General features: G+C 48.1%; 4 protein-coding genes and 2 pseudogenes across 6 annotated transcripts; all 6 read left to right on the top strand.

Moving 5' to 3' along the window:
- Positions 1 to 8,670: 8,670 nt before the first annotated feature.
- LOC136514014 (uncharacterized) lies at positions 8,671 to 13,158 on the top strand. 3 transcript variants are annotated; one of them, XM_066507998.1, is made up of 6 exons: positions 8,671 to 9,390; positions 10,525 to 10,739; positions 11,381 to 11,609; positions 11,690 to 11,775; positions 12,354 to 12,445; positions 12,576 to 13,158. In XM_066507998.1, exons 1-6 carry the CDS (start codon positions 8,971 to 8,973, stop codon positions 12,827 to 12,829), a joined length of 1,296 nt encoding a protein of 431 aa, XP_066364095.1. In that variant the 5' UTR covers positions 8,671 to 8,970; the 3' UTR covers positions 12,830 to 13,158. The 3 variants fall into 3 exon arrangements, with proteins under 3 accessions (XP_066364095.1, XP_066364100.1, XP_066364104.1); XM_066508003.1 differs by having other exon boundaries at positions 11,423 to 11,609; XM_066508007.1 differs by having other exon boundaries at positions 11,426 to 11,609.
- Positions 13,159 to 13,363: 205 nt separating this feature from the next.
- On the top strand, positions 13,364 to 14,345 carry LOC136514033 (uncharacterized). The gene has a single exon (XM_066508017.1). It carries the CDS (start codon positions 13,632 to 13,634, stop codon positions 14,007 to 14,009), a length of 378 nt encoding a protein of 125 aa, XP_066364114.1. The 5' UTR covers positions 13,364 to 13,631; the 3' UTR covers positions 14,010 to 14,345.
- A 502-nt stretch (positions 14,346 to 14,847) lies between these two features.
- LOC136537556 (uncharacterized) lies at positions 14,848 to 17,760 on the top strand. Its single transcript, XM_066529490.1, has 5 exons — positions 14,848 to 15,004; positions 16,434 to 16,609; positions 16,696 to 16,794; positions 16,897 to 17,048; positions 17,158 to 17,760. The coding sequence occupies exons 2-5, from the start codon at positions 16,448 to 16,450 to the stop codon at positions 17,537 to 17,539; spliced, it is 795 nt and encodes a 264-aa protein (XP_066385587.1). The 5' UTR covers positions 14,848 to 15,004; positions 16,434 to 16,447; the 3' UTR covers positions 17,540 to 17,760.
- A 7,314-nt stretch (positions 17,761 to 25,074) lies between these two features.
- On the top strand, positions 25,075 to 29,845 carry LOC136537557 (uncharacterized). Its single transcript, XM_066529491.1, has 6 exons — positions 25,075 to 25,521; positions 25,834 to 25,971; positions 26,070 to 26,128; positions 26,223 to 27,863; positions 28,674 to 28,815; positions 28,894 to 29,845. The coding sequence occupies exons 2-6, from the start codon at positions 25,857 to 25,859 to the stop codon at positions 29,568 to 29,570; spliced, it is 2,634 nt and encodes an 877-aa protein (XP_066385588.1). The 5' UTR covers positions 25,075 to 25,521; positions 25,834 to 25,856; the 3' UTR covers positions 29,571 to 29,845.
- Positions 29,846 to 31,900: 2,055 nt separating this feature from the next.
- LOC136514041 (translocase of chloroplast 101, chloroplastic-like) lies at positions 31,901 to 37,494 on the top strand (annotated as a pseudogene).
- Positions 37,495 to 40,129: 2,635 nt separating this feature from the next.
- Positions 40,130 to 41,150, top strand: LOC136537558 (uncharacterized; annotated as a pseudogene).
- Positions 41,151 to 70,198: the final 29,048 nt, after the last annotated feature.

The following is a 70,198-nucleotide window of genomic DNA, read 5'->3' on the forward strand; positions in this document are numbered from 1 at the left end:
TTGGCTTGAGGCCTTGTACGATCATGCCATTGGCACGTTCTACTTGGTCGTTGGTCCTTGGGTGTCCTACGGCCGACCAGGCCACACGGATGTGGTGGTCGTCGCAAAACATCAAGAATTTTTTGCCGGTGAACTGTGTCCCGTTGTCGGTGATGATGGTGTTAGGGACCCCGAACATGTGGATAATGTCAGTGAAGAACATCACTGCTTGCTCGGATTTGATTCGATTGATCGGACAAGCCTCGATCCATTTGGAGAACTTGTCGATTGATACCAGTAGATGGGTGTAGCCCCCAGGGGCCTTTTGTAGAGGCCTGACCATGTCGAGCCCCCACACGGCGAACGACCACGTGATGGGGATGGTTTGGAGGGCCAGGGCCAGGAGATGTGTCTGCCGAGCGTAGTATTGGCATCCTTCGTAGGAGCGTACTAGCTTGGTGGCGTCGGCGACCGCCGTCGGCCAGTAGAACCCTTGGCGGAAAGCGTTCCCCACGAGCGTTCGAGGCGCCGCATGGTGCCCGCAGGCCCCTGCATGCAAGTCCCAAAGCAAGGCTCGGCCTGCCTTAGCGGTGATGCATCGTTGCAGGACACTAGAGGGACTTCACATGTACAACTCATCATTGTAGAGGACGTAAGTCTTCGCTCGGTGCGTAAGCCGTCGGGCTTTGGTCCTATCACTAGGAAGCTCCCCCCGATCGAGCCAATCAAGGAACGGAATTCGCCAGTCCGTGTCCTGGTCGGTCTGGGGGGCTCGGTGTTGACTTCCATGACCTCGGGCTTGGTCGAGAGAGTCTCGGTAGCAGAGGGGGCATCGAGCCTTGTCGTGGGTTCGACAGATGGGCCCTCCTCTGCTACCAAGGTGTAGTCAATGGAAGGTTTGTGGAGGTCCCTGGCAAAGACGTTCGGGGGGACCAGAGCCCTTGCCGAGGCCATCTTTGCCAGTTCGTCGACGGCCTCGTTGTACTTCCGCACGATGTGGTTTAGTTTGAGACCGTCGAACTTGTCTTCTAGGCGACGTACCAACTTGTAGTAAGCCTCCATTTTGGGGTCGAGGCAGTTTGACTCCTTCATGACTTGATCGACGATGAGCTGCGAGTCGCCCCGGACATCGAGACGCTATACCCCAAGTTCGATGGTGACCTGCAAGCCGTTGACGAGGGCCTCATACTCGGCCACATTGTTGGAGGCGGTGAAGTGGAGCCGCACCATGTAGCGCATGTGTACTCCGAGGGGCGAGATGAAGAGGAGACCCACGCCTGCCCCGGTCTTCATCAGAGACCCGTCGAAGTACATGGTCCAGCATTCTATCTAGACTTGAGCAGGTGGTAATTGGGTGTTGGTCCACTCAGCCACAAAATCGGCCAAGACCTGAGACTTAATCGCTTTCCGAGGCGCAAAAGTCAAGGCTTCCCCCATAAGCTCGATGGCCCACTTGGCTATCCTGCCTAAGGCTTCCCGGTTATGGACTATCTCTCCCAAGGGAAAAGATGATACCACGGTCACTGGGTAGGACTCGAAGTAGTGACATAGCTTGCGCTGGGCTAGGACTACGGCGTAGACCAGCTTCTGGATGCAGGGGTAGCGCGTTTTGGTCTCGGAGAGCACTTCGCTGATGAAGTAAACATGTCGTTGGGTGGGTAGAGCATGCCCATATTCCTGCCTTTCTACTACTACGGCAGCGCTGACGACTTGGGTCATTGCTGCGATGTAGAGTAAGAGGGCCTCGTCCCTGGCCGGGTGTACCAGGACAGGAGGATTAGTGAGCAATGCTTTAAGCTTGGTGAGGGCTTCTTCGGCCTCAGGGGTCCAGAAAAAGCGTTCGGATTTTCTCAAGAGGCGATACAAAGGCAAGCCCTTTTCGTCGAGGCGCGAGATGAAGCGGCTCAGGGCCGCAAAGCATCCCATGACCCTCTACACTCCCTTGAGGTCTCTGATTGGTCCCATGCTGGTTACGGCCAAGACCTTCTCTAGGTTGGCTTCGATGCCGCGCTCCGAGACTATGAATCCCAAGAGCATGCCTCGGGGGACCCCGAACACACACTTCTCGGGATTGAGCTTGATGCTCTTCTCTCTAAGGCATTTGAAGGCTATCTTCAAGTCGTTGATGAGATCTTCGACCTTTCTGGACTTGACCACGATGTCGTCCACATAGGCCTCGATGGTTCGCCCAATGTGGTTGCTAAAGACCTGGGTCATGCACTGCTGGTACGTGGCCCCTGTGTTCCTGAGGCCGAAAGGCATAGTCACGTAGCAGTACATGCCGAATGGGGTGATGAAAGAAGTCACAAGCTAGTCGGTCTCTTTCATCTTGATTTGATGGTAACCAGAATACGCATCAAGGAAAGACAGGGTCTCGCACCCCACAGTGGAGTCAACGATCTGATTAATTCATGGTAATGGGAAGGGGACTTTTGGACAGGCTTTATTCAAACCAGTGTAGTCTACACACATCCTCCATTTCCCATTTTTCTTCCTAACTAAAATGGGGTTAGCCAACCACTTTGGGTGGGACACTTCCTTAATGAACCTAGCCGCCAAGAGTTTCTGCACCTCCTCGCCGATGGCCCTATGCTTTTCCTCGTCGAATCGGCACAGGCGTTGCTTCACTGGTCTAGAGCCGGTCCGGATGTCCAAGGCGTCCTCGACGACCTCCCTCGGTATGCCCGGCATGTCAACAAGCACGGCCTCCTATTTGATGTCGAGGGTGGTGCTGATCCTCAGTGCCCGGTCAACGGGGCAGGCGGGGTCGACCGGGACGAGCTTGATGGCCTCCGCGGGCTCGAACGTCCCTGCACGATGCTTGGAGTTAGGCGCCTCGCCACTGAGTTGGTCAAGGTTGGCGATGAGGGTCTTGGCCTCCGCGAGAGCCTCGGCGTACTTGATGCACTCGACGTCACAGTCGTATGCATGTTCGTACGTGGACTCAATCGTGATAATACCGCTGGGGCCTGACATCTTGAGCTTGAGGTAGGTATAGTTGGGGACTGCCATGAACTTGGCATAGCACGGCCGCCCTAGGATGGCGTGGTAGGTTCCCCTAAACCCGACCACCTTGAAGGTAAGGACCTCCTTGCGGTAGTTGGAGGGGGTGCCAAAACAGATGGGAAGGTCAATGCGCTCGAGGGGTCACGTGCGTTTCCCTGGCATGATGCCGTGGAAAGGTGCGGCGTCGCCTCGGAGCCTCGATCGGTCGATTTCTAAGAGCTCCAGGGTGTTGGCGTAGAGGATATTGAGGCCGCTGCCTCCGTCCATCAACACCTTGGTGAGTCGGGTGTTGCCGATGATCGGGTCGACAACAAGTGGGTGCTGCTTGAGATTCGGAACATGATTGGGGTGGTCATCTCGATCAAAGGTGATCACCTCCCGAGGCCAGTCGAGGTACCGGAGAGTGGTCACCTTGACCGAGAAGACCTCTCGGCGTTCCCTCTTTCGCTACCGCGCCGTAAGGCACGTCGAGGGTCCGCCGAAGATCATGAAGGCGTTGTGTACCTCGGGGAGCCCGTCGTCCTTATCGTCGTTCGGGTCGCCGGCGCCCTTCTGCTTGGCGTCGTTGTCGGGGAGCCCGAGCCTCGTGTAGTAACGTCGCAGCATGGAGCAATCCTCGAGGGCGTGCTTTACCGGGCCTTGGTGGTAAGGGCAGGGTTTCTTAAGCATGCCATCAAAAGGTCTGGGGCCCCTGGGGCCTCGGGGATTCTTGCATTCTATGGCCGCGACCAGATCGGCCTCAAGGACGGCCCGCTTCCCCTGGTGATCCTTCTTCTTTCTTTTGGGGAAGCGGGGAACCGAGGCCTCGAGGGCCTCATCCCTCCGCTTCCCCTTGGCGTCGTTCTTGGGGAAGATGGCCCCTATAGTCTATTCGCCTAAGGCGAAGTTGGTGGCGATGTCGAGGAGCACGGCAGCCGAGCACGGCATGTTCCGGCCTAATTCTCGGACCAGGTCTCGGCAGGTGGTGCCAGAGAGGAAAGCCTGGACGATCTCTGAATCGCCGATGCTGGGCAACTCGGTGCATTGTTTAGAGAAGCACCGGATGAAGTCTCAGAGAGAATCGTCTGGTTTCTGGCGATAGCTCTTAAGGTCCTAGGAGTTTCCAGGGCGCACATATGTGCCCTGGAAATTCCCGACGAAGACCCTAACCAAGTCGCGCCAATCATGGATCTGAGACGGAGGAAGATGCTCAAGCCAGGCTCACACTGAGTCTGACAAGAGTAAGGGGAGCTTGTGGATGATGAGCAGGTCATCGTCCGTGCCGCCCAGCTGACAAGCTAGGTGGTAATCGGCAAGCCAGAGCTCGGGGTTGGTCTCGCCGCTATACTTTGTGAGGTTGGCCAGCTAGCAAAATCGGGCTAGAAACTGAGCGTTGCGGATGGCTCTGCTGAAGACCCGAGGGCCAGGTGGTTCGGGAGAAGGACTGCGGTCTTCCTTACTGTCATAATGGCCGCCCCGATGCGGATGATAGCCTCGGGCGGGCCCCTCACTGTCGTGGCGTCGCCGTTGGCCGACCACCTCGTGGTCACCCTGCGCCTCGCGTTGGTTATTGAGGTGGTCGTGGACCGGGGGGACCCTATTGATTGTCGGCACCCGAGCGGGCTCAGGACGAACCAAGGCCTCCCTATCCTATCGATGTGGTGCTGAGGGGAGGTCCAAGATGGCACCGCGCTGCCGGGAGGCAGAACTCTCGGCCTGCTGCACCGTGGCGGTCTCGAGGAGATCCTGGAGCTCACCGTGAACCCGTTGCCCTTCCGTGGTGGAGGGCTCGGGCATCGCGCGCATTAGCATCGCCGCAGCCACGACATTCTGGCTAGCGCGATTGAAGATTGGGGGACGATCGTCCCCTTCGTCGTCGTTGATGTGGTGGTGTACGTCACGAGCCCATCGCCGGGCTCCTCCATCGTCACCGAGGCCTTGCTGCTCCTGCTTGAGAGTGCTTCGGAGCTGTTGCAGAAGGAGTCGATCTTGCTCGACCTTGGATTGAAGCTCGCGGAGTTGCTCCAGGTCTAGGTGTCGAAATTGTCCGAGGGCAAGGTTCTCATTCCGTGCTACCGGTGGGACAATGCGTGAAGGCGTGGCATCGCCCATTCCCTGATGAAGCGGAGTGCGGTTGCCTACCCCCTCGTCCTCGTCGCCCGTGCTTGGCATCCCAAGTCCGACGTGGAAGCACTCACGAGAGGGATCGTAAGTACCTTTATCGTCAGAATCGGAGTAGCCAAAGCAATAGTCACTTGCGGCCAAGAAGCGACGCATGGTTTCGCGGTCGTGGAGGTCAGAGAAATCCACTCTGGCCCATGCCTCGTCCTCCTCTGAGGAGTCGGCGTGGGTGTGGGTCGAAGCGGTGGTGTCGAAGTCAAAAGCGAAGCGTTGGCGGCGCTCCGAGAGATCCGCGTGAGCGGAAGCGTAGGCGTAAGCATAAGAGGCGGTGGCATTTCTCAACCCGAAGGGGTATGGAGATAGTGCCGTCACCGGGTTTTGCTCCGCCGGAGTTGATTCCACAGAGAGTGGTGGAGCGGAGCTTGATGTCGGGGCGTCGCCGAGTGCCACCGGCGTTTTTCCCTTGTCCAGACTCAGGCTAGACAGGTCCCCAACCAGGGACCTTGCGCCAACAGCTGGTCGTGGGATAGCGTCAAAGAGCGGCGAGTCGCCCTGGGTTCGCGTGGCATCGAGGTGATCCTGCTCGCATCGTGCCTGGCGAGCGCAGCGAGAGCGGCCGCCCGGGCGCCGCCTGCGCCTGGGCTGCCGGTGCATGACGTTGTCGTCGACAGGCGGGGTTCGGGGTGTGAGGAGTACCATGTCGTACTCGTGCCCCAGAGACATGAACTCTAGGTTCCCAAACCAGACCACCATGCCGAGACGCAGTGGTCGTACGGGGTCTGCCATCCGAAACTTGTTGGGATGACGAAGCTGACACGCAGAGGCCCCTACCTGGTGTGCCAACTGTCGGTGTTTTGGTCCGAGGGATCCTCAACCAACTAGTAAATTTGTACTGCGTGTTCCCAATCCCGGATGGTGGTGTAAAGAGACACAAGGCTTATACTGGTTCAGGCAATTGATGCCCTACGTCTAGTCTGAGAGATCGATCTTGTATTCCTTGCACCGAAGTGCTTGTAGTAGGGGATTACAAGCTAGGTGAGAGAGGGAGCTAGTCCCAGGTCTCGGCGGGGAGTGATGTGGGCTGCTTGAGACGTTGCTCTCAGGCGACAGGGAAGTGTGCGGGTTACAGGGTGTTGTTCTTCGTGAGTGCCCCTCCCCTTATAAATGGCCCAAGTCCTTTCCTTTTATAGATGAAGGGAGGACAGGGTAGTACATGTGCTAACTATACGGCGTCGTGCGAACAGAGGCGACGAGTTCGAGCCCTGTAGCCTGTTCCTATGGCGGTGTGGTTGTCGGAGTGGTCCGTCCTTGGAGCGCTGGGGCGACGTGCTGGTCACATCCGATCCTATGCGTTATGGGAGCTCTAGGGCTGCCTCGGAGCGAGCGTGGCGGTCAGTGTGCGGGTCGCTGTGGATTGACCGCACGCGAGGCCGAGGCTCGGTTGTGCCGAGGCCGAACCGCGGTGGGGGATCTCGGTAGACGTGAATCTCGAGATTGCCGAGACCCTAGCGTAGTGTGCCGAGGCCCGGAGGGGGCGGTCGATCTGGTACGCTGGTTCGAATGCGATGATGACCTGGGCCAGACTTCCCATGCTGTGTTGTCTTCGGGGCGGGAGTTACGGGGCACAGTGTAGTGCGGGCGCTGATCGTGGGCACAGCGCCAGAATACAGTGGCCGATAATCCCCGCCATGCCCTGTCTCAGCCGGTATGGCGCTGATGCGACTTCTTGTCCCGTCGGCCTCTCCGCGGTGTCGAGCCGTCGTCCGGCTGAGATTGCGGGAGTGGTTGACGCATTAATGGGACGTGACATGCTGTCGAGAAGACCGGTCGAGGCGGGAGCGACGGGTTGTTATCAAGCCAGCCTCGAGCGATACGGGGGATAGCAGTCTCATCCGAGGCTATACGCACGGGGCCTCGGGCGAGACGGAGATTGGATTCCTTACCGAGGCCTCTCGCGAGAGGCCTCGCACGAGGCGGAGATTGCGTCAGGGCGTCGAGACCTCCCGTGCGAGGCCTCAGGCGAGGCGGAGAGCCGGTGGGCTCGGATGGGGCCGGTGATGAACCCATGGCTCACCTTCTGGCTTTGTTGTTGATGGGATTTAAGTGACTCGTTTGGTGTACGCTCGGGGTACCCTGTTCTATGGTACCCGACATTAAGATTGTAGGATTTTTCTATCCGGATTCTCAAAATCCAGAGGATGGGGCCTAAACATTGACAAAACCGATGCTTCCCTACCGATGTTTGCCAAATAGAGGATTGTCCAAACATCGGTAGTCATGATCGTGACTACGTGACTACCGATGTTTGGACAAAATTACTTTGTCATTGATGCTTCTACGAGCTTCGGTGCTTGTCGAGTAAACAACTGTAAAAAAAAATAACGTGCCACCTAATGAATCGAAAGACAAGGCTTTTAAGTAGGTGAGAAGGACATGACATTGTTGTTAGTTTGCTAATGTCTCGTAGAGGTTCCTATGAGAATGCTATCCAATGCAACAAAGAAAAACTCAAATAGAACATCGATAGCGATTTGACTCTTCAAGTAATAGGATCGAGGATAAACACTGCGACCCCTCTTCTTATATAAAAAGGTCATAGTATTTTTATATATTATTTTAATATACATGTCTTTTTGTTTCTTTTGGTATTCCTCTATGCCCTAGGCCTTGTTTAGATCACCTCCAAATTTCAAGTTTTTTCACTCTCTCTCCATCACATCAATTTTTAGCCGCTTGCATGGAGCATTAAATGTAGGTAAAAAAAATAACTAATTGCACAGTTTAGTTGGAAATCACGAGATGAATCTTTTGAGCTTAGTTGGTCCACGATTGGACAATATTTATCAAATAAGACGAAAGTGCTACTATTCATCGGGTTGCAATTTTTTGCAATCTAAACATGGCCCTAGTAGCCTTCTTCACTGTATCAATCATGACAGGTGTCATTCTCAATTACAAGCAGATATTATATCTTTTTTGTCTCTATCTTTTTTACAAAAATGAGTAATTATACCTTCTTGTAGTATACCACGTTGATATCTTGTACACACCCACCGAATCATGTGCTATTGCATATACATGTATCTTCTTTTCATGTATGCCGCAAAAGTGTGTGTGCATCGACAAACGGCGTTTTCCACTTTTCTCATTGACCGACGGAAAATACGTCTGCTTCAAGTTGGAGATTTTTGGGCTTAGACTTATCTCAGCTCGCTCGGTAAGAAGTTAGAGAAGAAGAACTGTTTGGATTATGGTCAAGCTTGTCTCAAGCAAGATTTACCTTATTTTTACAAGAGAGACAAATATGCTTATCCACGTTGGCAAGAATGATCTTGCTTGGTCAGGCTAGGCAAGAAAGCTAGCGGTCTGTTCGCTGGTTGATTTCTGGGTTCATAAGTCCGGCTGATGCTGGTGTGTTGTGAGAGAAAAACATTGTTGACTTGCTGATAAGCCTTGACTGAAACCAATGAGCGAACAAGCGATAAGGAAACAAACTAAACTGATGGCCCGAAAGTTCTTGTTTGCTAATGCTAAAATTTAGCTTATGCTCCCGAGGGAAACACTGTTGTGTAGGTCAAACGGAATTGAGTGAGCCACGCGAGGCGCGAACGCGGAGAACAACCAGCGCGACGCGAGGCCCGCGCCCCCACCCGGCCACCACGCTCGCTCTGCCTGCCTGCCTGCGTTTCTCCTCGGCTCCTTCTCTCCTCGTCCTCGCCCGCTCGCGCAGTCGCTTCGCCGCCTCAGATCCAAACCCCGCGTATTAAAAAGCGCTCAACGAAGCGACCAAAACCCTAACCCTAATCACGGCAATTCCCCAATCCCCGGTCCCGCGCAAAACCCTAGCCCAGCCCCACCTACCGGTCCCCTCTCGCCGCCGCCGCCATGGCAGGCTCATCCGGCGGCGCAGCCTCCTCCTCCTCGTCCCGTGGCGTGCCGGAGAACAGGTTCTACAACCCTCCGCACGTACGGCGCCAGCAGCAGCAGCAGCAGGAGCAACAGCGGTTGCGGTCCGCGTCGCCGTCGCTGTCCCCGTCGCCGTCGCCGAGGTCGGCGAGGCAGAAGCCCCCGCCGCCGCCTGGGGCCGGGGCCGGGGCCGGGGCCGCGTCGGTGGATGTGGACAGCCGGTCCGACGACTCCTCGTCGACGACCTCGTCCAAGCCGTCGGTGGCGTCCACGGCGACCACGGCGGCCACTGCGGCGGCGGGTGATGTGAATGTGGCCGCGGCGGCGGAGGAGGCTGGGAATTTGGAGAGGTTTCTCACCTCCACGACGCCTTCCGTGACCGCGCAGTACTTGCCCAAGGTATTCTCGGGATTGCTCTTTGCTGCTTCAGTAGTCTGCTGTGTTGTTGTTTTACTTCTTAGATGTATCTGCTGTGGTTGATAGGACGGGGATCCGATGGATAGAATTGTAGGGGGTGTTTGGTTCTTTAGTTACTCCTAAAATTTATGTCACATCGAATATTTAGATACTAATAAAGAGCATTAAATATAGATTAATTACAAAATCAATTATATAGATGGAGGCTAATTTCTGAGACGAATTTTTTAAGCCTATTTAATCTATCATTAGCACATGTTTACTGTAGCACCACCTTATCAAATCATGAACTGATTAGGCTTAAAAGATTCGTCTCGTAAATTAGTTGTAAGTTGTGCGATTAGTTTCGTAATTAGTTTATATTTAATACTCCATGCATGTGTCCAAACATTCGATGTGATAGGAATTTTAGGAGATGGCTAAAGAACCAAACAGCCCCGTAGTCTCTGTGCCATTTTATACTGCATTTGCATAGTCAAAGATGAGTCTGTAGAAACACTGCAGTTAACGATTAGAGAATGAATCGTGACTTGGAATTTAGTCTGAAGCAATCATTTAGCTCTGGTTGATAGTCATGTATTCAAAGCCACAATCATTCTTGATATCAAAAGAAGATGACCATAAGTGCCGACGAAAACTTGAAATGGGCTGATATTTGCAAAAATGTTCACCACTGCTTGGTTTGTATGAAACTTGAGGTCTATGTTTTATACTTGACATGTTGTTAGTCACCATAATGGTGGAATGGGATAGGCACGCCTTGCTATAAGATCACTGCGGTTCCATGTAATGCACTTGACTGCTTAGGTCTATGTTTCTGAATTGCTGCACTTGACCGCTTGTTATAACTTCACTGCAGTTCCATGTAATACGTTTATGAGTATGCATCTGTTGCTATATCTGGATTTTGCAGTTGTGTGAAGTGAACTCTGACAAGTAAATACACTGCAATTTGGATGACGCTGTTTATTTCTATATCATGTATGTAGTAATAATGTTTGTACTATATTCTCGATCCATGGCAAATTTCAGTTCTTTGGTTGAATTACCACTCCCCATTTAAGGAATCGTCTCACTTTTCTGCTGCTGACTAGCTCCATTTTTTTTCCACTGCAGACAAGCCTAAGGATGCGGCGAGGTGGTGATGCTATGGATTCACGGCCTTATTTCCTCCTGGGAGATCTTTGGGAATCTTTCAGAGAATGGAGTGCTTATGGGGCTGGTGTTCCACTGGTGTTAAATGGCAGTGATTCGGTGATTCAGTATTATGTGCCATATCTTTCTGCTATCCAACTATCTGCGGATCCATCTAGACCAGCTTCAAGAAACAGGTACAACCTATTCTGTCACAAAGAGTCATGATGTCTAGAAAGTTTCCATTGAACTTAAACCTTAAGAGGGCCTATGTGTGTACCAAAACGGGTTCCTTGTTTGTCTCTGTTATGCTTAGTTAGTTTGACCTTTGGTATTAAGTTGAATACTGATGGGGTTGTGTTCCATGCTTTTCGAATTTTTGTACATCTATGTCAATCTGTATGAAAGTAAATAACTATGCTTGAATGCTATTGAACTAGAGCTTAAGGCAGATTAAGCATTCCCAACTTTTCTTTTTAGTTATATCCCCTTTCGAGGAAAATTATGTTATGCGTTGCTGAGATTTACCAACATGATTTTATCAAGAAATTCTATATGTGACAACGTTTTGCAGATTTGTTCTCTGTTAACTTGCAAGAACACTGAGATGAGAGTTGGTATCTTTTGCATTCACCTGATGTTCACTAGGCATTGCTACATGTGACTTTAATTTGGTGGACATATATGGAAAGAAATTAAATGAAGTAACAAATGGGAGAGAGAAGTTATGAGTAGATAGCTACAACCAGCACGCTGTTCAGTATGGTTGCTTTTATCACCTTGGTGATGTATTTGATAGTGTATAACTTTTTCTAGTTAATTTTCTCGCTTACTTAAGGCGTCCTGGGGATGAAAGTGATGGGGAATCTATGGATACTAGCAGTGAGAGCAGCATTGAGAATGATGTTGAGCGGCTAAGAGTCTCATCATCACTGGAAGGTACACATCGACTGGAAAATGGTGGCGTACGAAGTGATGATGGTGAGGGCGACGCATCTCCAAGTTTTCCAATATTCGAGTATATGGAGAGGGATCCTCCATATGGTAGAGAGCCTCTGACAGACAAGGCAAGTTTTTTTTTCTTTTTTTGAACTAATGCTTATTGAAGATGGCCTGTTTATAGAATCTAACTATGCATGGGTTTCAGGTATCAACTCTTGCACATAGATTTCCAGCTCTGATAACATTCAAAAGTTGTGATCTGCTGCCATCGAGCTGGATGTCTGTTGCATGGTATGTTTCAATTACTATTGATTTTTGTTCACTCAATTTTTACTTCCATTTTCTCAATGGCATGGCCGTGATGAAATATGGTCCTTTATTGCTGGACTCACTATGATGTATGATATGTTTTGTGCGATTGCTCTAGTTCTGAGGTCAATGTTGTCTTCTAACTTCCACTTAACATGTGTCGACTAATTTGTTAAGGTCAGTGTTTTCTTGTTATTTAGCTGTGGTCTGAGCTGCTTGACGTTTCTATAAGATATCTGCATTAAGTTGATCTCATGTATTTATAATCAGCCAACATCTAGTTTCATTGCCTTAATGCTGTGCCTTTTTTTTTCTTCTGTGTACTACATTTTGATTTGTAGAATCTAGAATGATGCTGTTGCACTGGTCAGAGTTATGACATTTGCCAACTGTGCTAGCCCATGCAGAGGATGCCTACCAGTTGCAATGCCTAACAATGGCTTGCCTACTGTGCTGAATTTCAGCATAAGATACAACCTGTGTAGAAGAGCAACGCTGCTAACCTGGTGTTGCTATGATTCTATACGTTACTGGTTTCATCCTCATGCTTCCGATTGCAGGTACCCCATATATAGAATTCCAACAGGGCCAACATTGAAGGATCTTGATGCCTGTTTTTTGACATTCCATTGTCTAGCAACACCTTGCAAGGGTAAATACTAGTGACTTGTAGTGCCATAGGGATTTTACTTTGCCACGGACAGATGGCAATGGCACCTGTGACATTTTGCCCCTGATTGCATCTGTTGCATATAGAGTTCTTACTCCATTTGTTTTTGCAGATTGTGACCCTCCTACGTCAGCATGCCCTGGCTTTGGGGGAATCAACGGCTGCACAACTGCAACTGGGAAACTATCATTGCCTATCTTTGGGCTGGTACCTTACAAATTCCGTGCCTCCATTTGGACATCTGACGGAACCCAAGAGCGGGTCACCTCACTGATGCAGGAGGCTGACAGCTGGCTCCGCAGAATACAAGTAGACCACCCAGATTTCCGATTCTTCGTCTCCCATTTCAGTTCAACGTGGAGATGACTCATGGCTGTAAATGGTTTTATAGTATGATTACTGCCTCGCCGTCCAAACTGAACCGCCTTCTGCACATCTCTGGCAGAGACCGAGTGCCCCCTTGTAACGGGGGTTGTATGAGTTATAAGCCTGCACGCTAACTTTTTTCCTGTCTCCAATAAGTTATATCTGTTGTAGGTTGGTTTGTTTTGTGGGAAAGTAAAGCTGGATGGTGGAAAAAGCAGAATTGGAGACAATGTAGAACTGAAAGAAACAAAAGAGGGAAAAAATAAAGAATTTCAATTAGAGTTTAGGAGCACCGGTGTATGCTGATTATCTGATTTGCTGTTCATTCACCAGAGGTGGCACAATGTTCATTTATTCATAATAGGATGCTGTTACCGGATGTATCTGTTCTCATATTAAATGTGCAAGTCCGTCACTCACCTGTTCATCAATGAAAACACCAGAAGTACAGATGTTTGAATAGAGGGTTTCTTCTGCTATATGCTTATTTTATAAATGGAGGGATTGTTAAAGTATATGCTGCGAAAACAACAAGAGGCAAATCTGTGTTCTGCAGGAGATGGATGGTTTCTCCAGCCCGCGACTGGTTCCACTTGCAGGAAGCCCGGCCATGGCCGGCCCAGCTGTGAAAGAGTCGCAGCTGCGGGACGGACGGGACGGGACGGGGCGTCCACTGCTCCTCCACTCCCGCTACCGCTAAAACAATTCGCGAGAGAGACACAGGCGTCGCTCGGCCTCAGCGCAGCGTGCCGCCCTCACCTGCTCGATTTCCTTTTCATTTCTGCAGCCCCAGCGGCATGCCATGCCAAGCACAAACGACGGAAGCAGCTTTCACGTCTCTACGCTACATATACGTGCGGCCGCCGCGGGGCCTCCCACCCACGTCCGTCCAGAGCCAACCACTTCAGCCAACGCTACGCTTGGCGTGATGAGGGGGGGCCTGCAAGAGGAGTTCCGGGGCGGCGTGCAGGTGCAGCCGGCGTCGTCGTCGTCGTCATCGTCGCACGGCGGCAGCGACGGGCGCGCGCTGTCGTGGTGGTCGGGCGACCCCGAGGCGAAGCGCCGGCGGAGGGTGGCCGGGTACAAGTCCTACGCCGTGGAGGCCAGGGTCAAGGCGTCGATCCGCAAGGGCTTCCGCTGGATCAAGGACCGCCGCACCGGCCTCGTGCGCCGCTACTGACCCGAAGACGGAGACGCCTGACGACGGCCTCGATCCGGCGAGCTGCTGTGTCGTCGTGTTGTTAACCTTTTCATGACCGCCCGTTGTCTTTGTACTATAAATTTAAAGGCCCGTGCTTCGTCTCTTTCGTTCTCCCCTCCCTTGTTGTTCCTCGCATGTTACCTGACATTTTTTTGGGTGTGTAACTCTGTTGTTGTTCTTATTATTGCGGATGCAAGTAATACATACACAAACGGGAATGAATCCTCCCAATCGTTTTGACGCATCCATGTGTGTAGTGTAAGAAGGGGTGTGTATAGCAACCTACAACTTAATAGTAGAATCTATAGGTGAGATTGAGAAGAAAATCGCGCAAGGAGATAATATCTATAGGTGAGAGTAAGAAGAAAATTGCGTAAGGAATAATTATAGATATATACACTTCAAAAGAATTCATCAGTGAACTTCAGTTTTCACATCTTCTCTCTAAGCAACCCATATGCTCCTCAAATCAAAGGTGAAAACGTGGGGTTTAAATGTGGAACAAATTACGGAGAACTCGTAGCACAAAAAAAACTGTATACAACAACAACAAAACTGTAAACATGGAACAAAATCTTTGTATAGCCAGAACAAACCTTATACAATGTAAATAACACAACTATATATCATACATACTGGTGGAACACAATTAAGCCAATACCCTATTCAATCTGAGCTCAAATGAAAATGAAGAAAAAAAAACTGAAAAGAAAGAAAGAAAATAACAACAAGAAATGGAGCCAACACAAGAAGCGGGACAACCAGTTGTTGGGCCGTGGGCTGTGGGCCTGTGGCCGTGGAGGTGGCATGTGGGTGACTCGCTTTCCGACTGGTCGGAACGAAGATTGTCGCAGCGTTCAGGCAGGCCTCGCAGGCAACCTTGTAGGTGTTCGATCCGCCGTCGCCGTCGCCGCCGCGCTACGCCAGGTGCCCAGGTCTTCGTCGGCGCCTCGCCTTCGCCGGCGACAAGCCAGGTATGCGCCCCCCTTCTCATCATCCTTCCCGCTGTGCGAAACCGAGCAGACGAACCCCAACTTAGGCTATTTGTTCCCGGATCTGATCTGATCTAATTACAGGTGTGTACATGTATTATGCCTACTAAGTACTAACTTCGACTTTTTTGGGAAAAAAAAAACTTATCGGGTGTACATTTAGTTGGGGTACATTTACAGGATTCAGTCTCTTTATCACTCAATATTCATAAATCGACTAAGGTTTAGGAATATGATTTATCAGAGAGAAGCTAATTTAGTCGTAGCACAACGAGAAAATATAGCAAACGCATACGGAGTATTGGTTATTAGGAGTCCACAAGCCTAAAGCATCAAAGGAAAGGATCAGTCCGAGCAGTATTTGATGGTGGTCGGGCTAAGAAAGGAGCAAGTTAGAGAGGCAGAGATGCAGGATTAGAAATTTTCTTTCGATGTGACTGGGACTGGAAAACAATGCCAGATTCTAGTTCTGGTTCTTGTGTCGATGAATCTTGAAGTGTGTGCTGTCACCAAAAGGCTGCAAAGTGGCCTACTGGCTACTCTGGTCACAACAGAACTTTGTGATTTCTGCAAATCTGGCTAGGCTCTAGATTTTTATTGTTTTAATTGCATCTCTAGTTACAATGCGTTCCTCGGTATATTTTCATAATGTGCCAGTAATAATTCACACTTGCATTGAACAATGTTTAATTTGTTATTCGTATAGACCATTCCGGATTATGCAATCTCAAAAGCAAGACTCGTGTAGTTTGATGTTGGTCCAGATTATCCTTTTTGGCCAACAGAAGTCTGATTGTCACAGAACCACAGATAATGCTATTTCAGCAGCACTTCTATCACAATATGGTTGTGTTCCTGGAGACAGTAGGTTACATGATTTCAGATGAGATGCAATGATGTGGAGCGTACTTAAGGCCTTGTTTGGATCTCAAGTTTTATAAAAGCTAGATTTCTTAAAACAAGTTTTTGTTTGTTATTTAGAAAACCTTGTCTGTTTCCTACAGCTAACTTTGAGATAAGCAAATCTGGTTTCTAGTAAACTCAAGATTCCATGTTTTTAGTAAAATATACTCTGAGTCATTTTTAACAAAACCAGTTTACCCTATTCCTGTGTCTGTGGCTGGAAATCTTTCATTCACATAACTAACTCAGCTTTGATGATGAGGATTGTTTGCATGGTGACTAACGACGTGCCATTCATCTAACACGAAACACATTGAGCACTTGCAAGACAAACACAGAAATTTATAAACCAAAAATGGCAGAATAACTACTTAAACCTTGTTTTTTTGTCTAAATGTTCCTAATAAAAGCCATCTCTAAGAACTGATTTCTAATCTTGAGATCCAGACAACTACTTATTGTGCATGTATCCTTCAATTACTTGTTGTCTGACTCCAATTTTATTCAGTTACTGTGGCAGTGATGAATAGTGATTTGGGAGGCTTAGGTGGCAGGCCTACAAATCCACAAGCAAATCCTTTTGGAAGTGCCTTGCATGGTGCTGGACCAGGATTGATCCGTACTGGACTAGAAGCATATGGGGGGAGGTTCTTAGATTCAAGTTCTGAGTTTATGCAGAGCAATGTAAATTTGTACACAGGTTCCTTGTTTAGAGATTAGTATAACTATCCTGAAACTGTAAAGGCTAAACCTCATTCTGTTTTTGCCAGATAACACAATATTTATCCAACCCTCAGTACTACTTTCAAGTCAACAGCCAGTATGTGAGGAACAAACTGAAGGTCATCTTGTTCCCTTTCTTGCACAGGGTAAGAGCTGTCAACTTTCTATCTGCCTCAGCGGGGGATTTTTCATATTGTGATTTTGTGAAGTCTCATATGACGTGACTTGCCTTTATTGCCTTCATTAAGGGTCACTGGACAAGAATAACTGAACCAGTAGGAGGAAGGCTGTCCTACAAACCTCCAGTCCAGGATATCAATGCACCAGACTTGTACATCCCTTTGATGGCATTTGGCACCTACATTATAGTTGCTGGGTATGCTTTGGGTGTTCTTGGAAGGTAAACACGCTGTGAACAACTTTTTGTGTTTCATCTAGAATTAGAGAGGAACATTGCGCACGAGAAAGGCAAATAAATATATGAACTGCTGCATTGCTTGGCGATGCAGGTTTACCCCTGAGGCGCTGACCCTACAGTTGTCTAAAGGGTTACTTGGCTGGTTTCTTCAAGTCATCCTCATCAAGGGTCTGCTGTACTCCCTGGGCAGCGGTGAGGCTCCGTTGCTGGACGTCGTGGCGTACGCTGGATATGGTTTCGCTGGCATTTCCGTTGCGATGCTAGCCCGCATCTTCTGGAGCTACCTGTACTACTTCATCATGCCATGGTTCTGCATCTGCACGGGAGTCTTCCTTGTGAAGACGATGAAGAGGGTTCTTCTGGGCGGGCCAAGGAGCTACGAGAGGCACCCCAGCCGGAACCACTACTTCCTGCTCTTCTTGGCGGTTGTGCAGTTCCCTATGCTGTTCTGGCTCAGCAGCATCAGCGGCTGATCTTTAATCCTATGGACTATGGTCTGGCCGTACGTCATTTCTGAGAGGCTGTTGAGCAGAATAGACTTTGTGGTACTTTCTTGCTTGCTGATGAATCCTAGGTTATCGTGGAGTTGGTACAGAACTATCGGTTATCGATATCTGCCAAGAAAATGAAGGGACTTGTGCGTACCTCTTTTTGTTTCTGTTGGAGACGAAAGTAACCATGATCATTTGGGATAGGATGAAGATGAGCTGCTTCGTGTATGCTATTTGGATCCTACTTACCATGTTATGCCTTGTGTACGCTTAAATCTGACCTGGTTTTTATCTGATCATAATACTACTAGATTTTTATGACCACACTTCTCACCCAACCAGTTGAGTCAGGCTCACTTCATATATTTGTTTCGATATATATGTTCACACCAGGTATGCTTTGTGATGAGATGTGTGAGCTGCGTGTTTTTTGGATGATCTCTAATTGTTTTGCTTTCCAGAGTTGGAACTTGGAGGCAGGCAGGCAGGGAGTGAGTTCAAACTTCGTGGATGATCTCTAATTGTGATCAATAGAAGTGGGTTCACATACTTGAAGAGCATATGTACCAAGATTTTTGTTCCTTTACTGTAACTCCAAAGAAGTATATTTTTTAAAAATTTCCCGTGTCGAAAATCCACATTCCTCAAGAATACATACATGATCATATCATCTGCTCGAGATCCTTTTGTTACTTTTGTTTAATAAGCCTTCTTTTTTTACCAGAAAGACAGGATCATAGTTTTTCTTCAGAATTTCTTTTGTACGCGTAAATAGCATGCAACGTTACGGCATCTACGAAGTTGCTAAGATTTTTTTTTTATTTTTGAATCACGTCGCTAAGAGTTTGTTTGAAGTAGTAGTATTCAAAAGCAAAGCTTGCGGCAGACTGCATCGGGTGGCTGCAGCCTTTAGCGGACCGACAGGTGAACAGAGTGTGCATCGAGATACTTTAACGTTGTCGTCGTCGTGCCCCCCTCAGACCTGGGCCCTTCTTCCCCGTACACCAACCAGCCATTCCAACTTCCAAGTGCTTGCAATTCCAGGCAACAACTATTGAAGCGACTGCGACAGCTTGTGCACATGAGGCTGGACAGGACACAGGATGGGTGGCAGATTGGCAACGCCTTTCACCACCTTCGGGCTTTGGAAACGTCCGTGGTCCGTTCGTTCTCGACCTGAAAAGAGCCTTTTCCCTGTTTTCCATTACGAAAATGCTCCAGGTCTACGGTCACTCAAAAGTTCAAACGCACCCTAATACCATGACGCTAAATTCTTTTATTCAACACGTCATCCCGTCCACTTTTAGCCCTAACGGTGTCAAACTGTGTTGGAAAATGTCTAAACTACCCTTAGGTCTGCTAGCATAAGTGTATGCGATCTTTTAATCTTGGCTGCAGATCCAGAGAGGAACGGTGCAGGTTCATTGCCAGTATAAGTGTATTTCTAAAGTATTTCCGAATTTATTTTTCTAAAGGAAAATGGCTGTATAAGGTATAAGCATGACTTCACGGTGAGGTCATCAAGCTAGCAAGGCAGAGTTCCCTCTGCTGCTCGCTCCGGCCGCACGCGCGGGCGTGGCGTTGTCACAGAAGCCAGCGAGGACGACAAGCCGCGTAGAGCTGTGCCACCCCGTCCCGAGCCACCGACGCCGCCGCGGTAGAGTTCGACACGCTCATGGACGTCTAGTTTGGCGACCCTAACGGGAACCACGTCGGCCCGGATCTCGGCTCCATGGTCTCCCCCGCCTCCGCCAGCCTCAGGGACGACGCCACCGGCGGCGTCGACCTCACCTGCGAGAGGACCGTCCACGCCTGGATCGACTACCGTCCCTTCGGTTCCGGCGACGGGAAAGGCGGCGTCTTGGAGGTGTTCGTGTCCTACGCGCCCAAGCGTCTGCCTAGGCCCGTGTTGTCCGCGCCGCTCGACCTCGGGGAGCACGTCAAGGACGCCGTGTTCGTCGGATTCTCCGCCTCCACGCAAGGAAGCGTAGAGACGCACGCCATCGAGCAGTGGAGCTTCACCACTGCGTCGCCTTCGCCATCCCCGCGTCCAGCACCCGCCGCGCGCGCCGCCCGACTCTACCTTGGCGCTCCCGCCTCCCGTCGGCCAACCCGATGCTCCCAAGAGTGACGACGACGGCGCCTTTGCCACCAGCTTCCTCAATGGTTGCCGCCGCGCCGGTCGGCTCGAACGCGCGGACACCATGAGCGCCCCCGCCCTGCCCGCGGTCGCACGGGCCGTCCACGGCGTCGGCGTCGCGGCCGCCGCCGCGTGCGCCCTGCCCCACGCCGCGAACGCGCGGACGCTACGAGCGCCCCGCAGCCACACGGGCGCCGCCACGAGCGCCCCGCCCTGCCCCGCGGCCGTCCTCGGTGCCGGCGTAGCGACCGCCGCTATGTGCGCCCTGCCCCACGCCGCGGACGCGCGTGCCGTCCTCGATGCCAGCAGCGTGGCCGCCGCCGCGAGTGGCCCGCCCCACCCCAGCACGGGCAAGCTCCGCCCCGGCCACCACGGGCGCGCGCGGGCGAGCTCCGCCCCACGGCAACTGCGACAGTGCACGGACGAGCCTCCCTGGCCGCGTTCTTGAGGAGGAAGAAGGTGCCCGGGTCACTTACAACTTGGCCCCACTGGACATAGAGAAAAAATTGGAAGGACAAGGTTGTGAGAGAAGGGTATTTTAGACTTTGTGATTGTTTAGGCCCACATGTCAGAGCTGTCAAACGGTGGAAACCAGACGAAAGGTGAACGGAATGGCGTGAAGGACAAAAAAAAAAAAAAAGTAGAATGTCATGATATCCGAATGCGTTTGGACCTATATGCCTAAATAATCTTTCGTAATGGCACACGAGTAAAAGGCTCCCCTGAAAACTCTTGGCGCTGTTAGTGGCACGCAACACACACCACAATCCAAGTCCGGCACGCGGCCACGGCGGCGCCTGCCCTATTTACTTGCCTTATAATCCATACTTTTTTAAAAAACAAACAGTATTTTTTCTCCCATCAAATCAATCCACTGTACTTTGGCTTATTAGCCATAACGGGGTGACTACCATCCCACCCCGAGATGGAAATGTGGAGCAAGAGAAAGAGGTAGAGGAAGGAGGCTGGCAGGGCACCTCGCCTGCCGCTGATCCGGAGGATGCTCGCCCCATGCTGCGCTGTCGGCCCCTGTGCTGCGTCGTGCTCGACTGCTCGTGCGTACCATACCAAACTTATCAAGTGTGGTTGCCTGACATCATCACACGATCGACACCGTTGTCCGTCTCTGTTTTCGTACTCGTGTCGAGGTGGGGTGGCCAGGTTCGTGCGTGCGTGCGAAACCGCATGGTGTACCTGAGGTCCTGAACCCAGGAATGGCAGCAGGAGTGAGTGACACAGTGCCATATAGGGATCCCTAGTGCCATACTGCCATTGCCCACTGGACAGATCTCACAGCACAGCATTGGCTCCTCAACTTCAGTAGAGACTGAAGCTGCACTTGCACACCTTCACTTCAGCCACAAACACATACTGCGTTGGATCAGGAAAATAAATGGCGCGAAAGGGTGAAGCACTCAACCCCCCACACCCCCCCCCCCCCCCCCCCACCCCACCCCCCAAAAAAAAATCTCACTTTTCAATAAGTTAGACAGTTTTATGTAACCTGATCAAAGCTATACAAAAAAAAAAACTAACATTTACGATGCCAAAACTGGCATCATTATGTTTATCATGAAATATATTTTTTCATACGATCTCTATTGAGAGTTTTTTTTTAAAAAAAATTGAGAGCTATAAATGCTAATAGTATTTTGTATAAACTTCAACAACAATAGTAAAAACCACATCGTCATCGCATTGCGCGCTCTGTGATCTCCCGGTGTTTCTGTTCCCCCACATCACATTACAGGACAGTAGTGTATTGCACTTTGCGCGTCTCTCTATAATATCTGCGCCGCGCATGCATGCATGGTGTCATCTTTTTTCCAGAGTGCCGCGCACGCATTGCCCCCCTCACCCCCTGCACTGCACTGCATGCGTTGGCATGAAAAGGCAGTAATTTTTCAGGATCATCGACGTACATACAGCAGAAAGCAAACAAAGGTTCTGCCGTGCCTTTGTTCCATGGACACGGTCACGGAGGAGGGAAAAGTAGGTTTGGGGAAGGGTGAAAACTTGAAAAACACAGCTCTCACCGTCACCGTCCCTTCTGGCCTTCTCTGCGCCACCAGCTCTCGCACTACTACTCTACTCCGATCGAACGTGCATGGCGCCACCTCGAGCAAGCATAAACCTTTGCTTTGCTTAATTACCACGGGCAAAAGGAACGAGCCATTGCAGCATCTCTAGCTGGACTACACATCTTCTGCCAAACACCTCTACCTCTACAACTACATGTGCCCTAGCTAGCTTGTTCCTTATCTTCTAGACTGCCACTGCCAGGAGCCAGCAGCGACAAGAGCAAGGAACGAATCAGCTAGCTTTTTCAATTCGGTCTCTGATGGACATGTATGGATCCTCCACCGCACTCGTGCTGCCTGCCTGAGACAAACACGCCAACAGAAAACCCAACCCAACCGCACCAGCAGAATATATTCGATCCTCCGGCAGCGGAATGGAACCAAAGCTAGGCGTAGGCTCGTTCGACGCCTCCGTCCGATGAGCCTGACGGTGGATGACGTACGAGAGCGAACCTTCCGTCGGCGAGAGCAAGACGACGCCATTGTATTGTACCTGTGGGATGGGTACGTCACCATACTCAGCACTGACATGCCCCCATTGCCCCTGCCTGCTCTGCGTAGCGTACGCTAATCCTAATTAATCCCGTGGTTGTTGAGACATCGGTGGCGCGCTGATGGAGTATATATTGCTACTTTTGCTTTTGTATGTATTTGGATGGAAGGAAGAAAATGATGGTAGAGTGTTAGTGGTTACTGAACGAGATGAGAGATCTCAGTGTCACTGACTGTCTGTGTCTGCATCTGTCTATCCTTATTAGCAGAGAAGGCAGAGAGAGCAGGCGCGCCGTGCGGTTTCAGGAATTAAATCGTACGCCTGTGTGTGCCCTGGGCGCGAGGAAACCTGCTGACACTGATCTGTTGTCTCTACTCTAAGTGCGTGATTAGCAGCTGGGTCACCTCGTCGTGTAGACGAATTGCGATGATGGCCACTGGATCGATCAGGGACGCTGTGTATTTGGGTGTACAGGCACAGGCCACCACAAGGGAGGAAGGCAGGAATGCTCCTCGTTGTTTTTCTGATCTGTTCATGTTCAGCACTGTCCCCTGGCTGACCCGTAGCAGATGCAGGAGCAGATGCGTGCCTTGTGGACAAGAGAAAGAGGAGCCCTCTGCATCTATCTGCATCATCCCTTGTGGTGGAGTGGAGACGGAGTGCTGCTGGGCTGCAACTGCAATGTAGGAGCAGCAGCTAGCTACGGCCTACGGTAGGCGAGACGTTCAGTCAGGTTCAAGCATACGGTACTCTCCGTCCGGTGCGCTGCTGCGATCCTGCTCTAGCTAGTGGCATCGCGACGTGGACGCACGTACCACTCCTTCCTCCTCCATGATATATCATATCCTGCCCTGCTACACCTACATACATATATACAGTAATAAGTATACAAAGCAACATGGCAACTCTGACCGGCCGTCGTGCAGAGTCCGATCCGAGTGGGCATGATCATCTAGTCCATGGCAACGAACGTGGCATTGGCATGGCATCGTCATCGCAGCCGCGAGCGCGGTTTTGGCGTCATTAGGAGGGTGAGTGCGTCGTGAGTGATGATGCTTATTCCGTTCGCCGTCATATGATGGCGCACCGCCACCAACCATGCGCGGCGCCGTCCGTCCGTGTCCGTGTGTGCGCTCTGCGTCGTACGCGGCCCGCTCGGCAGCTAGCTTATTCGTCCTCCTTGCCCCCTTGCCCTGGCCCCTCAGTCCCTCACCGTCGCCGGCGCTTCGGCTACCGCGACTGCACGGGGCCGGCAGCCCGGCACGGGAGGGTACTCAATCGCAAACAACCGTCCGTCCTCCACGCAGAGCCTTGGTAGTCGACGGCTAGCGAGGTTGTTGCCCACTAGTATATAATAAGGAAAATACATGCTGTTTGGTTCTCTAAAATCCCCCCCCCCCTCCCCCTCCCCCCACCACACACACACAAAAACAGGATGGTTGATTTCTAGGCTGATAAATCTGGCCAGTGCTGGTTTGTTGCGTGAGAAAAACACTGTTGGCTGGCTGATAACCCATGGCTGAAACCAACAAGCGAATAGGCTGAAAATTAGCTTTACACAAGTTTAATGGGTGTTATTTGCTCCCATTTTCAGTTCCATGCACAGAGCGTTATCTGATTCCATTTCCACTTACATTACTGTTCATTGAACCAAACAGTACCATAATATTTCCTTTGTTCGAAATTATAAGTCAATTTGACTTCTCCAGGTATTGTTTTTGCTAAGCACCTAAATATACTTTATATCTAGATACATAATAAAGTTATGTATCTAGGTTACCATAACAACTTACATCCGGAAGAGAGGGTGTACAACTAAAAATTACATTTGGCCAAATTTTTTGGACAAGTAGTCAAATTCTAGCTTGTCAAGTTCAATGTAACAAATACAATAAGCATACTGTTATATTGGGGTGGTACCGTATCATAATATCATAGGTACAGTAGTAGATTACACTGCAGTTTTCTTCTTTAGAATTTGGCAAATGACAAGCAAATAATATTGCCAAACTACTATTCATAGACTGCCAAAAACAGTGCGCTTTCTTTGTCAGAGAAATGCTCCTCTACAAGTTCGGAATGAAATCATAAAAAAAACCAACCAAACCTATTGCAAAATGCTACAATAACCTCACAAAAGTAATAAAATCCAGCCATCTCAAGACACTTCTGGGGATTGCCAATTTGAGGGCTGTTCTGGTATTAAAGCCAGCTGATAAGTTAGCGAACATACAAGAGCCAAAATGCTGGCTCTAGCCCGTAGCCACCACTTCATCTGACATCGTGGACGGCACAGCTAACTAACGTGGTACGCCATTGCACTGTGCATCAGTTAATCAGGCTACTCATTGGTTGGTTTTAACCTAGGTTTATCACTTATGAAATAGTATTTTCTCTCATAACAAATCAACACCAGTCAAATTTATCAACCCAAAAACCACCAACGAACAACGTGAATAACTGGAGGCCGGAGAAGAAGATGCATTAGACCGAAGCAGCCATTAATCTCTCTCCTTTTGTTATTTTATTTAAAAAGAGATTCTCTCTCCTTTTTCCTTTCTATCTGCAAATCCAGTGGGCTCCACACATGGGCACACACAAAAAAAAACATTCTTTTGCCCCGGACTTAGTACTAACAGCTAACCGCCCCAGAAAACTCCAAAAAAACCTGGCGCCAAATCATCCAGCCCCAAACGCCCAAATCTCGTTACTTTACATTACATCACGAAAACGACCAAAATTGTTCCTTTTTTTATAAGAGCAAAAACAACCACGAGCAGAGCAGCAGCAGTAGAGAGGGAGAAAGCCAGAAAGGCGTCGTCCTCTCTCCTCTCTTTCTCTCTCCCCTCCCTCCCTCCAAATCTCCAATCCGGCAACCCCGTCTCCTCTCTCTCTCTCTCTCTCTCTCTCCCACCCCACCTCACGCAGGCGGCATTAATGGATTCCGCAGCCGCGGCCACCTCCCTCCACCCCCGCATCCTCCCGGCCGCGGCGAGAACCCTAACGTGACGCGCTCCCCCCGCACGGATCCTCCTCTTTCCACGGCGCCGTTCGCTCCGGATGCTCGTCGGGGGAGAAAAGAAAAGGCCGCTGCTTGGGGAGCTTCCACGGCGAGGGTGGCGCGGCGGCCCAATGCGGCTCGATCCAGATTGCTCTGCGCCGCGATTTGCCTCGGGTTGGGCTCCGGCTCCGTGAGTCCCCGCGCCGTTGACCCCGCTGCTGCTGCCGTTGCCGCCGCCGCCTCGGAAAGGTTGGATCTTTATGTCGTTCTGTGCCTTTTGTGTGGGCGGCCTGTGGATTCTTGGAGTGGTTTGTGCTTGGGACTACCTGCATTCTGGTTAAATTCGTAGAAGGTCGCTGGTAGGATAGGACGCGGGAGTCAGCTCTTGGTCGGAATCTTTTGGTTTTCTGCGGGTTTTCCTGGGTCAAATTCGGGATGAAGATTTGGTTCTGGGAGCAGAGCTGTCTTGATTAGCTACCTTTACCTGCATTTGGGCGAAATGGTTTAGTTCTCTTGTATTCTGTTGATTCTTTGTGTTTACACGAGGTGTTGTATTCGCAGGTTTGTTTAGGTGGTGAGGAGAAATGGATGTGGAGAAACCTGCTTCCAAGGGGCATGGTTTCTTTTCCCTCTTCGATTGGGGAAAGAAGTCTAAGAAGCGCATGTTCGTCGGGAGCACGAGCAGTTCTCCAATTCCGAGTAAGAAATTTTGCAATAGGAGTCCAGTGATTGCTGTGCACAAGGTACATTCTTTACAAGGGGTCGGGCTAAATTTGTATCCTGATTTTTCTTTGCAGAGAATGCTGGAGATGGGAAGGATATTGATGATAGTACACCAAGTACACGGTCAAATTCGGTGCGTTCTTTTGCCCCTATTTATTTCCCTGTGCCGTCCAGTGTGTTGCTTATCTCAGAGTCCTGAATATACTATGATTTTGTGTATTCCACAGATCCTTGAAGACGCCCCAAGCTTGAAGGAAAGCAGTGAACATAGCTGCTCATCTTCAGTAATTGATGAAGAAGCTCAGTCAAGAAGGAGTCCGACGGTTGTTGCTAGGCTTATGGGTTTGGATTCTATGCCTGCGGCAAGCTCACCTGAATCCAATCCTGTGCCATTAACCGTGCAACCACCTTTGCAAACCAACATCCATGAGGATTTGATTGGCAGAAGTTATGTTGGTAGTCCCCTTAAGATGCCGGGTAGTCCTATTGATCGGTATAAAATGGAAGCACTGCCTCCAAGACTTGCCAAGAGGACACTATCTGTTGCACAGTATAAGTTGTTGTCTCCCATGAAAAACCCTAACCATATATCCAGCAGGAATGCTGCTGATATAATGGAAGCAGCATCGAGGATCATCAGGCCTGGAGTAGAAAATATCAGTTCTTACAGAGTTCATGATGTTGGGAGTCCAAATGCTGCACGTGCCTACAATCCAGGAGAGATCATAGGAATCCAACAAAGGTCACAGAAGCTTAATGAAGCAATGAGGAAACGTGATGGTCCTGCATCTTTTAGGCCGCCAAGTGGAAAACCTTCAGATGGAAGATTGAGAGGTTCAGAGGGTGCCTTGTCTTCCAGGATCTCACAGTCAAATGGATGTGCTCCAGTTGGTCCAAAGGTCAAACCCGGTAATAGATTAGACACTGCTCGAGCTATGCATGTCCAAGAAAAAGGGGGCATGAGAAAAGGTGGTAGAAAGCTTGAAACTCGCAAGAACCCTGAAAATATCATGGCTGAAAGAACTAGGTTGAACCGGCAAAAGGATAGTAACCAAATGGGCACAACAAGTTCGTCCAGTGTGCCTGTGCCAAACAACAGAAAACAGAATGCTACGGGCACCAAACATAAGGTGAATTCAAACCCAGCAACCCCTAGTAGACAACGGAGCAATATTCACCAAATAAATGCCAATCCCAGAAAGGTGAGGGCGGCCAGCACATTTGCTGGAAACAGTAGTCAAGGTAGCAGAAAGGTGGACTTGCAGCCAAATGCTCATGCAAATGTAAGAAATAGTTCTATACCCAAAGCAATACCGAAGCCAAGAAGATTACAAGACAGGAGAGTGTACTCTGATACAAGCCAGTCAAGTGATAGTATTCATTCTGACAGAAGCCAGAGGCGGGTTCGACACAATATTGTGATTGATGAGCAATCATCTTTTTCAACAAACAAAAAGAAAATCAGCACTGAGATTGTTTCATTCACATTTACCTCACCAGTTGATAAGTCACTACATGGCACCCACTTCCCCAATCATTCATTGGAAAAACAATTTATGGGGAATCTGAGCGCTGTGTCAACTTCAAGCAATACATCAAACGCTAAACTCGATGTCATTGATGGTGATTTTTTGGGACTCCTATTGGAGCAGAAATTGAGAGAGTTGACGTCTGGTGTGACATCGCCCTACACTAAGCCAGCCAAAGGTGTCCAAGTGCACCACACTTCAACAGCTTTGGAAGATATGGCATCAGCATGTGAAACATCTAGCATTGCTTCTACTGATTATGATAGGGAGTCATTACAGTCTTTCAGTGATGGAAAAGCTACTCTCCCCCAGACAGATCTTTCTACTAGAAGTGTCCAGGTATGGCATGACAGAGACTCTGGTGCACCTCTTTCAGTCAGATCCTTTTGTCAGCACCATCTCTTGCATATTAAGTTGCTAGTTCTGAGCATATGATGTTTGCTAGTTGTTACTATATCAGATCAGAGTAAACTTGAAAGGGAATTACTTTATGTTAGTTTAGGCATGGGAATTTCTCTCCATATAAGGTACACATTTTATAACACACGTGTGTAGTTTTCTTGTATTGGAAGTTTGGAAAGACTTTTTTTTTTGTGAACGAAGTTTGGAAAGGTTTTGACTATACAGTAGGCAGTTGCTCATAATACATCAAAATATACATATATTTTATTCCTGCACTAAAGAGAGGCCCATCCCCCGTATTGCTCATCAGAAAGAAGAGCTATGGAGTGATAGTTTGTTCCTGACTTGTGCGCCAGATAATGGCAAATGACTTTTGCTCATAGTCATAAGCAGTTCACATGGTAAATCCTTCATTTTTCACTAAAATTAGGTGCATACTCCGTATATTCTATTTTCAGTATAATCAGGTGCATGTCTTACTTTTTCTTATAATTAGATCCCTTTTTCCATCTATTCTAACTGAGGATGCAAATAATGAGATCAGAGTGAAGTTAGAAGCAGTGACTTAATGCCATAGATCCTTATATTTGAAGGGAACTCATCATACTGGATTAAGAGTTGAACAGTCTTATTTTGTTGCTAAAAATCTGTAGATTGACACCGATATAAAGAGGACTTTGTCGGTATTAATGTATACATAACAGGTTAAACATTAATCTTTATGCTAACATATCTACCTTTGATCAGTCATCTCAGCCTGTGAAGTATGATCATGATGTCACGGATCGAGCAGAGGTTGAGCATCTTGGCCGAAGTCCCCTTTTCACATGGGAGGCTTCTATTTCAACGGAAACCTGCAGCTCATCAGAGAGCTGGAGGAGTGCAAATGGTAAATAGAGTAGCTTGGAATTTGCCGTAACAGTAGACATGGACCTTTCTAAAAAATTTTCCTGTTTTACTCTTGCAGGAACAAGATTGTTTAGTTCAACTGAAGGAGCAACAACTTCTGACTTGACACACTTCAACAAATTCCTAGAAGCGGATGCCTCTTCAGAATATTCTGACACAGCCTCATCAATCACAGTGGCTACAGCAGAAATCCCTCGATCAGAAAGTAGCAGCTCATGTCATATGGATAATAGACAAGAGGTGGAGTTTATAAGAGAGATACTGAATGCTAGCTCTCCTGCCTGGCACATTTTCTCTTATTTGGAGCGGTTTGGAAATTCAGGTATTCTGGATCCACATCTGTTGGAGGAATTAAACGGCAATATTAGGTTGTTGGCTGGTGAAGAGGGCAAAGGTTATAGACTGAGGCGGAGGCTGCTCTTTGATTGTGTCAATGAATTATTGAGTGTGAAATGCGCTTACTACTTCAATGCTGGCTACAGCTTATGGTTTATGGGGATGGCAGTTCTGCAGAACTTGTCAGCGGAAGAAATCCATCGAGAGATGACCAGCCTGAAGGTTGCCGAGGAGTGGATGGTGGATGAGCTTGTGTACAGGGAAATGAGTAGTCCTCTGGGGAGCTGGGTTGATTTCAAGATGGAATCATACCAAGCTGGTGGAAACATAGCGGCGGAGTTGTTAGGTTCCTTGATCGATGAAGTGGTTGCTGATCTTCTGACTGGCTCGTCTTCGTAGCAGATGTTGGATCCCCTCACTAACGATACCAGTTGACAGCCACAAGGTTTTTGTTCCATGTGTTGTCCTATATCTGTATATCGGTAGCTCGCTCGAGAAATTGTGTAGTATTCCTAAGATGAAATGTCACTAACGAAACATTCTATGATTGATCGTTTTCCTGTCAAGAGTGAAAAGAAAAAGAAACATTCTTGACCTGTTCTATGAGGATTTGGTCAGATGGTCATGGTGCAAAAAATAGCAGGACAATCCAATTTTGTAAAACCATTGTCCATGGCTGTTCGACATCATAAATATGCGATTTGAGTATTCGGATATGGATAGAGTATCGGATGTTGGATATCCGGACTTGGATACGGACAGATCTCAACCCCTCTAAACGGATTCGGTTTTGAATACGGTCGGAAAATATCCGTACCGTTTTCATCCCTAGCTGTGAGTGTAGGTGAGACTGCTTGTTTGTTTTAAAGGGTTCAAAGAATGGCTATCTTATCTCCTCCGTTCTAAATTATAAGATATTTTGGCTTTTTTAGATACATTGTTTTTATCATGTATCTAGATACTGAGCTATGAAGGGCAGACATGGTGTAGTGGTGAGAGCTGTCTCACTGAGTCACCAGGTTGTGGGTTCGAAGTAGCCTCTCTACAGATTTGCGGGGAGAAGGCTATGTATCTAGATACTGAGCTATGTATCTAGAAAGATCAAAACGTCTTATAGTTCAGAAATTTGGAATGGAAGGAGTATTTTAAAAAATTGACTAATTGTATGTGTGTGTGTTTAAATGACTAATTGTATGCGTTTCGTGAAAAGGAAACCCCTCCTTGGGGCGTGTCTGTATACTAACTAAAAGTTAAGGAACTTATACCTTTATTAATTCTCTGGGGAATTACAGAATATATGTTCTACCTGAGACGCCTAATACATCTGACTATATATGGGCCATCTTTGACTGAAAATGCTCTCTTATAGTTTAGAAATTTGGAATGGAAGGAGTATTTAAAAAATTGACTAATTGTATGTGTGTGTGTTTAAATGACTAATTGTATGCGTTTCGTGAAAAGGAAACCCCTCCTTGGGGCGTGTCTGTATACTAATATATATAAATTAAATAATAAAGACTAAAAGTTAAGGAACTTATATCTTTATTAATTCTCTGGAGAATTACAGAATATATATTCTCCCTAAGACGCCTAATACATCTGACTATATATGGGTCATCCTTGACTAAATTAGTATACCATGTGCACTCTGAGGAGGAGCTGCGTGTTTGGGTAGAAATACCCCCTTTTGTGTCCCCTTTTATCCATCTTTCTCACTTTCAAGAAATCAAACATTCTTAACTTTATTTAAATATATAAAATAAAATATAAATATTTTATAGTAAGTAGTTAGTATCATTAGATAGATCGTTGAATCTATTTTATAATAAATTTATTGAGATATACAAATATTGTTAATATTTTTATAAATTTAGTCAAACTTGAGAAATTTTAACCGGCACAAATCTCATGACAACACTTTAAATAGGGACGAGGGAGTAGAAGCTTTCATCTCAAAAGGGCACGTTGGCCTAGATGCTCTAGCTCTCGATCTATGACAGGCTGATTGCTCATCATCTTATAGGCCCTGTTCGTTTTTTTATAATTAGTACTTTTTAGCTTTTTTTTAGTCAGAATAATATTTTTCTCTCACACCAAATCAACCGGAACAGTGTTTCGGCTTGTTTTTTCAACGAAGCCAACGGGGCTAGTCTCATCACCTGATTGTTTGTGTCCACGGTTAGAATAGAAGGAAGAATGGATTTAATTCTACAGAGGAGGAAAATATTAAATATGCACCTAATTTAGTGAAAATAGGAAGGAAAGACTTATCATTAAAACTGGTCCATGTGTCCATGTAAACTCCAGCTGACATGGTGTTGCGGTTGAAACGGACAAGAATAAATGTTTGCGGTCTTGTTTGGCTGATAAGCCATGGCTGAAAGTACTATTGGCTGAATTAGTACGAGAGAAAACATTGTTCGTTGCTGAAAAATACGGCTATAAGCCAAACAATCCACAAAAGCGAAACATTGCGTTTCCATGGAGATGGAGTTGTACCCCAAACTTTTGGGCACAGTACACGTACCACCACAGAAAAAATGAGAAAACACACAAGCATTTCGCAAATCTCACGGCCACAAATCCTAACCGAAAACGAAGAGAAAACGCCCTGAAAAGCCTCACGAAAATCTTCCAAGAGGCCAAAGCAGCTACGCCCAGCCGCACGTGATGCAGTAGAGGAGTCCAAACCCTAACTCCGTCGCCCGCCGCCCGCCGCCCGCCGCCCGCCGCAGCCATCCCCGTCGCGCGCTCCTTTGGCCACCCACGCCCAACCCAAGTACCCAACCGAATCGGAACCCAACCCTCCTCAAGCCTCGCTGCTTCCCCTCCAACTCCCGCAAAAAATAAACAAAAAATAAACAAAAAAAAGTTTCAGTTTTTTTAATCAGAAACCAGCGGAGCCGACGCCCGACGCCTTCGAATCCAAATTGAGGTCATCCAAATTTTAGGATTTTACTAGGACTCGGCGAGCTCGCCTACCGCACCGCTATGGCGCTGCTGGTGCGCGCGCGGCTCTCCTCGCTGGACGACGACGACGACACGTCGTCGCTCTCCTCGGCCTCCTCCTCCCCGCCGCTCTCGCCCGCCGCCGCCGCCTCCTCCACGCCGCCGCCGCCGCGCGCGCGCGCCGCGGTGCTCGCCGCCCCGCGGGTCTCGGCGCAGCTCTCGTCCACGGAGGAGGACGTCAGCGAGTCCTTCGACGACACCACCGCCAGCTTCGGCGACGACGCCGACCTGGCGGAGGAGGTGTCCAACGGCTTCTTCTTCACCGTCGCCAGGGTGCCGCCGCCGCCGTCACCGTCGCCGCCGACGTCCGAGGACCCCAGCCCGGTCCCCGGCAGCGAGGCGGCGGCGGGGGTTGCCGCTGCGGCGGCGCCCGAGGGCGGGGACAGCTTGGGCGACGCGGAGGAGCCGCTGGAGGACAGCTCCGAGAGCGTCTTCGAAGTGCTCGATGCTGGCGCGAGGAACGGGTTGGATGGCGGCGTCATTGCGGATGGCGACGGTACGGACGCCGAGGGTTCGCTGGATGGTAGCTTGCAAACTTCCGGGAGCTTCATTGGCGCACAGGATGGCGGGGAGCCTGCTGCATCAGGTGATTTCGTGACCGTTTCAGATGGTACCGTGCTGAAGGATGATGATAAGCAGGGGGAGCAGGCTGTCAATGACGCGGAGTCTGAGCCTTTACTGATGCCTGTTGCTGGGGTCAATGACCTGGGCACCGTGGATGCTTTGGAAGGGAAGGGCGTGCCTGATCGCGAGGTTGCTGAATCGCTTCCTATTCCGGGTGCTACAGAAGGAGAGGATGCTGGTGCTGAACTTTGCAGCGGCGAGTCCGATGCAAAAGGTAGTACAGCCAAGCTTGATACCAGTCCTGAATATGCTGCCACAGGAGAGGTCACATCCGACAGCGCACAATGTTCATGATAATATTGATAACCCAGACTCCATTGCAGATGGTGGCCATAATAAGGTAGATGAGGAAGGTGGCGGTTACCACGATGCTTCTGATGATCTTACATCCATCCCAATCTCTTCAAGCGACGATGCTGTGGAACTTCTTGCAAAAGAATTGGAGGACAATGTGCCTACTTCCAAAGGCACACACTTTGGTTTGGATGATTCGGATGATGCAGAGATCAATGGCGATGATGACTATGAAGAGGAGATGAATGGAAAGGAGGTTGAGCTTATAGCTTTAATCGAGCTTCTAAGGGCTGCAAGCAGCTCACCTGAACAAGGCAAGGCCAAGGTTTTCCCAGTTGAATCTTCTGAACCCAGGCAGTTGCCTCCTACTGTAGCCAGCAATGCTAGGACGAGCATGGCTTCTGCTCCTGTGCCAGAAGTAACTGCTGACCCTGAGAAAGAGATGACCGACGAGGAAAAGAAGATATACAGAAAGGTGGACATGGCACGAATCAAGTACATGCGTCTTGTTCATAGATTGGGGTATGATACTAACCATCAGGTACCAGTACAAGTGTTGTATCGGCTTAGTCTTGTTGAAGGTTTCAGGCGCGTAAGGATGACAAACCATTCCTCAGAGATCGAGAATGCCTGGAAGAGGGCTTTGCAGCATGAGGCAGAGGGAACTGAGGACCTTGAATTCTCCTGCAATGTATTAGTCCTTGGGAAGACTGGAGTCGGGAAGAGCGCAACAATAAATTCCATCTTCGGGGAAGATAAATCCAAAACAAATGCTTTTCTTCCGGCAACATCATCTGTGAAGGAGATTACTGGAGTTGTTGATGGCGTTAAGTTTCGTGTCATTGACACCCCTGGGCTTGGGACTTCGGCCAAAGATGACAAATCAAATAGGAAAGTGCTCAAAACTGTTAAGAAGTATATGAAGAGATGCCTCTCCAGATATTATTCTGTATGTTGATAGGCTTGATACGCAGCGAGAGGAGGCAAATAGCCTATCTCTCTTGCGAGGCATTACCAGTGTGCTAGGCCTGTCAATATGGCCCAGAACAATTATTACTCTCACTCACTCAGGAACAGATCCCCCTGAAGGCCCTAATGGTTCCGCGGTGAACTATGGTATGATTGTGACCCATCGAACTCATGCAATTCAGCAAAGCATCCGGCAGATAACTAATGATCCTCGAATTCAGAATCCAGTGGCTCTTGTGGAGAACCATCATGAATGTCAGAGGAACGCAGAAGGTGAAAAGGTGCTTCCTGATGGCCTTATCTGGAGGCGGCTCCTCCTTCTCCTATGCTACTCACTGAAGATGATTGCTGAGATTGACAGTCTCTCAAACCGTCGTGCGTCTTCTACAAGTTTTTTAGGTCGCTTTTTCCAGGTGCCTCCAATTCCTTACTTCTTATCATCTTTGTTGCAATCTAGAGAGCACCCTAGGCGTTCCAATGAACATAATGTTGGGAGTGTGGACTCAGATTTTGACCTAGATGAATTGTTGAACGGGGACCAAGAGGATGAAGAAGATAACTATGATCAGCTTCCTCCCTTCAAGCCACTAAGTAAATCCCAGGTTGCAAAGCTCTCTAAGGAGCAACAAAAGTTGTATTTTGATGAATATGATTACCGAACTAAGCTTCTTCAGAAGAAGCAGTTGAAGGAACAGCTCGAAAGATTTAAGGAAATGAAGAAGAAAGAGGGCGATGATAATGATGTACCTTCTGATGATGATCATCTCGATGATGGATATGATACAGATAGATATCCTATGCCAGAATGGACCTTGCCATCTTCATTTGATTCTGATGATCCTGTGTACCGCTATCGGTGCCTTGTGTCTACACCAAACCTCCTGGTGCGCGCTGTTAACAATCCTGATGGATGGGATCATGATTATGGATTTGACGGTGTGAGTGTCCAACATAGCCATGATGTTGCTAACAAATATCCAGCTTCTCTGTGGGTTCAAGTTAACAAGGACAAGAGAGAGTTCACCATCCATTTGGGATTCCTTGATGTCAGTTAAGCATGGAGACTATGCCTCGAGCCTGGCTGGCTTTGACATCCAAACAATGATGAACCAGCTTGCTTACACCCTCAGAGGGGAGACCAAATTCAAAAACTTCAAGAAAAACGTCACTACCGGTGGTTTATCCATGACTTTTTTGGGAAATACCATGGTGGCTGGAGCAAAGCTTGAAGACAAGCTTTTAGTTGGTAACAGGATTAACACTATCAGGCAACACTGGTGCTGTGTCCATGAGAGGTGATGCTGCATATGGAGTGAATATGGAGGCAACTCTTCGTGAAAAAAGCTATCCTGTAGGTCAAGGCCTTGCCACTTTGGGTGCATCCTTAGTGAAATGGCGTAAAGAGTGGACCATGGCTGCAAATTTGGATTCCCAAGTCTCTGTTGGAAGGTCTTCAAACATGGCAGTTCATGTTGATGTAAACAACAAACTAACTGGACGGGTCAGCATCAAGGCCAACACTTCAGAACAGCTGAACATTGCCCTTTTAGGTACCTGTTCAGTGATAATGTATTTGTGGAACAAGATGCACCCTGGTGCAGATCCTAATGCTGAGTAGCACTGGTTAGTGTGACAATTTTGAACCCTAATATTTTTGTATCCTCTCCTTGTTCCTTCTGTTTTTCTACTCGTTGGTTATAACTACTGTTGAAGCTTGTTAGTCATTCCTCCATTCAGTCTCTTCCCTGTGCCTTCCACACTAATGTTTGGCTATTGCAAATTGCAATTCATGTATACTTTGTTATAGTATGTAGACTTGTTTACTTGTTGGATATCAGTCATATGGTCGTCCTTGTTCTTTAAATCTGTTTGTATTTATTTACAAAAAAAAAATGCATTATACATTGCAAAGATCCAGAGGCACCAGTGCATTGTTGAGGTGGTTTGGCCATGTCCAAAGGAGACCTTCAGAGGCATCAGTGCATTGTGGAGTCCTAAGCCAACCTAATAATGTGAGGAGAGGTAGAGGTAGACCGAAATTGATATGGGGGGAGGCAATAAAAAGAGATTTAAAAGCTTGGGATATACCTAGAGATCTATGTTTGAATAGGAGTGCTTGGAAAGCAGCTATTGATATGCCTGAACCGTGACTTGGGGCTTTTGGTGGGTTTCAACTCAAGCCTACCCCAACTTGCTTGGGACTGACAGGCTTTGTTGTTGTTGTTGTATACATTGCAAAGATCCAAGAACAAATATTAGATCTCTCATATATGAGCCTGAATTGCTTCCAGTGAAGTGGCTAAGGATCTTTGTTTGGCTAAGTGACTAAGGAACTGTGTTGGGCTTAATGGATAAAGGACTGTGTTGGGCTTATAATGGATAAAGAACTCTGTTGGGCTCAGCTGGCTAAGGAAATGTGTTGGGCTAAATATCTACTTAAGAAACAAATACTAAGTATATTTGGGCAAATGGCTTCCAGAGTACCAGACTAATAAATGATCTAGGTTCTTTTTTTGGTCACGACTCATGGCACATACAACTCTTTTCTGAATCCACTTTGTTCTCTTCAGACTTCAGATTGTATTGTATTTCTGTTAATAGATTGCAGTCGTATCTGGTATCTTTATCTTTTCTGTTTGAGAACTGTTACAATTAGTGTTGCATGAGTCCTTGTTCTACAGTAAGCAAAGCCATATAAAGAAATGTTACATCCTTGTCAGTATGCTTATAGTATTAGTAGCAATCGCCAGTGATATGTATTTTGACCTTTGAAAACTTTCAGTAAAGACTGGGTAAAAAATGTCAAACTTGATTAGAATTGAAAACTTTAAGTAAAGACTGGGTAAAAAATGTCAAACTTGATTAGAATTGCCTTGGCATTTACGCCATGGAAATTTTGACTGGGGTGTCTGCTTATTGAACAAACCACTGGAATAGTTTGCTCAGTTCAATAGTTTTATCCATATTTCATTGAATTGTTGTTCAAAGGAGTTCTCAAAGCTTTTACTTTGATCTGTCTTAAGAAATCCATTTGAATTTTCTGACATACTTAATGTTGCTGTATTCAGAACTCCCAAGATCCAAGCAGTCACAGGTTGGCAAGCACATCATTTGTGCACCCAGCTTACGATTCAAGAACGGAAGGTAGCTGAAAACTGCACACTCTGGCAACTTGCTAGGAATGGAAGTTGAACCATCGCTTTCTGTCAAGATTCGAGATAAGTGTAAGCTGTGCTGGCATTTCTTTTTTTTTTTCCATCCAGTGCGCAGTTGGTGGCCAACTTCATGACTGTGATGAGTGACTCAACTTATTATGTCAAAAATTGTAATTAGTAACACGTTTGATGAATCATAATGCCCCAAAAAAATTGCTGTCTTTTTTGGCCTCCCTTTCATTAAGCAGTTTCATCCCTTCTAATCAGAAGACACAAAAGTGTGGTGTTATGGCAAGTGGAGCCGGACCAGGGGCCCATGTGGTACTGTAGCACGTGAACATAACAGCATGAACAGTACAGGATTAGATTAGATTAGATTGGTTTGGTTTGTTAGGAAAGGAATAAGATAGATTGATTCAATTAGGATGTTTTCTTCGGGGTCAAGTCAGTCATCTATATAAAAGAGAACCCTGTATCAGTTGTAATCAAGCAAGAAGCAACAATTAAGTTGTTGGCTTCCCTTGGGAGTCAGCCGTCCCTGCCCTCTCTCGCTCGCGTGAACAGTACCCCCATGGGTAATGTAGCTCCCCCTCAACTCTCTCCCTCTCAATCCTAGCTGGTAGGGCATAAGTCCTATCAATCTGATATCAGAGATCTCTGGTTCGATCATGTCCAGCCCTCTACCGAGTTCTTTCCACCCGCCGCCACCGGCGTCTTCGTCGGCGCTGCTGCCCCACACATCAGGCGCGCTGGCATTGGGCGCGCTGGCGTCCTCAGGGGTGATCGCGCCCTCTGCCCCAGCGCCGTCATCTCCCGCCGCCCTCGTCCTCACCCCGGAGCAGATGACGGCCGCAATCCTGGAGTTAGGGCAGGCCGTGGTGGACATGAGGGCCTTCCTCGTCGGGCCCTATGCACCCCAGCCGCAGCCGTGGTGGAGGACCCTGTGCTGCAGCAGGGGGTCCGTGGCTGTGGATGGCATAGATCATCATGATCTTGTCGATGCCACTGCCGCCGACGAGACTCTCGAGCACACCTTGCACATGGAAGAGCTCATGCAGATCACCGAATGCAACCAGCTGCGCGGCTTCGACGAGGCACCAACAGCCGTCCACTTCGCCGAATCGGATCGGATCGGATCGATTCCGCTGTGGTTGCTGGACCGCCGTCCTTGACGACGTCGCCAGCAGCACCATCGGCAGCCGTAGTGGTGCCAGTGCAGTTCCACACTGCTACGCCACTTGCTGCATCGGCGCCATCACCAACAACAACGGTGTCAGCTACGTCGTTGCGCTCCTCTTCCCCCGCCATGGTCACATCACCAATGAAGGCCCCGGCTGCCACAACTCCGGCAGTCTCATCACCAGCTTCGCCAACAACCCTATCGGCACTAGTGTCACCAATGCAGGCGATCATCCATGCACTGACATTGGCGGACATGGTGCCTTTGTCGCTGCCTCTACGAGCCGCAACACCGATCTCTCGAGCAGGGGCCGTGGCTGTTTGCATGCGCTTATTCTCCGCCGGCTCAGCAGTAGGCCTTCAAAGCTCCATCGGTCGCTTGGAGTACGCCTCCAGCACAGCCTCGCTCTGCTGCACCCATAGCGGGGGTGGCTGCTCGTGGAGGGCACTATCGACTCCACGTGCAGGCGCTCCATGGATTCGAGCCGGGCGGATTCGATTCCAGGCAGATCAGATGGCGCATCCAAGTTTGGCACCTCGAGGAGGAAGGTATGGACCGTGCACCACTACAGAAGCAGATCCAATGGGACGGAGTTGATTTTGGGGAGCCATATGTCTTCTGCCTCGATTACAACTGCAACATAGGACTCCTTGAGCAGAGCTGCCATGGCGATCTTCTCTGGACTGCAAGGTCTTCTGCTCCAGCAATCGCCACAGCTCGAGGACGAGCTATCTTGGAGGGACGGAGTAGTGTTATGGCAAGTGGAGCCGGACCAGGGGCCACGCGGTACTGTAGCACGTGAACAGTTCCGGATTAGATTAGATTAGATTGGTTTGATTTGTTAGGAAAGGAATAAGATAGATTAATTCGATTAGGATGTTTCCTTAGGGGTCAAGTCAGTCATCTCTATAAAAGAGAACCCTGTATCAGTTATAATCAAGCAAGAAGCAACAATTAAGTTGCTGGCTTCCCTGAGAGCCGGCCGGGCCTGCCCTCTCTCCCTCGCGTGAACAGTACCCCGTGGGTACTGTAGCTCTCTCTCAACTCTCTCTCAATCCAGGTAGGGCATCAAGTCCTATCATGTGGCCCCTGAAAATTTAGTTTCTGATAGCTTGTCTAATTGTCTTTAGGCAGGCAACATATTGTCATGATTTACACGCTAAATTTGCAGCATATCATATTGGTGAAGTCTTTTGTTTCTGCTAATATCCTTGGCAATTTCTTTGTGGATATCTGGAGATAAGATAAGGTGCTCGAGAAAGCAAGCAAGAGGATTGGCCCACTGGGTTTGGCTTGCCCTTGCAAGTGGGAGGCAGTCTTTTTCATTATTGTTTAGAATAGGATTCGTATTCCATTAATCCATAGGAAAAGAGGAGTCCAATTCAAAGGTGCTTTCTTTTAGTTATATATAAAAAAGGGCCTCCTTTTATTCTTCTTTTTCTGGGTGACTTCTGTGTGTTCTGTCCAAGTTATAATAATGATATGATATTGCACATATAACAAACGATATGATACTGCAAAAATATATCCCGAAAAGAAGCTTTCAGCTTCCTTGCAAGATGCAGCTTTGTTGAATAGGTAGTCTTTGATCTCTCATTGAACTCCTAGATCTGTTGAAGTTCATTGCTTGAAATTTGCAAGTGTTCAAATCATTAGTCTTTCATGAGCACGTAGCTGGATTCATGGTTCCTAATAAAATCCCAGCAGCGCTCCTCAGATCATAAGGAAGGAAATGAATGGCCTTTCCTCACAACCAAATGAATCACCTTGACATGCAAAGGGGGAAGCCTTCTGTCAACCATATCAGTTTCTAGACGCTTCTTTGCAAGAAAACAATGAATTCAACATTTCAACTCATGAACATGGTTGCCTCTCGGCTAGGATTAAAGCATCCAACTACTGAACAGATCAATAAGGCAGTGAAGAAGTGATAGTTTCAGACAAGAGCATATAGATAATAAAAAGATCACCACTAGAAGAAGAATCTTCTGAACCAAACCAGATGAGATGGAAGCAAAGGTGGACACGCAAAGCAGGAAGATTATTGTTTTCTCATAGCTATTCACAGGTTCCCCTTATTACAAGATTTCTGGAAAACAAGTTCATGGCTACAAAAGTTTCAGATCTCCCTCTTGAACGCACACCCATGACCCATGCCATGCATGAACTTCCCAAGATCTCAGACTCTCCAAAGACCAGAGACATGGACTACGTACCTCGTTTTTTTTTCCCATTCACACCATCATACCCATATAGCCATACCCATATCTACCTAGTTAACCAGCCCTCCATGCGTCCATGTTCATGGTGCAAGCAGCAAGCTCCATAATTTACAGGACAAGCTCCAGTTCTTTTTATGGTTCAGTTCTTTGCAGATCTGACCAAGACATGGCCACACAAGCGGCCATGCTCTTGCAAACCCAGATCTCGGTTTGTGTTTTATGTGTGACCCCAGGGAGCCAAGAACATGACTCTCCTTATGGGGTCCTCGGCAGCCGAGCCGCGGCAGTCAGCGCCACGGCTCGGTTCGCTGGCCAGCCTGGCCGCCGGTGTGGCGGCGGCGCCGTAGGAGCGCCGGAGTTTCTCACGGAGGGCCTGCTTGACCTCGTGAGCCCAGGAGCCTTCCCCGGCCGGCAGCTGAGGGGGTTTCATGGCTGGCTGCCTGCCTTGCCAAAAGACCAAAAATTCCTACAGCAGTGGTATGGACGAGGCTGAGCAACCAGAGTGTGTGTGCAGAGAAATGGGAGTAGATTCATCAGACGCTTCGTGGTGTGGGGTTATTTATAGGCGGGGGGAGGGGCAAAAAGTGAATTCGACCTGCGTGCTGGTGTGCGCCCGGTATCGGGTTCCAAAGGGCAAAGGGGACCCTTTTTTAAAAAAAAAAAAAGGCAAAAGGGATGCGAAGTGGAACCCGGCTAGCTGGCCGGGTAGTGTTGCCCTTGTTTTGTTCGCGAAATTTGGATTTTGGGGTTACTATAGCACCTTCGTTTTTATTTGGCAAATAATGTCCAAACATTGACTAATTAGGCTTAAAACGTTCGTCTCGCAATTTCCCACCAAACTGTATAATTAGTTTTTCTTTTCGTCTACATTTAATGCTCCATGCACAGGCCGCAAACATTCGATGTGACAGGTACTGTAGCAATTTTTTAGATTTTGGGGTCCAACTAAACAAGGGCTTAGTTGGGGTTTCTTCTGGCTTTGCAATGTCAGGGCCTGTTTAGTTCACCCGCTGAATCGGCGCCGCCAAAATTCGGCATACACTGTAGCTACTGTAGCGTTTTGTTTTTATTTGGTAATAATTATTCAATCGTTGACTAATTAGGCTCAAAACGTTCGTCTCGCAAAGTACAACTAAACTGTGTAATTAGTTTTTGATTTCGTCAACATTTAGTACTACATATATGTACCATAAGTTTGATGTGATGGGGAATCTTCTTTTTGCATAGTGCCAAATTCCGGAATCCAAGGAAACTAAACAAGGGCTCAGTATCATGGCGTTGATTAAAATTTTAAAAATAGTGATGATCAAATGTCCTTTGGCGACAGGCTGCTCAACGAAGTCTTGAAAAATCTTGCAAGAGTTCAAGTCGGACTGGTCTGAGTGGTTTTGTTTTGGATGATTTGGTTTCAAATGGCGCCAGCAGATTCTCAACTGCTTGCTCCGTTGAACTATAATTCCCGAGTTTTTTATGTTGAAGGAGGACCCGGAGCTGGACTGGACACACGTGAGGCTTGCTTGGTACTCTTTGGGTTTTAAATTATAAGTTGTTCTGTGTTTTTCTAAATATGTTGCTTTTAATATATATCTAGACATAATATATATTTTATGTACTTAGCAAAAGCTATATATCTAAGAAAGACAGAATTGATGTTGGTGTTTCGAGTCACCGACTAGTAAATTTTTAGTATTGCGTGTCTGGCTCGGATGGTGTGCTTAAAGGACACGAACTTTATACTGGTTTTTGTCGCTGCTGCTCGCGTTACTAACACTGAAAGTTTACAATAGGGGTTACAAACGGACGAGAGAGACGGAATCCCAAGTCTCTAGTGTGTGTTGCTAGGATGTGTCGTGTGTGTTCAGTCGTATTTTTGTGTGTCCTTCGTGGGGCGTTCTGCTTTCCTTTTTATAGTCAAGGGGATGAGCAGATTACAGATAAGGAGCGAGAGAGGGAGGAGAAAAGTCAAGGGGAAGAAGGCCTCTTGGACCGCCGGGCCTTTCTTCCCCTTTATGCGGGTCTCGCCGGCACTGCAGAAGGTGATAAGGACGGCTCCACGTTGGGCGCCTGATCGCCGCTGATGCCACGCCCTGGCGTTGTCAGCGGGTCGTAGCGTCCCATCCCGTCCCGGCGGGTGACGTGGCGTACCAGCGTTCTGGTCAGCGACCGTACAGGGAGTAGACAATATAGTGACCACGCGCCCGTCACTGTTGGTGGTGTGAATTCCCTGGAGTGACATGTCGCGGGCACGGGTCATGATGAGATGTGCATACTCCATGCACGGTGCCAGAAGTTTGACCTTTGGGTTGTACTTTTTGGCCTGTAGTGGTTGGCGGCGGTATGAGCTTCCGTTGGGAGCCGCGCCTGAGGAGTCGGGCGAGACAGAGCTCCCGATCCAGAGGCCGGGCGAGGCGGAGCCCCTGACCCAGAGGTCGGGCGAGGCGGAACCTGCCCCCATTGGTCGGGCGAGGAGGAGCTCGTGCCCCAGCGGTCGGGCGAGGCAGAACCTACGCGCCTGGGGGTCGGTTGGAGCTGTAGTCGCGTACTTTACTACTTGGGGGAATCAATGTTGATGATCATTAGCTCCTCCTCTTCGGGTACCCTGCTATTAGTCCCCGACAACTGACTTGTAATTTAAAATAAAGGAAGGATAATTTATAAGTAGTTTATCACCAAAATAAGTTGAAAAACCAAACGACGTGTTTTTTTCATCTTTTTCTGGCCGTGTTTCCCCCCATAGTCAGCCAGGTTCGATCAAGTTTTTTTTTTGGGTAGAATTAGATCATCTTTTCTGACTGTGCTTTGTTCTCTATTTGTATAGTCTGAGAAAAGCTATACCGAGCTATCTGTTCTGAGTTGCCACGTTTTGAGGGTTGCCGTTACAAACAGAACCTATGTTTATTGTAGTCATCGTGTTCGCTAACCTTTCACTTTCTTCTTGCTCTTTGCTTAGGACATAAAAAAGGTCTCCGACTAGCATGTTTGGTTATTACCTTCCATAATTGTTTTTAAGCAAAACTTAATACATATTTAATTTGATGATGTGAAGGGCAAATCCCCTAATAGTAGGCTGTACCATTTTCCATGTGCAACAAATGTCTTCATATAACTTTGTGTGTGTCTATTAGTAATCAAAGTATTCAATGTCTAACCGTACGTTTTTCCTAGAATTTGAGACCGAAGGGAGTTAAACAAACAGCATTTGAACCACAACTTCCTGCTAGTAGTTTTCCTGTAAAAAGAACTGCATTGCATGCGGCTAGAATTCTTTTCCGATTTAGAGGAAGTGTAATAATAAAGCAAAGTAGGTGAAAGTGTAATAAAGTAAAAGAGCCGTAAGAGTTGGCATCAGTTTTTTTGCTGAGTTGGAGAGAGAAAAAAAGAAGAGAGAAAGGGAAGAAAAGCATGCTGCACACTTGTATGCAGCTAATGCACATGCTCTAAGAATATTTGTGAGAGATCAAGATGGATTAGATGTTAATGGTCTAATATGTGGTTCACAAGCTATTATAACTTTCTGATTATATTAGTTGGTTGTATATGGCGTGACAGCAACATAAAACTTTCTGATTCTATTAGTAACCATGCCCTTACTTGAGTGAACGTATCCTGATAATATTCCACCGCTCAGTTCTGGTTGAAATGAAAGCCAAATATAACCGATCATTGATTCCATTCGAGTAAAATAAAGATACATGTCGATCGAACTGAGTGTAGTTAGGTTCCACTTGACCGCGGGTGATCATATTTTTTTTAATTTTATTGTAGGATTTAATGACACTGTTTTTTCAGGTGAATTTGTCGATTTGTCGATTTGTTACCTCAGTCGTCCCAGTGTTTGGAGAGTGCTTATATGTGTAGGGCGTGCCCGAGTGAGTGTGCGTCGTGTTTATGCATCTCTGCTATGGTTAGAGCAAGACTAATAATATAACATGTTAGTGGTTGTATGAAAATTTATAGCTCACCTATCAATCTATATTTATAGTAGTTAGCTCAACTATAGCTTCCTGCTTTCTATCATAAAAGTTTTTTTAGTTTTTGTGTATAAGCTATAAACATACTCTCTTATTTCTCTTCTACTTTCACATTTATCTCTGCATAAAGTTCATCAATAATTTTTTTTTTAATGTAGGAGTACTTGCTCTTAGAAAAAATAATGCTGATGCTGTGGTGCCCTGCTGTCCATCCTGCTTTTGTCTTGTACGTAGGCCAGCTGGCCAGTGACGTCAAATCAGGCACTGATGCTGATGCTGTGGTGCCGTGCTGTCCATCCTGCTTTTGGCCACAGCGTGGGCCCCGCACCCTGACTCGGCCTCGCACTCACTCCCTTGCGCCCTGCGGGCCCCGCCAATCACTCTCGATCGGTCGACGGTCGCTGGCTCGCTAGTCGCTGCTGCCTGCTAGCCCACCACTGCTAGACCGTATCGACTATGGACAAACAAAACAGGTGCTTCCTTGAGAATGTAAAATATATCTATACCTAATAATAAAAAATCAAAATTTCTCAACACCTTTATTTTAGTCCGGCCCATTCTTCGTCTGGCCCAACTGTCCACCCACTCCCTTTCAGCCCACTTGCGGCCCATTCGCTGGACCAACTGTTCACAGCTCACGTTTCTCTCTGATTAAAAAAAAAAAACGCATGTTCGTCTCCCCGGCTACGCTCATCTCGTCCGCACGCAGGGCCAGAACTGCCGCGCGTCCCGGCGGCCGGCCCTCGCCACCGCGGCCCCGGCCCTTCCCCCATTGCGGTGGCGCCGCCAAATGACAGCCATGCACGTGAGCCTATCTGCCTCGGCCTCCCGGCGGCCACCGGCCGGAACGAGATCCTCTGCAGTTGAGGGATCTACCCCGTCCGTTCCATCCAAAGGCCATCTCACGGTCCTCGTCTAGCAGGCCGTACGACAGGGCCTCGAGGTCAGTTATGCACGAGAAAGATGGCGGCGGAGTTGAAGGACTGAATCGTCCATGGAGTGTTAGTTGATCTCCACGGCCTATTGGGTCCTTGGATCTGCGCCCTGATCAGGAGCGTCCAACCCTAATGTGGTTGGTGGGCCCCTGTCGCACAACACTATAAATAGAGGAGTGGGGAACTGGGCTCGACTAACGAGATTGACCGGAGCCGCCACAATCCCACCACAGAGAAATCTAATCCGATCTAAAGGAGTGCTGCTAGCGGCGAGATGCCCCACCGCACCGCCATCGCCCTTGCAGCGTCACCATCGGTCCACTGCATCGCCACCACGACGCCAATAACCCCACGGTATCGGCGTCTACCCTGCTGCGGTGCAACTAAGAAAAGGCGAGGAGGCTTACCCCGGATCTACGGTTACAGAAAGGTACACTATGAGTTTAACAATGGTACTAGAGCCAGGTTGCCAGTGTGTAACCCTAACCCTAATCGGGTAAAAGCAAATTGAAAAGAGACCAGGGTGGCGGGCATCACTGGAACCCCGGTCACCACCGCCACCAAGCGGGGAAAGATGCCGCACCGCCGTCCTCGCCGGCGCGCGGCAAGGAAACAAGAGAAGAACATCCGTGTTCGGATCAGAGAAGAGATAGGGGTCTCGACACTTCAAGCCGAACCCTAACCCACGAACAGAAAGAAGAACAGTGGGGTCAGAACCATAACCCTAACTCATGACGAGGAAGGGAAGAGAATGATTCGGTATAAATAGAAAAGAAAAGAAATCAAAAGAAAAGCGAAACCCTAACCCTAGATCTCGATTCGGATGAACTCTGAAAAGAAAAGAAATCAAAAGAAAAGCGAAACCCTAACCCTAGAACGAATCCCTATCCCAATCGGACTTAACCGAAAAGAGAAACAAGACCCAAAAGAAAAGAAGAGGGATTTGGCCTAGAAAAGAGTCAAAGCCGAAGCCTAAATCCCGCGTAGATCCTCTAGGGAAGAAGGACAATGCAAATGCCGAAACCCTAACCCTAATTTTTAACCCCATCCCCAAATCAGGTTAATCCCAAAAGAAGAAGGGGAAGAGAGAAGAAGGGGAAGAGGTGGCCTACCTCGCCGCTGCACAGCGCTATTGCCCTCGCCGGCGCGCGGGGAGAAGAAGGCCGAGCCAGGGCACTGCTCGTCGGGCTCCGGCCAAAGGGGCGCCGCGGCCAGGCCGCTCGATGGTGGCGCGCTCACCCGCTGGGGAGCGCACACGTCGGCGAGGGGGTCGGCGACGGTGCCATGGTTGCCCGCACGCTCGCACGGTTCGCTCGGTCACCGCTCGCCTCGCTGTGCTGAGGAGAGAAGAGAGAGCGGCGAAGAGAGAGAGAGCAAAGGGGCGAATGAACTAGGGTTCCTGGGCACCGGCCGCGGCGCTGTTTTTGACCGATCGAAACAACCGCTCGGCCGTCCGATTCAATCCAACGGTGGAGAATAGCCGGACTGGAGACAGGCCCAGGCGGGCACGAGCGGGAGGCCGCTTTGCCGGCCCAGGCCCAGGTTGCGGTCTGGGTCAGCGCAGCGCACACGCACACGAGTGAAAAGCAGAGCTGGGCCGGGCCACTGTGTCAGTTCTGGCCCAAGATAAGTTTTCTTTTTACTTTCCAGTAATTGCTTATTTCTGGATAATGGAAAATAGCTCAAAGAAAATAGAAAAAGTAATTTTCCCTCTGGGTAAAATTCAAGAAATTGAGTATATGTTTTTCGCTGCCAAAGAAATTATTTATTCTCCAGTTATTTTGAACCAACGTGATATTTAATTGGAGAAAAAGAGACTTTGACATGACTGCCAAAGAAATTGTTTATTCTCTAGTTATTTTAAACCAACGTATTATTTTAATTGGAGAAAAAGGGACTTCGACATGATTATGATGTTGTTATTTTCTGACTAACGTTGTTAATAACGATATCATAATTTTAATGATTTTATGCATTAATTCTATTTCTGTCCAACGGTGATGTAGAATTAGTGTATAAGAACAGTTGTGAATTTTAATGATTTATGCATTAATTCTATTTCTGCCCAATGGTGATGTAGAATTCGTGTGTAAGAACAGTTGCGAATTTTAATAATTTTATACATTCATTCTATTTTTGCCCAACGGTGATGTAGAATTAGTGTATACGAACAGTTGTATGTTTTAATTTTGTCCAACGTTGGAATCAAGACATGCAAATGGTGTTATTTTTATGTTAAGAAAAGGTTTGACCTGGTTTTCATCTTGTCTAAGGTGGACTAGGTAGTCACCTCACCGTGTTCCACAGAGTCTGTGGCACCGATGAGGGAGACAGATGAGGATGATGCCGTTTTGGCAACTAAAGAGGGGAATTTTGAATCCCAAAAGATGTCCTTTGACTTTGAGCATAGGAAGAGGGTCACTGCCAATAAGAAATTTTTGGCTGTGATAAAGAACACGATTGAGCCTGCAATTGTGGGCTCAATCCTAGAGTGTGACATGGTCACCGAGTACCTTGATAGAATAAAGAGTCAGTTCACTAGCTCTTCAAAGACATATGCTACCCAGCTGATAAAGCAGTTGGTGACAGAAAGTTAATCTAGAAATTATGGTATAAGAGAGCTCACGATGCGTCGTTGAAATTATGTCACTATCATTTAGGCCATATTTCGAGAGGGAGAATAAAAGACTAGTTAAGAATAATATTCTTCCTCCATTAGAGCTCTCAGATTTAGAACAATAAAGAGAATGCATAAAAGAAAAGTATGTAAAAAAAGTTAAGAAAGATACCAAAAAAGCGTAGGAATTTTATAGATCATTGACATAGACATCTGTGGTTAGTTTCCTGTAAAGAGTGTGGATGGTAATGATTTGTTCATAACATTCATAGATGATTGCTCCCGTTATGTCTATATTTATTCAATCAAAGAAAGAACATAAGCATTGGATAAATATAGATATTTAAGGCAAAAGCTGAAATCCAACGCAATTTAAAGATTAAGATAGTCAGATCCGACCATGGGGGGTACTACGGTCGGCATACCCCATATGGCCATATGGCCAAATTCCTGGGCCTTTTGCAAGGTTCTTACAGGAGAATGGCAAAGTAGCCCAGTATTCTACACTGGGCGAAACTCAACAGAATGGAGTAGCTGAAAGACGCAATCGTACCCTGATAGATATGGTGCGCAGTATGATAAGTTACTCCACCTTACAGATGAGCCTGTGGATAGAGGCGTTAAAAACCATCATTCATATTCTCAGTAGAGTACCAAGTAAGTCGATGCCAAAAACATCGTATGAGTTGTGGACAGGAAGAGTACCCTCGCTAAAACACTTAAGTGTGTGGGGGAGCCATGCTGAGGCTAAAGCATTTAACCCAAACATTGGGAAGCGAGATTCCAAAACAGTAAGTTGCCATTTCATTGGCTACCTAGAAAAGTCAAAAGTTTTTCGTTTCTACTGTCCAGAGAAACATATAAAGTTTGTGGAAACGAGACACGCTGTCTTCCTAGAGGATGAATTGATGAGTGGGAGCATGGTAGCTCGAGAAATTGACCTTGAATAGAAATGGGTGTATGCGCCCACTCTAATGATTCATGAGCTATTTTTCTCACTACCTGCTGTCGCTGCACCGGCAGTCAGATACTATGGTGCCAGCACCTATTGTTATTCCGCCTGTGGCAATAATAAATGATGATAAGGAACCTGTTCTTCAAGATCCTATAGAACCTATTACCACACATAAGGGGGGCAACAACAGCCTTAAACAGAAGATGTGCCAAATGTGGAGGCCCCTAGAAGGTCTCAAAGAGTTAGAAAATTAGCTATTCCTACTAGCAATGAAGTATACAACACTGAGGAATTTCAAATAGAGGATGATCCCACCTCATTTGAATAAGCCATGAAAAGTGATCATTCATCAAAGTGGCTTGAGGCCATGGAAGATGAAATGAAATCTATGAATGCCAATAAAGTTTGGGACTTGAAGATAATTCTTAAAGGAGCTAAAACAGTAGGTTGTAAATGGGTCTACAAAACAAAACTTGACTTCTAAGGGAATATAGAGAGATATAAAGTACAACTTATGGCAAAAGGCTTTACGTAAAGAGAAGGGATTGATTACAATGAGACCTTTTCTCCAGTCTTATATAAGGATTCCTTCAGAATCATAATGGCATTAGTGGCACATTACGATTTAGAATTATATCAGATGGATGTAAAGACAACATTTCTCAACGGGAACTTGGAGGAAAATGTTTACATGGCACAACCGAAAGGTTTTGTCATGGAAAGAAAGAACGAATGGGATGCCGCCTAAAGGAATCCATTTATGGATTAAAACAAGCTTCAAGACAGTGGTACTTGAAGTTTGATCAGACAATAAGGAATTTTGGGTTTTAAAGAGAATGTAGAGGACAGTTGTGTCTATGCAAAGTTTAAGAATGGGAAGTTTATCTTCCCTGTTCTGTATGTAGATGATATCTTACTTACTAGTAGTGACGTCAGTCTACTGCTGGAGACAAAGAAGTTTTTATTCTCAAAATTTGATATGAAAGATCTTGGTGAAGCTTCGTTCGTTCTAGGGATCGAGATTCACCAAGATAGAAGTAAAGGGGTATAAGGACTGTCACAAAAGGCATACATAGAAAAGATCTTAAAGAAATTCTGTATGCACAAATGTAGTCCCTCACTTGCTCCTATAGTCAAGGGCGATAGATATGTGGATTTTCAATGCCCTTGGAACCAATATGAGATCGATAAAATGAAAACGGTTTCATGTGCTTCAGTTGTCGAAAGTTTGTAATATGCTCAAGTATGTATGCGTCCTGACTTGGCATTTGTTACCGGATTACTTGGTAGATTCTAGAGTAATCCTAGAATAGAACACTGGAAATTGGTAAAGAAAGTCTTGTGTTATTTGCAAGGAACGAAAAGGCCTCATGATGACATATAGAAGATCTGATTCACTCCATATAGTGGGATATTCAGATTATGATTATGTGGAAGATGATAGAAAATCCACGTCGGGATATGTATTCACTCTCGCAAAGGGGAGCTATTTCATGGAAAAGCTCAAAGCAAACCATCACTACATCGTCCACAATGTATGACAGTTTGTAGCGTGTTATGAGGCAACGGGGCAGATGAACTGGCTAAAGAAGTTCATATCCGGTTTGAAGGTGGTTGACGACATCTATAGACCACTTAAGTTATACTACGATAATAATCCGGCAGTACAATATACTCACAACATAAGTCAAGTGGTGCTGCCAAACACACTGCCATAGAGTATTATGTTATGAAAGATAAAGTTCGGGATCAAGTCATAAGTCTTGAGCATATAAGTACAGAAAAGATGATCGTGGATCCGCTTACAAAAGGCTTACCACCCAATGTGTTCAGAGAACATGGTGTTCAGAGAACATGTAGCTAGCATGGGTTTAAGGGAAAGCCTAAAATTCCTAGACAAAAGAAGACCCAAAGATAAGTATCTATTTCAGAATAGAGTAGTGTGTTGTAGCTGTTAAATCCATCGGTAATGGACTGTGATGATGAGACATGCTCTATGCGATAATCTGTAATGGAATAAACAAAAGTAAATAATATAAAATTAAAAGATAGTAATGAGATCAAGGGGGAGAATGTTAGTTGATCTCCACCATTGGGCCCTTGGATCTATGCCCTGATCGGGGTCGTTCAACCCTAATGTGGTTGGTGGACCCCTGTCGCATAGCACTATAAATAGAGGAGTAGGGAACTGAGCTCGACTAACGAGGTTGACCGGAGCCGCCGCAATCCCACCATAGAGAAACCTAATCCGATCTAAGGGAGTGCTGCCGGCGACGGGATGCCCCACCGCACCGCCATCGCCCTTGCAGCATCACCACCGGTCCACTTCATCGCCACCACGACGTCAACAACCCCATGGTACCGACGTCTACCCTATTACGGTGCAACTAAGAAAAGGCAAGAAGGCTTACCCCGGATCTACGATTACAGAAAGGTACACTATGAGTTTAACATGGAGTGCTCCGCCAACGACGGCCTGGGCGAAGAACCGAAGATGCAGCCTCCGAGTCGACAAAGTCCGCGTAGACGTCGTCGGCCACGAACGAGCTCCACGGCAGCGGCGAGCCGGGACGGGGTGACCACGAGCTCTGCACGCGACGGCATGGTCGCGCATGAGCCGGGGCACATGCTACCGATGCAGGGCAGCTGCGAGCTCCGCAGGCAGCGGCGCCGGCCAGCACGCCCGAGTTCCGTGGCCGCGGCGAGCCGGGCATCGATGCCGGGGCGCATGCGGGTACCGGGGTAGGGCAGCTGTGAGCTCCATGTGCAGCGGCGCTGGCCAGCACGTGCGAGCTCCATAGGCGGCGCCGGGTGCTCATGCACGAGCAAGGTTCGAGGGCGGCGACGGTGGCACGCGATGCGGGAGGTGGTGCAGGGCGGCGCTGCAGCGACGATGCACGCGCGGGAAGAAGCAAGCGCACGCTCCTGTTCCTCTCCTGCGTGCGGGGGCTCGGCTGCACGGGATCGGGACGACGGGCGTGGAAGCCGCGGCCACCGTGGTCTCGTCGCTAGAGCCCAACAGCAGCGTGGCGGCAAGGTCGAGCGAGTTCGTGAGGCAGGCGGCTGTGGCACCGGTGACATGGCTTCCCTGCTCGTCGGTGAGATGCATGTGCTCGCAGGAGAGACGGCGATGGAGGGGAAGGACCGAGTGGCGACGGCGGCATACAGGACAGACCGAGTCACATACTGCACGGGCCTACTTGGGCCCTAGAGCCTGTGTCGTGTACAGCCTGCTACACGAACCGTGGGATGGCCTTTGGATGGAACGGACGGCGTAGATCTCGACTGTAGAGAGCAGTCAGCCAGGTCGCACAGGGGATCTCGTTCCCGGCGGCCGACGCTCGCCGTCCATGGCCCCGCCGTGCCCATCTGCCTCGCCCTCCCGGCGGCCGGCAGACGGCGCTCTTCGTCCACGGACACGCCCCTCCCCCGCCGCGGTGGCGCCGCCGCTTGCCGGACCGCACACGCGAGGCCTATCCGTCTCGGCCTCCTGGCGGCCGGACACAGGCGGAAGTGACTCAAACACGAACACAAATACAGGAAGTCACGGTTAACTCCATACCACACCAAATCTCATCTCCAGTCACGATTCACACAATCATGGCAGTACAACACAGACAATCCAGATCGACTACAAATCAAATAATAATTCGAATCAGACACAAAGAACTAGAGATAAATCAGCCCCCGGCGTGGGCGAAGAGAGACGCTCGAACCGGTGTGGACGGAGAGATTGCAGGCGGCGGTGGCGAGGACTGCCTCCTTGACACCTTACTCTGCCTCACCGACGCGCACGACAACTTCCAGTAGGCCGTGGTGGAGCTGAAGCGGGATGTGGCCGAGGCCCTGGCTGCTACCCGCTGCCTCGACAGTGCGCGACTCGCCTCCGCGCTCTGGTCGCAGCACAAGGCCAGCGACCTCGCCCGCCTCGCGGCCTCTAGCGGCCTGGCAGCACAACGCGGCAGCCATCCTCGGCCTTGGCGGCGCGGCGAAGGTCGAGGACACTGCAGCCGCTTCCGACCTTCCGCTGGGATGGAGCCGCCGCAGCTTTCGTTGGGCCCCGAGCAGGCGCCGTCAAGTGCACGCGGGGGAGACGAGATGAACAACTGCACACACAGGAACACGTGAGGGGAGAGGCGTGGTCCGAGGAGGGAGAGATAAGGCATACTAAAAAAGCAGCATATCACGTGCAAACAAGTGGAATTTTTTTTGCACTTAATCTCCAACTCATCGGCCTTTTTTTTACGCTTAAATCTTTCACCCTATCTATTGGATCAGCATCTAGTGGTCCTGATAGGTAGTATCTAAATTTGCACAGATTGATTGGCTTGCACCTGATATGTTGTTTAAAAAAGAGAAATAAAAAAAATAAAAAACATTATAGATATTTTTCATTTTCCACCTGCAGTGTTTACTAAAAGTTTATCTAATCATCGAAGGAGCTGGAGCTATGAAAAAAAACTACTCTTTCTTAGAGCCGTAGCTAAAGCTGTTTTTGACTAAAGCGAGCTCTACCAAACGCACACAGTCACGAGCGCACCGAGTCCTCCAGTCATGGGCGACACCACGACAAACCTTGACGTCCATATCATGGCAGATAGTTGTGCCACTCCGTTCGTTTGATCTTATTAGCCATACTTATCAGTTATGATATAGTATTTTTTTTCATAATAAAACAACATCAACCGACTTATAAGTCACATAAATAATCAAACGAACAGAGAGTGGACGGTAGAATGGTCGATGGTGTACTCCTCCCGCAAGGCTTGCTTGGTGCAGCCATACACAGCAATAGTTTGGCAGCACAATAAAACAGAGTATTGCAAGGTCGGGTATTCATTTAGATAAATATTTAAAATAGAAACATCTCTCTTCCATTAAACATTTTTGTCCGTGTTTTTTTTTCTATAAAAGTTTGATATATTATTTCATCCATTACAACATACGGACATATTTACTAGTAAATAGACTTATTAGTAAGTAAAAACACCTTTCTATAAATAAAGTTTTTCGTACTCAACTTCAAGTCATTTTGCATTTAGAAAATAGTCTCTAATGGCTGCAGTAACTTTTCTAACGATGCAAGTACTGTATCTATAGTTGAATGGCTTGCTAGGTAGCCACAGCTGAACAGGCTCGAAAACGTTGCAACTGTTGTATAACAGTGAACAGACTCATAGTATAGATATAAATATAACGTATATCTAAATGTATATTACAATTTAATGTAGAAAAAACCATAGCAACTTGAAATTGTCAGAGTACTTTCAGAGAATAAATACTACTTTCTTCATAAAAAAGAAGAATTCTAGGTTTTAGATAATCAAAGCTTTTAGGAAAAAATATTAATATTTAATATGAAAACATATTCAATAATCAATCTGACGATATTTATTGGGCACCATAAACGTTTGTAGTTTTTAAGTATATATATTTGATCTAATTTAAAAAATTATTTGACTATTTAAAAAGTGAGATTTATATATTTTTTTTCTTAAAGAAGGAGGGACTAAAACCTAGGACAGGGGCAGGTCATCTGTTTCTTCTGAGCAAGGTTACGCTGTGGCGATGTTTTTTGTTTGGTGTAGCCGTCGTAGGTAACCAGTGAGCGAGCAATCACCTTCATCACCGACTTGTGTGCCCAGTGGCGAAAGCAAACGCTAGGGGTGTGTTGGGTTTCAGCTTCTAAATCTAGGTAGCTAAACTATCTCTTAAATTTTAGTAAGGACATGTTTGGTTAGGTGATTAAACCTAACATGTACATGTTTATAAAGATCAAAATACCCCTCGTTAATGTTAACTTGGTGCCCCTGGCATTTGGCGCCAATAGTGCCGTGCTGCTGGCTCCTGCTAGCGCCACTGCCTCCCGCGTGCGGCCTTGGCGTCAAATGCACGCCTGGCTTGCTGCTCTGCTAGATGCTTGGCTGTTCTGCTTGACTGCACGCTAGCGCCATTCCTTATAGCTCTGCTTGACTACTATGATAGCTGTTTGCTGCAATGTACGTTCTCACAAATAATGTTCAAATGGTTTAAAAAACTTCAGTATTACAAACTATGGCGCTGCTATGACCTTGCAAACAAGATGTCGATGTTTTACCACCAGCAACTCGTCACGGGGTACCCGGGACGGTGATTTGTTCGGAGGGGTATCGGCGTTTGCAGGAACTCGATGGTAAACGCAGGGAGACAATGATTTATACTGGTTCGGCACGCCGGAAAGTCACGGCGCCCTACATCCAGTCTGGTGTGGATAGTATATTGCGCCCTACGCTATTTGTTGTGTTGCGAGGTAAGTTGTGGCTGTGAGTTCTGTGGGTTATGTGTGTCTCGATCTAGGGACCCCTGCCCTCCTTTATATAGTACAGGAGAGGCGGAAGTCCTAGTCGGTTACAAAGTAGAGATCCTAGTAGAATTACGTGTAACTAGTCCTAGTAGGATTACATATAGGGAATCCTAGTTGGACTAGGTCTTCTTCTCTCTTCTCCGTGCGAAACCCCATGGGTCCCGCATCGACAAGCCCCTGAGCATTTCATGGATGAGCTTCAGAAGCCTTCTTGTTCTTCTTGGTCTTCGTTGAGTTGTTGTAAATCCGTTCTAGGTTCTTCTGAAGTGAAACCTTGAGATGGTCTTCTTTTGGCTGGTTCGTCATGACTGATGTGCACTTTTTTCTAAAAAAGTGCACTCAGTGAGTGTAGTCCCCGAGCCTCTTGCTTGTTGGGACAAGAAGCCAGAGGGTCCCTTTAGTCTTCTTGGTTGCTCCGAGTTCTTTTTTGGTGGGTGCAATTTTTCGTAAAAATTGCACTCACTGAGTGTAGCCGCCGAGCCTCTTGCTTTTACTTACAAAAGTTGGAGGGTCCAGATTCTTGTCTTCAAAAATTTTTTGGGGTTATGTATCCCGCAGCCCCCGAGCCTTCTCCGAGTACTTTTCTTTAGAATAGAAATCGGATGAAGGGTCTTGATGTGTTGTCTTTGTTGTAGTCTTGAGTACTTGTATTCTTGGTCTTTCATCCTTGAATTCGAGCCCTCGGGCGTAGTTGAAGCGAATGCCGAGCCCCCGAGCTTAGTGTTTGACTAAGCCGTGATGCTCTTCCGAGGTATAGCCGTGATGCCGATCAATCTACCATCGTGGGATACCCCCTACAAAATCAGACGTTCTTCCTCAGCCCGATCAACGTCTTCTGTCCGAACAGCTAAGACTTGCTCTTCATCATAATTTTCTACTCTAGGTGCTCGGAAAGCAATATCCGCTGGGAGTATGGCTTCTGAGCCGTAGACCATAAAATATGGAGATACGCCGGTACTGCGACTAGCTTGAGTGCGCAGTCCCTAGACCACAGCTGGTAGTTCTTTGAGCCATCTGCCCAGATGCTTTTCTTCTTTCTGATAGAGCCTTTTTTTGAGGGCGTCGAGGATCATACCATTAGCCCACTCTACCTGGCCGTTAGCTCTAGGATGAGCAACAGAAACGTATTTAACAGAGATGCACTGGTCTTCGCAGAAGTTCCAAAAATGTTGGCCGGTAAAGTCATCCCGAGGTCGGTGATGATGCTGTTCGGGAGACCAAATCTGTGTATGATGTCTTCAAAGAGCTCGACTGCTTTCTTTGCAGTAGCTGAGACGAGTGGTTTGTACTCAATCTATTTGGAGAACTTATCAATGGCGACGTACACATACCGGAAACCTCCTGGCGCTGGTTTGAAAGGCCCGATCATATCCAGTCCCCAGCATGCGAATGGCCAGGAAGCTGGAATGGTCTGCAGTTCTTGTGTTGGTACATGTATTTGCTTGGCAAAAAACTGACAACCCTCACATCGTCGAACGAGATCTTCTGCATCGGAGATGGCCGTGGGCCAGTAAAAACCTGCTCGAAAAGCCTTGCCGACTAGTGTTCTTAAAGCCGCGTGATTGCCACAGGAACCAGAGTGAATTTCGGAAAGTAGCTTCACACCGTCGTCTTGGATGATGCACTTCTGTAGTATCCCTTCCTTGGCACTTTTCCTCATCAGGCTTCCGTCTACCAGCATGTAATGCTTACTTCGGCGAATTAGTCATTCGGTTTCGATTTTGTCGGCGGGTACTTCATTGCTGGAGAGGTATTTGATGAACTGTTCCCTCCAATCGGCGACCGGCGAAGGTACCGCGAGTACCAACTACTCGGCAGGGGGTACTTCTACAACTTCCTTCTCTTCTTTAATGGATGGTGTCAGGAGGTCTTGAACGAAAACCCCCGGCGGAACCACGGCGCAAGAAGATCCTATCTTTGATAGCTGGTCGGCTGGTTGGTTTTGATCCCGTACCACGTGGTGGTACTCGATACCGTAGAATTTCCCTTCAAGCTTCCTGATTTCAGCGCAGTATGCGTCCATTTTCTCACTAGAACAGGACCAATCTTTATTGAGCTGGTTGATAACCAGAGCGGAATCCCCATATACCATGAGGCGTTTGACGTCGAGCTCGACAGCTATGCGGAGACGATGGAGACATGCTTCGTATTCCGCGGCGTTGTTGGAGGGCAGAAAATATATGCGAAGAACATATCGGAGTTTATCCTTTATTGGCGTGATGAACAGAATGCCCGCACCAGCACCATTGATGTTAATGGCGCCGTCGAATTACATCACCCAGTGCTCGGGGCAAGTGGTGGCAATGGGTTCTTGGATCTCGATCCACTCAGCGATGAAATCAGCAAGCGCCTATGACTTAACGGTCGGTCTGCTTCTGAAGTCAATGGAGTAAGTGCCGAGCTCAACAGCCCACTTGATGATACGACCATTGGCCTCTTTATTGCGGAGAATATCCCCCAGAGGGAACTCGGTGACCATGATGATCTTGTAGTATTCGAAGTAATATTGGAGCTTGCGTGAGGTAATCAAAATTGCATATAACAGCTTTTGCACCTGAGGATAACGAGTTTTGGGCTCATTAAGTACCTCGCTGATGAAATAGACCAGACGTTGTACCTTGTAGGCGTGTCCAGTTTCCTCGCGTTCGACGACAATAGCCGTACTGACAACTCGAGAAGTGGTGGCGATGTAAACCAGTAGAGTTTCATCTGGTCGTGGCGCTGTCATGATTGGAGGTTTTGTTAAAAACAACTTGAGCTGCTCGAAAGCTGTGTCTGCCTCCTCTGACCAAGAAAAAAGCTCGGAGGCCTTGAGGAGCTTGAAGAAAGGTAGCCCTTTTTCACCGAGGCGCGAGATAAAATGGCTTAACGCAGCCATGCAGCCTGTAAGCTTCTATATATCCTTGACACACATCGATCGTTTCATGTTGGTGATGGCAGAGACCTTATCAGGGTTTGGTTTGATGCCCTGAGCGCTGACGATGTAGCCCAGCAGGATACCAGATGGAACTCCAAAGATGCACTTTGAAGGGTTTAGCTTCCATCGGTATTTGCTCAGGTTGGAGAAAGTTTCTTCAAGGTCGGCGATAAGATTGTCAGCGGTTTTAGTCTTGACAACCACATCGTCAATGTAAGCTTTGACGTTGCGGCCGATTTGTTGGTCGAGGCACGTCTGGATAGCCCTTTGGTAGGCCGCTCCAGCGTTCTTTAGTCCAAAGGACATAGTGGTGTAGCAGTATGCACCGAAAGGCGTGATGAACGATGTCTTGACAGTATGCACCGAAAGGCGTGATGAACGATGTCTTGACCTGGTCTTCTTTCTTGAGGGAGATCTGATGGTAGCCGGAGTAATAGTCAAGAAAGGAGAGTAGCTCGCAGCCAACGGTGGAGTCTACAACCTTGTCTATCCGAGGCAGGCCAAAGGGGTCTTTAGGGCAGTGTTTGTTAATATCAATATAATCAACACACATTCTCCATTCTTTATTCTTTTTCTTAACAAGAACAGGATTAGCTAACCAATCTGGATGATACACTTCTTTTATAAATCCGGCAGCTAAGAGCCATTTTATTTCTACCCTAATGGCCTCCTTTTTGTCCGGCGCGAATCGGCGAAGTTTTTGCTTGATCGGTTTAGCAGTCGGCGAGACATTCAAGGAGTGCTCGATCTTCTCCCGCGGTACCCCCGGCATGTCTATAGGTTTCCAAGCAAACACATCGACGTTGGCATGTAGGAAGGAGACGAGCGCACTTTCCTATTTGGGGTCAATGTGAGCCCCAATTTTCACCGTCTTAGAATGGTCGTCGAGGCCGAGGCTGATCTCCTTGACTTCCTTGGACTTGGCGGAGGCACGAGGAGGCTCTGGGATCTCCAAGTCATCAGCAGACACCATCTTGGCTTCGGCGAACACGCTAGCCATCTGGATGGAGAGGTCGGTGGCTTTGGCGAGGGCGAGACTTTCTGTCTCGTAGGCGTAGGCAACGGAGAGGTTGGCCTGTAGAGACAGTACTCCTGCGGGCGAAGGCATCTTCAACACCAAATACGCATAGTGCGGAACGGCCATGAACTTGGACAGAGCCGGACGCCCCAATATGGCATGGTAGGCGGTGTCGAAGTCGGCGACGTATAAGTTGATATGCTCCACTCGGTAGTTGGTTGCCATGCCGAACTGTACTGGTAGGGTAATTTCCCCAAGCGGTCTAGATGCCCTACCAGGTACCACGCCCTAGAAGGAGGAGTCTGAAGGCGTGAGATCTGTTGGCCCGAGGCCGAGCTCCCTTAGGGCCCCAGCGAAGAGTAGATTCAAAGCGCTCCCACCGTCGACAAGGACTTTTCTGAAGAGCACCTTCTGGATAGTCGCGTCAAAGACGAGGGGAAAACGTCCTGTGTAGGGTGTGTCCGCCCACTGGTCGGCCCTACTGAAGGTGATGGAGACTTCAGACCACGGGCGATAGCTAGGGTTGGCGGTTGTTTCCTCTGAAACGACGGCGAGCACTCATCGGGCGGCGAGCTTCCGTTCCCTTCTGCTCTCGTTGGAGGCGAAACCCCCAAAGATGGTGGCGACCACCTTGTCATGGTCCTGGAAGGCGTTATTATTATCCCTAGGTGGTCGGCGTCCTCCATTCCCACCATTGTCGTCGTTGTATTTTTTCTCCTGGAACTCCTTAGCCAAACCAAGGCAGTCCTTCATCTTGTGTTTGGCGTTCTTGTGCAGGGGCATGGTTCGTCGAGGATCTTCTTGTACTGTTCATCGTAGTTATGCTTGGCGCATGGCTCATTGACGTTGGCAACAAAGTGGTCTGGTCGGCGGTAGTGGTTCTGACCAGGTTTGAATCCATCTGGCCGATCACGTCCATTGTCCCGATGAAAACTACAGTCGTCATAGCGGCGATCGTTGTGCTGTCGGTCGTCATAGCGGCGATCGTTGTGCTATCGGTCGTCGGTGCTCGTTAAAACACACCTCCGCTTCCTCGGCGTCAACGTACTGGTTGGCAGTTGTGATCATCTCGCCGATACCGGTAGGTGGCTTTCTGTTGAACTTAGAATGGAGTTCACGGTGATGAAGTCCTCGGACGAAGGCGGTGATGACTTCAGCTTCCGTGATGTGGGAATAGAATTCCTCATCTCGGAGAAGCGTCTGATGTAGCTGCGGAGTAGTTCGGATAGCTTTTGGGTGATGCGGTTGAGATCGTGCTTGGTGCTCGACCGCTTGCACGTGGCCATATAGTTGTCGGTGAAGACTTTCTTCAGCTCTTCCTAGGATCCGATGGAGTCCGAGGCAAGGCTTGTGAACCAGCTCATGGCGGCTGGTGTGAGCATGACAGGGAGATAATTTGCCATGATGTTGGTGTCTCCTCCAGTGGCGTGGACGGCGGTGGCGTAAGCCTGCAGCCACTGAGTTGGGTTCATCCTTCCTTCATAGGGCTCGACTCCAGTGATTTTGAAACCATGGGGCCACTGGAGTGTTCGGAGCGCCCTGGTGAACACTGGGGGCCCTTCTGGGTTGTCGGGGCCAATATCAGCGTTATTACCGGTGACGATCGGCTCCAGAGCTACGTCCGGGTTACCGTACTCTTGCTCGTACTCCTGGCGGCGTCGTACTTCATCTTCATGGCGCCCGAAGCGACGTTGATCAATATGCCATCGTGCATCCCGAAGGTTACTGAGGTGCACTCGGGCGTCCTATTCGACCTCTTGGTCGTGCTGGCGATGATGCTCGTCGTGGTGGCCTCCAACTCCCCCCTGGGGAGGTAGTGACTGGTCGGCAAAACGGCTTTGACTGGGGCGGCGATTGGATCTAGGATCGGCTGATCGGCGAATCGCGCTTGTGGAGCATGAAGGTCTCTGAACCTCTCGGATCTCATTAACTTGACAGTGTGCTGCTTTAAGCATAGTGGCGACCTTGGCGAGCTCGGGCATCTGCGGGAGGTGTGCAAGTTCATTGGCGGCCATCGCTAGATTAGCGCTCGGAGTTTTGAAGACGTCGTGGCCGTCAACGTGGAGGAATTCTTTGTCGAGGTTGCGATGGAGGGGCCTTCCTTGTGAGTCGAACTGGTTATCACGAGTAGCCTCAGCCATCGCAAGGGCGTGTTTGTTATCACGGCGTTGCACGCGGTTGACGTTCCTGTTTTCACGGGCGGCGCGTTCCTCATCTGTTTCACCGTTCTGAGGGGGGCTGTCGATGCTGACGTTGAAGATTGCGCCACCCCGGAAAGGCAGGAGAGAGGGTTGCTCGGTGAAGGTCGCGGCGAGGGGTTCCGTGGAGCCTTGAGACTCGGAGTCTAGATTTTCCTCTAGGATAGTTTGGAGGGATGTTCCGGGACCCCGGCTGGCGTGCAGCATGTTGACGGTTGGTGGGAGCTGGTCGGCGAATTTGCCCCTCAGGGCGTCCTGATATGTAGCGGCGGCGTTGGCGAGCCCGAAGGGCAGGGCGGCGAGCCCCGAAGTTTGCCGAGCACTGGACACCAACAGATCGGGATCGGAAGGTAGTCGGTGCTGAACAAGGGTGTCTAGAGCCAACTCAGCAATGGAGAGGCAATTGGTGAGTTTCAAGCCGACCTGATCGATAGACTCGATCAGATCATCATTGTTGACATGCCTCCTCCGGTAGCGAGGAAGCGAGCAGCGAGTAGCTGATGAAGTCGACCCCGGAAGTGGTTCTGAGATTGGATCTACAGTCGTAGGTGTGAGGGTGGTCGGTGCAGAACGGATCTGCACCAGCTCGAGAAGCTCTCCAACCCCATCGGCGTTGATGACCCACGTGATGGATCCGACCGTGAAGATCTGGCTGGGCTGCGGGAGGGACGAAGAGCCTACGAAAAAGCCATCTTGTTCGACAAGGAAACAGCACGCACACCCCTACCTGACACGCCAACTGTTGATAGAATATCATCGGCAGTCCACCGAGGGGTATCCCGCGATGGTAGATTGATCGGCAGAGGAGCGTGTAATCAAGAACAAGAAGGCAACAGAGACACATGAGTTATACAGGTTCAGGCCGTTAGTATGACGTAATATCTTACTCCTATGGTCTGTTGGTTTGTATTAGCTATCGTATGATTTACCATGATTTTGTAGGGGGTCCCTACCCGCCTTATATAGTCCGGGGGGCAAGGTTACACGTTGGTTAGATCTGAGAGATAACCGGAAAGTAATAAAATATTACAAGAATCATGGGATCGTACGTATCCTAATACATCTCGTAACATCTTCAGGATATCCTCCCCATGCCTTGCTGGAGGCGCCGAACAGAATCGTGCCCCGTAAGGCTCCTTCTCGTAGGCTGGGCCGCCCCTGGAGGCATAGCCCATGTGGCCTACCGTGGGTATCCAGGGTCGTACCCCCCACACCGAGCCTCTTGCTTTTGCTTGTAAAAGTTGGAGGGTCTAGATTCTTGTCTTCAAAAAATTTTTGGGGTTATGTATCCCGCAGCCCCTGAGCCTTCTCCGAGTACTTTTCTTTAGAATAGAAATCGGATGAAGGGTCTTGATATATTGTCTTTGTTGTAGTCTTGAGTACTTATATTCTTGGTCTTTCATCCTTGAATTCGAGCCCTCGGGCATAGTTGAAGCGAATGCCGAGCCCCCGAGCTTAGTGTTTGACTAAGCCGTGATGCTCTTCCGAGTTATTTTTTATTCATCCAAGTTGTTTCTAGACCTCTGGTTCTTGATGTACCTCTTCCAGATTGTTTGCACTTCGTCTAGATTTTTTCTGAATTTGTCTTGGTACTTGCAGCACCTCTTCGGGGTTGTTTTCTGATCGATCCGGGTTCTTTCTAAGCGTTTGTCTCGGTTCTTGCTGCACCTTGTCGGGGTTCTTTTTTATCAAACCAGGTTGTTTCTGGACTAGCTCTTAGTAGCATGTTTTCCTGATCTCATGGTACAGATGTAGCTCCCCTGCATGTTAAACATAAAAATATGTTGTAAATGATATTCCGGATATGAAGTCGGGAGCATGTCCCATATTTGAATAATCAATCAGGGGTGGGCCCCGGCATCATAAAATGCATATAAACTTTTTTCGTGTCTTGCTCTTACTAGGCCATGTAAATTCCTCAGGTAGTGTCCTGTTACGTTTAAGCACTTGAATCTCTGGCGTATGGTTCAGAGGTTCATTGACGTGACCATCCATGTGAGTAGACAAGCTTCACGGATTAAGGCATGTTCTACCTGAGGACTTTAGTGGCCGTTAAGAGAAGACTTAGAGCACTATGTTTGCTCGCATGATGATTGTAGAGCACTATGTTTGCTCGCATGGTGATTTTTTGTGTCTTCCCTTGCTAGGTCGGTTAATTTCCTGGGTAGTAGCCTGTTACGTTTAAGCACTTGAATCTCGTGTATGGTTCAGAGGTCCATTGATGTGACCACCCGTATGGTTCAGAGGTTCTTTGATGTGACCATTCGTATGGTTTAGAGGTTCATTGACGTGACCATCCATTCGAGAAAACAAGCCTCACGAATTAAGGCTTACTATCCGAGGAAATTAACAACCGTTAAGGGAAGATGATATGGCCACAGAGGCATACGAATAATATCCGGAATGTAAAAAATTAAAGCGTCACTTAGCTTGGTTCATGGCAGAGTTGTTGACCACCACAGCCGGGTAGTCGATCGGTGCGCCGTTCAGCCTAGTAGCTGGTCACCGTAGTTGGATATCGTATCTGAGTTGTTTGCGGAGGTCGTGTGTTCCTTTCGCTTAAATTGTTTCCGAGTAGTCGGTCTTGGCTTGCTTGCTATCTGGCTTGGACGACTTGTTTCTTGATTCGGCTTGCTTCCGTGTTGTGGTAGCAATCGGTCAGATGCTTGGTACTTGGCTGCTCACGACTTGACAGCTTGCTTGTTGACGTAGTTGATTCAAGTACAAGATGATTCTCCCATACGACCATATGTTGGCATAGTGACAGATCCAAACGTGATACATGCATGCATGGGCACTCGCATGTCTCTTGTATCTTGTATGTATATGTGTATATATGCCTCAATATTTAATTGGCTTGCATGCTCGTCTCTGATTAATGGTGTGGACTTCTTTCTTGCGTCATCAACATGTCATGGAGCTATAGAGCATGAATAATTTGCTTGCTTTTTTGCTGGCTGGATCCGTATTGTAGTCGGCTTGCTTGCTAGTTTGCTCGGTGCAATCGGACACGATGCTTCTAGATCAAACTTTGGATATTGATGTGGCTGGATGTCGCAAACTGACATGGGGCCTGAATTTAAGAGTCCGAGTCATCATCGTGACTGCTTGATCTTGTCTCTTGTGTATGAGTATATACACATATATGTTGGCCTTGCTTGCTTCCTCATCCTTGTCGTGCTCCTCCATTTGGTTGGACTGGTGAAAATTTTTGTGTACTTGTCGTATCAGAGTAGAATTAGTATCTGAATTCGAGTAGACATCACCATGACTTCTTGCCGTAGTTGATGCTGACCGATCCTTCTTTGGCTTTGAGATGTATTGGACTCAGATGAATTGCGGTGCTGATTGACTTGTTCTAGGGAAAGCTTCGACTTGCATGTTGCTTGATCGCTTGTAGTCTTCAGTGGCAGTGCTTGTTGATCGGCTGCTGGAGTTGGGATCTCACGCGGATGTTATCGTCCATGCCGACAAGAGTTGTAGCGAGTTGTTGACGAAAACCGCAGTGAGTTGTCGACGAGGCCGACGAGAACCGCGACAAATCTTGATCTTAAGGTCTACCGAGCTCTTGAACACAAAGTCGCCGAAATCCCCTACCTGGCGCGCCAGCTGTCGATGTTTTACCACCGGCAACCCATCACGGGGTACCCGGGACGATGATTTGTTCGGAGGGGTATCGACGTTTGTAGGAACTCGATGGTAAATGCAGGGAGACAATGATTTATACTGGTTCGGCACGCTGGAAAGTCACGGCGCCCTACGTCCAGTCTGGTGTGGATAGTATATTGCGCCCTGCGCTATTTGTTATATTGCGAGGTATGTTGTGGTTGTGAGTTCTGTGGGTTATGTGTGTCTCGATCTAGGGACCCTTGCCCTCCTTTATATAGTACAGGAGAGGCGAGAGTCCTAGTCGGTTACAAAGTAGAGATTCTAGTAGGATTACGTGTAACTAGTCCTAGTAGGATTATATGTAGGTAATCCTAGTTAGACTAGGTCTTCTTCTCTCTTCTCCGTGCGAAACCCCATGGGTCCCGCATCGACACAAACCATTCGCTATCCAATCACGAAATTGATTCATGTTTTCATCTTCGTCTCCAAAATGTGTGGTGCCTCTAGTTGCTTGAATTGAAGTTCCTTCCTCTATTGATATATAGTTTTCATCTTGATCACACAAGTCAAAGAGTTCATCCATTATACCACTCTGTCTAATGAAATTGTGCAGTGCCATGCATGCCATTATTATTTTGCTTTGCTTTACCATAGGAAAACTAGGCAAATTCAACAAAATTCTCCACTTCATCTTTAGGACTCCAAAAGAACTCTTTATAATATTTCTAAGTGAACAATGTGTGTAATTGAAGAGCTCTTTTTTACCTCTAGGTGCTGACCCTTCTCTCCATTCAGGCACATGGTATTTTGTACCTCTGTACGGTGCAAGAAAACCTGGCCGATTTGGGTACCCCGAGTCAACAAGATAAAATTTGTCTACACAACACAATACTTGTGTAAGTAACATGACAAATACTATGACAAAGACAATGAAGAAATATAAAAGCCCATACATACCAATAGGTGGATGTGGAAACTTGTCACCAAATTTCTCAAGTGCATCATTGAATGCCCTCATATCATGAACTGATCCTGGTCATCTAGCTAGAACAAAAGTAAATCTCATATCAATGTCGCATATGGCTAACACATTCTGTGTGGTGATTCCTTTCCTTCTTGTGTACTAGACTACCTTCTCAGTTGGCACAGTGACGGATACATGTGTCACATCTATTGCTCCAATGCATTTATCAAAGTACGGAGCAAACCGAGGAGATTGTAACCTTCTATGAATAGTTGAAAATTATGGATCCTTTGGTCTAATGATATCAATTGCTAGCTTCATCACACTAGACAGTACATTATCAAACTTATTGCTACATGTCCCTAGTGACATCTCAAATCTATTATTAGCTTGTCTCATGGACTGAGGGGCACCACACATCCACAAAAACATTGCTAGAGCCTCTATAGAAGTCATTTTTGTAGTGGACTGTAGACCATATCTCTCAACTAGCAAAGTGTGAAGGCTATAAAAAATATCGTTGTGCATCCTAAACATGTTATAGCATTGTGTCCTATGTCCTAAGGTTCTCATAGTCCACTGATATCCAATTTCATGTGGGACTCTATAACCAGCCTTGTTCATAAACTTGTCACAGTGGTACATACCTAGCAGCATGACAACAGTAGCAATCCTTCTCCTCTTCTGCTAACACCTAGCAGCATGCATCATCAAACCTGCTTCCTCATCATCAGTGCAGTCCCCTTCTTCATCAACATCTAACCAATCATCGTTAGTAGTCCACTTATCATCTGAGTTTTCAGTAGGGGTGAAAGGTCCTTGTTGGTTTTGGTAATTGAGTGACAACCTAGGTGGACTAATTGTGTTTATATGAGATACATAGGTGATTAGTCCACAGGTACATATGTGTGAGCAACATATGCCATGAAGGTGAAAATGGCTTGGAGATGTTGCAAAGCTCACACATGTGATGATGAAGGAGCTTATTGCACATGAGACATGACATTGAGTCATGTGATCAAGGTGAAGAAGATCAAGACATGACTTGGCTTGATGGACCGGTTGCAAGCGTGAAGGGCAAGTCGAAGGCTTTGGAGTGATGGACCGTGTGGCGGTGAAGCTTGAGCAAGACTTGGCGCCGATGGACGATGGCAACGGTGAAGAGCAAGTAGAGTCAAGATCGATGAACCAATATGATCATGTGATGATATGAAGTGGATCATATCATTGTTGATCGTGTTGGTGCATGTATTGCATCAACATTGGAGGAGATGGAATGGAATGCGCAAGGCAAAGGTATAACCTAGGGCATTTCATTTCACCGGTCATAGGTGTGTAGAGAAGTTTATGACCGGGTTTAGGATAGATGGCCGTACTATCAAGAGGGGCAAACTTGTTTGCATATCGGTCATCTAGTGCCACTCGAGTGATCTAACTTTGCATTGTCGCTAGGATCGAGTGGCGTGGCAAGTTGAGTGGCTAACATCCTTTGGGAAATGATTGTGAAAATGCTAACACACATACACATGATGGTGTACACTTGGTGGTGTTGGCACATTTACAAAGGAGGTGGTGTTTGCAGGGGTGAGATGGGTTTGGGTCCCTCTCTCCCTCCCGCTGAGCTTGCTCGGCGGGATTCGGCGCTTTCGGGAAAATGGAATGTCTATTTTCTATTGCGCCGGATGCAAATTCTGGTGGTTAGCTCATTGGAGCAAGGGTGAAGAAGTTAGAAGTGAAAGCGAGTTGATCGCGAAGATGCTGGCGTCGGTCAACTGACCGGACGCTGGATCTGAATGCACCGGATGCTGGCAGGCTGCGTCCGGTCAGGCTGACATACGATGACGCAGATACTGGTGTGTGACCGGACGCTGGCTGCGTTCGATCGCGTTCGACCGGACGCGTCCGGTCATGCTCGGGAGCTTACTGGAAACGACCGGACGCTGGGGGTTCAGCGTCCGGTCAGTTGAAGCTGGAGCATCCGGTCAGGTCAAGTGACCGTTGGAATCGGGACACGTGGTCGTCTGCAAGCGACCGGACGCTGAGGTCCAGCGTCCGATCAGCACGACCGGAGCGTCCGGTCGGCCCGACCGTTGCCCAGTGAAGGGGTAACGGCTAGTTTAGCCCTTGGGGCTATAAATAGAAGTGGCCCTCGGCCATGGCTGGTGCTGAGCACCTTGGGGGACTTTGTGTCCATGCTTGAGAGTGCTTGGGAGCCCTCCATCACACATATACTTGATAGTGATCATTCGATTGTGTGAGTGAGAGATTCTAGTGCGATTGCATCGTGAGGTTGCATCGAGTGGCACTAGGTGATCGAGTTGCAAGCCGGTGGTGCTTGTTACTCTTGGAGGTTGCCACCTCCTAGACGGCTTGGTGGTGGTCTCCGTCGAAGCGCGCAAGAAGCTTGTGCGGCGCTCCGGAGAAGTGCTTGTGAGGGGCATTGTGCTCGCCCCGCGGGAGTCGCGAAGAGCAACTTTAGTAAAGCGTGTCATTGAGCTACCCTCACTCAAGGGGTAGGTTCTTGCGGCGCCCGACGTGCGGGCTTAGCGGGTGATGCTAATTAGCCGCCGAACCACCAAGTGAGCAGTCGACACAACGGGGACTAGCGTGTTGGCAAACACGTGAACCTCGGGAGAAAAATCATCGTGTCAACCTTATTCTTCCTATTGGTTTGCATCCCCATTACACAAGCTTGCAATTACTTTTATACATATTAAGCTTGTGTAGTTGCTCTTGTAATTAGATAGCTTGTGTAGCTTGCTAATTACCTTCTTGCTTGTGTAGCATAGAAGTAGCTCCCTTGCGTGGCTAATTTGGTTTTAGTAACCTTGTTAGTCACATTGCTTAGTTTGTGTAGCTAAGTATTTGCGCTCTCTAATTAGGCATTGGTTGCCTTATTATTGAGCATTGCTAGTGAGCTTAGTTAGCTTTGTGCTTTTGCTTACTAGCATGTGTAGGAGCTCCCTTGTCGCTTAAAGTACTAGTGGCATAGGTTTGTGTAACCTTGCTCCTAGAATTGTTTAGGAGAGCTCTAACTAGCCCGGCACCTTTGTTGCATAATTGTTATCTTTACAAGGTGCTAGTGAACATATATATTGGGGTATAGTCTTGGCTAGACCGATAGTTTTAATTCCGCATTTGTATCGGTTAGCCGACGCGATTAAATTTTAGAAAAGACTATTCACCCCCCCTCTAGTCGCCATCTCGACCCTTCAAGGGGCGCCATCATCAGTAGTACTCCACCAATCATCATCAGATCCTACACCAGCATCAGCCACTCCAGCAGCAGCCCCTACACCAGCATCAGCCACTCCAGCAGCAGCCCCTACACCAGCATCACCCACTCCAGCAGCAGCCCCTACACCAGCATAAGAAAGTCCAGCACGATCCACTCGAGCAGCAAATCTCACTTCATATGCTCCCTGGTCATCATAAGAAATATATGTTAAAAGAGCATTGAATGTTGACATGAACAAAAATACTTGGGTAGCATCACAACAACATCAACAACAATAGCAGCAACACCCATTACATTGTTCAACAAGCATTACAAGGTCCAAACATAAACCATGGTTTATTACGATTACATAGTTCATCATAAATTTAAGGTCCTAAGCAGAATAAAATTAAGGCTGCCAAACTGGAGACTCCATCCGCCATTCTATCCTATCCTCCTCAAGCATTGTGGGCAGCCCTCCTCACCCATGCCATCCTTTGCTCATTTGTATCAAGGCCACTAAAGACCAACCTGTTGTAGCTACTTCGAAACATCATGGTAGCCACATAGTATTCATTTGAAGCTTTGTCTGCCCTAGCCTCCACAACCAAATTGAGGCACCTAGCAACATCATCAACTCTGGCTTGCTTTGCTTTTGCAGCTTCCCCTCTCTTGCTCTATGCTATTCGCTCCAATGCATTGACTTCTTTCTCAGCAGCAATCTCCAATTGAGTGACCAGCCCCTGCATGATAACATTCACTGGAACTTTTTTGTTCTTGCTAGGACTTGAGGCTGTGTCAGTTGTGCTGCTTGCCCTCTTGCGGCTGTT

Source organism: Miscanthus floridulus, chromosome 2, assembly GCF_019320115.1.
Source record: "Miscanthus floridulus cultivar M001 chromosome 2, ASM1932011v1, whole genome shotgun sequence".
In the NCBI taxonomy this organism is placed as follows: domain Eukaryota; kingdom Viridiplantae; phylum Streptophyta; class Magnoliopsida; order Poales; family Poaceae; genus Miscanthus; species Miscanthus floridulus.

Excerpts from the sequence above, each read along its gene's own strand:
- LOC136514014 (XM_066507998.1), top strand. The coding sequence starts at position 8,971 with ATGGCAGGCTCATCCGGCGGCGCAGCCTCCTCCTCCTCGTCCCGTGGC. Across the intron at positions 11,610-11,689 it reads GAGAGCCTCTGACAGACAAG|GTATCAACTCTTGCACATAG; the intron begins GCAAGTTTTTTT and ends CATGGGTTTCAG. Across the intron at positions 11,776-12,353 it reads AGCTGGATGTCTGTTGCATG|GTACCCCATATATAGAATTC; the intron begins GTATGTTTCAAT and ends TTCCGATTGCAG.
- LOC136514033 (XM_066508017.1), top strand. The coding sequence starts at position 13,632 with ATGCCAAGCACAAACGACGGAAGCAGCTTTCACGTCTCTACGCTACAT.
- LOC136537556 (XM_066529490.1), top strand. The coding sequence starts at position 16,448 with ATGAATAGTGATTTGGGAGGCTTAGGTGGCAGGCCTACAAATCCACAA. Across the intron at positions 16,610-16,695 it reads CTGAGTTTATGCAGAGCAAT|ATAACACAATATTTATCCAA; the intron begins GTAAATTTGTAC and ends TGTTTTTGCCAG. Across the intron at positions 16,795-16,896 it reads TGTTCCCTTTCTTGCACAGG|GGTCACTGGACAAGAATAAC; the intron begins GTAAGAGCTGTC and ends GCCTTCATTAAG.
- LOC136537557 (XM_066529491.1), top strand. The coding sequence starts at position 25,857 with ATGGATGTGGAGAAACCTGCTTCCAAGGGGCATGGTTTCTTTTCCCTC. Across the intron at positions 25,972-26,069 it reads GAGCAGTTCTCCAATTCCGA|AGAATGCTGGAGATGGGAAG; the intron begins GTAAGAAATTTT and ends TTTTCTTTGCAG. Across the intron at positions 26,129-26,222 it reads CAAGTACACGGTCAAATTCG|ATCCTTGAAGACGCCCCAAG; the intron begins GTGCGTTCTTTT and ends TGTATTCCACAG.